Genomic DNA, 72,089 nt, shown 5'->3' with positions numbered 1-72,089 from the left:
AGCTTTTCATGGAGCTTGGATCACTGCTCCAGGTGGTAGTGGCTCCTTGACCAGAGGGTGAGTTATTGGGTGATAGATAAAAATCATCGGGTAAGTCTGGAGTACGACTTCCAGATCTCCGAACAGCCATAATTGATGGAGAGACGTCATCACGTTCTGGCGAAAGGTTGGGGGTGATCGCATCGGATCTCAGAAGAGATACGCTAGGTGTTGAACTGGTAGGGTTAATTGGTATATCCGGCAAAAAATCTCCATAGTCCTGTACGATATTCGGCGATGTAGGACGGCAGTCAATTTCAGAATTGAATTCAAAGCTACCGTCTCCATCAAATTCCAGTAGTCGAGGCGCTGACTTCGATGCTGAGGAACTATTTAGATCTGGTAACTTCAACGATTGAGTAGAATTATTACGCGTGGGGCCATCCCTAAATGAAGGTCTTAATCGCTTACATTGAATGATAGCCCTTCCATCTGACTCACATAAACCACGTTTTGATGCAGATGAACTTGAAGGTTGAGGTGGTGGTACACAGCTGACTGTCTTTGAGGCAGGTGACCTTTAAATAAAATTAAATGGAATTAAGTACAATTTACTGTTATTATTGAGTTCAATCAATTTAATTTCATAATAAATATTTTTAAGCATTTTTTGATGGTAACTACACCTCTTTGAGACGGTTCAAAGCAATGAGGAATTTGGCTTTTGAGGCTTAGTGATTAAAGTGTCAAGGATGGAATCCTGAAGGAACGGGTTCGATTCCCACTCGGAGATTTCATTTTCCACATTGTTTTCAAATATTTATTGTCATGCGTTCATAACATCATTAGTTAGTCATACCTTGAAGGTTGAGCTAGTGGTATATGGCTTGTCGTCTTTGGGGCAGATGACCTTGAAGGTTGAGCTGGTGGTACACGGCTGGTCGTCTTTTGCTTCAGTCTAGTATCAAAGATACTATCATCACTGCCGCAACTAGAAGAGTCCTCTGAACTTGAAGAGTCTTCATCAGCTCTTTGAGAATACACATCCTCATCACTATAATCAGACTCATAGTCATCACTTTGCCGACGCTTTTTTCTAGAACTACTCGTAGATTTACTTCCAGACGGTCCAGCCTTATTGTCCATTTTAGTGCAAAAATAGCTTTGATACGATCGTGTGTAAAAGTCACAATTACACTGTTATAATGAAACCAATACGCGTTTTCGTAAGTTGAATATGTTTCAGAGCGGTCGCGCAAACCAACATAAACTCACCTCAAACGCCGGCGGCTTACTGACTACTACAAAATGCACAGGCCGGTCACTCGGATCCGAGTGCGCGGCACCGCTACTATCCCCCCTCCCAACTCGGATCCGAGTAGTGAGCACTAAATGTGTTAACGCCTAAAAATGCTTCGATAGCTAGACTCGTGGACTGTGGAAGGTATGGAATACCGGGGACACAGTACAGTATAAGAGACTCACTTTTTTGCCTCGTGGAGAGTCCAGGAGCACTGAATTTACTAAAGCACTTACTAGACACAAATATTAGTCATAGTCATTACATTGATAGTAAAGTTTTACAGGATTTGCATATCCTTTGGCGGTTTTTATTAGCGGTGTCCACGCGCGGAATGCGTACGCAACTGCGAGAAATGTATTGTAAAAAAATGTATTGTAGGTGAAACATCGTTGCCGAAGATATCGGTAGCGTTTTTAGTATTAATCATATTTTTAGCCAGTTTCATCCAATTTATTTATTTATTTATTATATATCCTTAGTATGCTTACAGCTAAGCCAAAACGCATACAAAGTACAGACTTACAATATAACAATATAACAGATAAACAAATTACAATATAATCACTATACAATACAAACACATAAATTGCATATTTCTATAAAATTAAAATTAAAATTCACAGCTGTTTACAATATCAATAAATACATGAAGTTTTATATCAAAAATATCTAGATCTTGGCGCTGAGCAATCAACGAATTGAGCATCGACAGTACCCGATTAGTTGGGGCATTTCGAGCATATTGCGTACGGAACGACTTGATAGCGAAAATTAACAAAGGTTTTATTATCCACTACCAATTAACAAAGGTTTTATTATCCACTACCAAGGATGGGTTTTTTTGCCAGCATTTGCAATAAGTTCAATAAGGTCTTTTGGAATCAGTGGCTTTACACACTTTTTCGCTTTCTCAATGATCGCAAAATGACGATCGCAGGCGAGAAATGTCTTCACCACACCTCACTGTGATTGGCATGCGACTATGATTGCTAAATATTTGTTATGAACCGGTTAGTTAAGTCTTGTCGGTTTGTACTGCAGATCATGATACTTGCTAGTTCCCGCGGTTCGAACTCTGAACTGTATGTGTAAAGGCCGATGTCGCGAAATTCTGCTGTTTAGCGAGTCTAATAAATTGTCAATCATTTCAGTGAATGGTATTCTGCATTGGTAGATCACCAGTTAAATGTTCTGTCACAACTGACATGTTACACAGTTATTAGCCTAAATAGGAGAGCTGCGAGGTGTAAAGCCTCCCAGAGTCAACAATAATAATACCTATTCTAGTTGTAAAATAACTATTCCTAAACTAACTTAATATTAAGAGGTGTAGATTGCCTCTTAATGGTCCAATTTTTATTTAAAACTGTGTTTTTGGGAGGTGTAAAGTGCCTCCCAAGTCAATTTAAGGGTGTAAGGGCCTCACTTTTGTAAAATTGACGGCGAAGAGGTCATCACTCCCACCCTTAAGTATACATTTGGGATCCTCTCTGGGAAGAGAACCCGAAACGACAATAAAAATTTTTCGGCTCTCCCTACGGTATTGCTGATAGCCTAGACCACCTGTCAACGCAATAGGGAGGGCGGGTGTTCCAGGAATGCAATGCGCGCATTCGAGGTCGCACAGGGAGCAAGGCCGTGTCAAAAATGCCGGAAATTTGGAAAAAAAGGATTGAAACCCTACAACCTTAACACCCCCCGGTAGCGGGAACCGAAGCAAATCGTCATGCAGAACGTTCCACAGTGTGGGGCCTAGCACTTATCCCTGAGGGAAGCCCATTGTGGACACCTTCCACTGCATCCGATCACCGACGAACATCCCCACACGTCTTCCGCGGACGTAGTCCGACAACATCCAATAGGCGTTTGGCGGACAGCCGCCTCGCTTGAACTTGAGGAGAATCATCAGCCACCAGGCATTGCCCAGGAAGATAGCTTGAACGTATTTGTCGAAACATGTCGCGCACTGGGTTGTGGGGGCCTGACACTCCGCCTTTTGGTGCCCAGTTGCGCCGCACTAGCCGCAGGTCGCCGCTGTGGCCCGGCAATATTTCTCGGGATGACCATATTGCTGGCACATATTGCAGCAAGTGACCACTGATTGCCACCCGATGTAAAGATGACCCTTGTTTCCAGGGCATCGCGTAGGGCGGGCGAGCACTCGATTATGACGGTCTTGGAGCCCACTCTGCGTCGTCGGCGCTTAAACCCGATCTAGGGTCCAGTCTGTCGTGTCCATGTGCGAAGGTTTTGATCATAGATTGCCGCAAGCACGTCTTTTCGGCGGGGTCCCCGTCAAGGTCTCTTAGGCATAGCCGTGGGGACTTTCTAGTGGGCTCCGTCAGGGCGTGGGTGGGGCTGCATTTCTTAGTCTTTCCGCAGCCATGGGAGATGTAGTCTCGACGACCACCCTTGGCGTTGCCTACCTTGAAAGAAAGAAAGAAAGAAAAATATTTTTATTTGGTCAGTAAACTTAAAACTAAGCTTTTATATTTTACAACGAAGAAGAAAATTGAAAGTAAAAGCGCACTGACCAAATAAAGGTCTCCCACTCAGCTTAAAGCTGCAGCTAGCTGCAACGCTGGTTTTCAGTGGAAGCCTTTAAAAGGGTGACATCACGGGCGCAAACAACAGTTATCAAAAGTAATAAAATAAGTAAAAGCAAAAAAGAAAAAAAAATGTCATAAAACAATATAACTACAAAAATATAAAATATAACTAAATAAACAATGCCTAAAAATAATAAAAATCACTATAAATACTACACTACACTAAAAAACTAAATAATACAACTAAGAATAAAAATAAAACTGCCTACTTAGCTCTATTAAATGTTGGAACTTTATGTTAAAATATTCTGTTTCTGCTGTGTTATTAAGTATTTTTTTAATTTATGTTTAAAAGCATAGGTAGATTTAACAGACTTTATAGGTGGTGGCAAATCGTTCCAACATTTAGTAGCAGCAAACTTAAAGCTTCCCTTACAAGCTGCTGTCTTATGGACAGGTACAGAAAGCCTGAGGGTGGAGGTCGTGAAATTCGTGTCGATTTATCCCTTAGCCACATTAATTTATTACGTAAGTATTCAGGTATCCCGTTGTGTAATATGCCAAAGAGTAATGTGGCTAGGTGTAGCCTTCTTCGCCCTTCCATACGCAATAAGTCGGCTTCGTTTATGTATGGAGTGATGTGAGAACGTGGCGGTATGCTAAAGCAAAACCTAGCACATGCATTTTGCACACGATGTATCATCTTCTGGGTCCTGCACACCCGTACCACCTGAATGTTAATATCGGCCGGTTTGATAGTCCTTTTTAGGTGGCCTTGGTCTCTTCTGCGGTTTTAAGGTTGTCTTCCTGTTTACAGCTGAGTAACTAGCCAAGACCGGTCCGCCTTGTCGAATTGGCACCGGCTGTGCCTTCCAGCCCAATAAGGCGTAGAGTAAGAGGCGACTGCAGTGGGCGCCGATGTTACCTCCTTCCGCTAGGACTCTCTGAGTTTTGCGTGGAGTAACTGAGCTTCGATGTCGCTCAGGCGTAGGGCGAGCGCAGCGACCACCGCCAAGACGTCCTGGGTGCTACTGGCGATCGCATTCGCCTCTTACAGCGTTAGTTGTATTTTTCCACTTGGTGAAGTTAATATTATGCCATTCTTGTAGCATGCCATCTATAGTCTATACATACGTTACTAAACCCTAGTTCTTTGGCTACATCGGCAGTTTCATTATTTTTATCAACTTTTAATGTTTCAGCAACACTAAGCATTGTAATTTTTTTCAGAATGGTGTTACTTGGTAGTCTGAATCTCCTTAATGAGTTTAAGACTAAATTGGCTGCAACTTGGCTTGGCTTGAGTGAAGTATAAAAAATACTTCACTCATATCTCTTTTATTTTCTTCAGACAAACTTAACTCAGACATCGGCTGTTCAAACGTAGCTAAAATATGTATTCGCGTACATATTTGGAACTGATGTTGTCAACAAATCAACAGTTGGAATAACCTTTTTAACATAAAAATGGAACCGACTTCAAAGACGTTTGTCTGTTATTTTGATTTTAACACAAAGTTACTCCGGACAGTTTTTCTGTTATTTTGATTTTAACACAAAGTTACTCCGGACAGGTTTTCTGCTATTTTGATTTTAACACAAAGTTACTCCGGACAGGTTTTCTGCTATTTTGATTTTAACACAAAGTTACTCCGGACAGTTTTTCTGTTATTTTGATTTTAACACAAAGTTACTCCGGACAGGTTTTCTGCTTTTTGATTTTAACACAAAGTTACTCCAGACAGTTTTTCTGTTATTTTGATTTTAACACAAAGTTACTCCGGACAGTTTTTCTGTTATTTTGATTTTAACACAAAGTTACTCCGGACAGTTTTTCTGTTATTTTGATTTTAACACAAAGTTACTCCGGACAGTTTTTCTCTTATTTTGATTTTAACTCAAAGTTACTCCGGACAGTTTTTCTGTTATTTTGATTATAACACAAAGTTACTCTGGACAGTTTTTCTGTTATTTTGATTTTAACACAAAGTTACTCCGGACAGTTTTTCTCTTATTTTGATTTTAACTCAAAGTTACTCCGGACAGTTTTTCTCTTATTTTGATTTTAACTCAAAGTTACTCAGGACAGTTTTTCTGTTATTTTGATTTTAACACAAAGTTACTCCGGACAGTTTTTCTCTTATTTTGATTTTAACTCAAAGTTACTCCGGACAGTTTTTCTGTTATTTTGATTTTAACACAAAGTTACTCCGGACAGTTTTTCTGTTATTTTGATTTTTCCACAAAATTACAGACGAGCAACCGTCCGCGTCGATAAGTTGGAGCGCTTGGTGCATGTCACATCTTTCGAAATTGTTATTTTATAATAAAATTCGTCATCTTGCGTGGACCAATGCAAACCTAGGATTTTATAGTTCACAGTCCTATCAAACTCTTCCTCAGTGGGAAGTTTGTGTGTTATGGAAAGTTCATCTAAGACTTTGCTTGAATTGCTATTCCACTTTACGAGATTCCACCTCGCTCCCTTTCGTGAACAGTAAAGTGCGCGGCTGTGGGCCGCGCGTTTTCTTTTGCTTGGGTAAAATGCCCAACCGTAGCCACGGTCGGAAGCCATAATTGGCTCCTAAAAATATAGTTATTAGCCACCGAAAAAAAAAACAATGTCAACAATCAACAAGGTCTAAACAATGAAACATCTGCAGCCTGCAATATTCTTGTTGCTTTGGGATATAACGCAATTTTCTTAATTTGTAAAGAATTTTCCAATAAACTTAAATCATAAGTAAGGTGCGTACAAAAAGCAGTACCGGTAAAGTAATATTTTTCTTCACCAAAATTGGATGAACGACGTGTTCAATTATGTATTTAAATGTATCTGCTTTCATACAACCAGAATTGCTAGTTGCATTACCCCATTCATCAGGTACACTTGCTTGCTTTATTCCTTCTGGTAATCGTTGGTACGGATATACCGTAAAGTCATGTTTTCCTTGGCTTTCCCTGTATCTACAATGTAAACATTTCTTTCCTTTCTCTCAGCAAAAACTCTTCCTGTTGTCGGGCAAGTTTGAATGAAAACCACTTTGATCTGCATTGTATATCCTTGATGGATTTCCTAAAATATCATCTAACCCTGATTGTTTTAGTAAATCTGTTACTTCAGAGAACCATTTACGAATATCTTTTTCAGTGACGCAAGCACTAACATGCGTAACAGCTTCTCCTGTTCTTTGATTGATTCTTGGGTGACGTTTCAAAAAACTTTTCAGCCAACCTTTTCCTGGCCTGGTGTCAGCAAATGGGGTCTTATGGGGTCTCCCAAGGATTTTGGGTCAAAAAATTTTGGACAGAGTCTATAATATCTTCTGTTCTTCTAGGAAATCCTCTTCTTCCCATCTCACATATCCAATCTTCCACGTGTTTTTCTTCTTCGGTAGTCAAATAAAGGTTCGGCCCAAAGTCATGTTTGCTATTTGGATTCTTCAACTTAAATTGTAACGTTGCCCGTAATATTCCATATTTTTTGCAGCTGTCCTTATTGGAATTCCTTGATTAATTTTTTCTAAGGCATTATCCAACCGTTCTTTTCTTTATTGAGGTATCTTCGGAATCTTGTAACAACTACTAAGGCAAACAGGAAGTATTAGTAATTGGCCCCCTGGCTAGTTACTGATCGAGACGCGAAGCTGTAGTGGCAATGGGCAGGCCATATAGTTCGAAGAGCCGATGAAATCGCAGTGTTGGTCGAACCCCCACTAGGTGGACCGAGGGCATCAAGCGGGTTGCAGGGAGCCGCTGGATGCTGGCGGCTCGAGACCGTCCGACGTGTTTGAAAGTCCATGCAAGAGGGCTATGTCCAGCAGTGGACGTCCATCGGCTAAAAATGATGATTATGATCATGTTCGTCCACATAACTTCAATATTTTTCTAACAACTCCTTCTCTTCGTGTGAGAACGAAACTATGATAAAATTGATCCATTTTATTAAACGAAACAAATTTTACTATGTTATTTAAAAATAAAAGGTAAATGAAAATAATAGAAACTCAAATATTTTGTAAAATGTCAAAGAGAATATACGTCTCTGTGGTTCTATCACAGAATGTTCATAGACCTAATGTAAAATCGTAGACAAAATTTGCTTGAAACTCCAGTCACCTAGGTGCTCCCCGGAAGTTTGTTTATGAAATGCAATTTGCGATGATTCAATATTTACCCCCCTGGTGACTACTGAATACTGGTTTGTGGGGGATTGTTCACTTCACGACTATGAATTTCACTGTTAAAATGCCAAAACAATACTATTAAAAACGTTAAATTGGAGTAACTTCGTGTGCATGCGTTAGTGTGTGTGTGTGTGTGTACCTACATCAAAGTAGAAGAGTCTCCGTCAGCTACCATTTCGCCGTATATGACACCATACATATCCAAAAAATGTTTAAAACCTTCTAATATTATTTCAGATTCCATGTTAGTGGACGGCTCTGGATATTTTTTAAACATTTTTGTTCTTTAGCTGGTCTAAGGTTGTTTGCAGCACGAATACACACAGCAATATATATTACTTCAGCGTATAGTACTTTACCAAACCGCTTTCCAGTTATTTCAGCAGCCCCTGACAACGATGAGTATTTTTTTTCATAAGTTCTCTTAGCCCAACATCCATCAACAATTACTTCAATGATTGGAATTCCATTGTTATCAACTCTGCCTTCAGCTAGCGCACAATGTTTTTCTTGGTCTGCTGCAGCCTTTTCTTTGGCAGTTGTAAAACCCTTAACTTCGTTCACCTATCAATTTTAAGCTATTTTTCACTTCAGCATATAGTACTTTATCAAACCGCTTTCCAATTATTGCAGCAACTTCTGACAACGATGAGTAATTTTTTTATAAGTTCTCTTAGCCCAACACCCATCAACAATTACTTCAATAATTGGAATTCCATTTTCATCAAATCTGTCTTCAGCTAGCGCACATTGTTTTTTTAGTCTGCTGCAGCCTCCATCTCGGCTGTTGCTACCTTTTCCCATTTATTGTTAACCGTTTCATTTTTTGAAAAAAAAATCCTACTTAAATGGAATATTTATTGACGTAAATATTTAGTTATTATAAATATTTAGTTTAAACTGGGAACACATAAAACTCCTTCGACAACAACATTGTACTTACATTCTTCTGTCAAAGTTGTGATTTGCACATCACCAGAGCACTTAACAGATACTGTTTCTGTGTTTGATACAACAATTTCTTTCACATGATGCTCCATTGACACATTTTTTAACCATTCGTCGTTTGCGGTTAAGTGAGCACCCGCTCCTGAGTCAATATACCAGTCATTCTTCGAAAAATTACCATTTAGGAACACAGCACTGAATGCATTCGTTTGTTTACATTTACTAGACTTCCTTTTCGTCGTTTCTTGATCTAGGATCACTGGTTTCGGTAATGACTATCGGGGTGTACGCATCGTTGTCGTGTACTGCGACTTGGCCGTGACCCTTAATACCAAGTTCACCACCAATAACATCGCGATGGTGTAAATAAAAACCGGTGCCTGGGAGATGGGTGTCATCTCATTCTACTTCGAATCCGACCAGCCGATAGAAAAATACTTGGACCAACTAGCCGCAGTAGTCTCTAGCATGGGCTCTCGATATGTAGTGGTTGGAGGCGACGCAAATGCCTGGAACACCTGGTGGGGCAGCAAAAAGACCGACAGCAGAGGGGAGACCTTGTTTGGGGTTTTGGAGCTCGACCTGCAGATACTCAATCAGGGTAGCACCCCTACTCTCGACACGATTAGAAGAAATAAAAGGTACTCTAGCCGTGGCGACATTACGGCGTGCTCACTGAACGCACTCTTGTTAGTGTCGGATTGGAGGGTGGATGACAGCGTGACAAGTTCGGACCACAATGCTATAGTGTTATGTATAAACCTGAAGAAGGAGAGGCCTATGATCATCAGTGGAACGACGCGTAAATTCTGCGTTTTGCACAAAGCTCACCCAGTTGCAAAACGAAAATTTCATCGAAAGCGGATATATCGACGCACTCGACAATATCGTCTAATAGCGAAGGCATGCGAAGCTAGCATGCCAATCAGGAAGATAACAGTGCGCTATAGTCTACCCTGGTGGAATGATGCACCGATCCGAAGCGACAGAGTCATAGAAGAGTATCTGGAGGCAAAGGAACTCTATGAATCGCTTGCTAAGACAACGCAGATCGCGAGCTGGAAAGCGTTCTGTGAGCAACAAGACAAAGAGGGTCTGTGGGATGGGATATGCAGGGTCATAGGTTGAACCACGTTAAAGAAGGTTGACGTACCGTTGGTGAAGGACGGTAAGACCTATGACCCTAGCGAAACAGCAGCATTGTTGGCGGGGATCTTCTTCCCGGAGGATCTTGGGATTGAAGACAACACAACAGTAAGCTGATGGTCTGCCATCAGCTTACTAGACGCGCCGCTGAACGAGTAAGGCTGGTTTTACAGTCACGCCGCTAGACGCGCCGTTGGACAGCGCGCTGTTGGACAGCGCGCGTTTGAACAGCGGTGCACCAACTAGTACGGCGCTCCTCAATTAGTACGGCGCGTTTCGCTGCTGTGAGACAGTCGTGTACAAACAGATACAAAATGAACGGCAATGCGGTTAGAGTACTGGCTATTTACTTTTTATGGAAAAAAAGGCAACAAAAACGTCGAAGAACAGTAGGTGTTGATCCTTATAACGCTACAAGGTTACTGAGAGGCGAACACGTAACATCTTTCTCTGATTTACGAGAAAATAGTTATAAATTTTATAAATATTTTCGCCTATCAACCAGCAGTTTCGACGAATTACTGTGCAAGTTAGAGTTTTCTTTACGAAGATCCAGCATACGTCGCATCCCCATAGCTCCAGTGGAAAAATTGGCGATTACTCTAAGGTAAGTGAAATAAAAGAGTAGGGTTTGTAATAAATGATAATATTTGTTTGGCTTATTTTAATCACAGTCGTATTTTAATTACAACCTAACACACTTATTCATAAATGCTGATTAAACCTATTTTAGTTAAAATGGTCTTAAAATCGGAATCTTCTCTTTCATTTTGCAAATGTAGAAAAGAAACAAAACACTTGTAAAACCTATATTAATCTCACTCGTTTTTAATGAATAAGGGCATTATTTTAAATCACAGTGTTATTATAATCATTGACTTATTTTAAATCACAGTCTTATTTTAATCATAATCTTATTTTAAATCACAGTCTTATTTTAATCACAGTCTCATTTGAATCATAGTCTCATTTTAATCAGTCTTACTTTGTAGCTAAAAATTGACAAGTACTTGTGAGGTTAAATACATAAATAAATAAATACATACTTTGCCCTTTCGGAGCGGCATTGCCTCCCAGGCAGTAGCATTTTGATTTTTGCGAAGTAGTAATAAACTTTTTAAAATAAATCTGTAAAAACTAACTAATATCCTTATTGATTCTCATTATCAGGATAATTTGAGTTATTATCGCCAGTCGGCGATACGACATTTGATAATTCTACTGCAGATTCATTTGATAATTCTACTGCAGATTCATAAAGCTGCTGTTGAGGTGTAGAGGTGGTAGCATAGGCATAGGTATAATTATGAAGTGGCAATGTTTGAGTTGTGTAATTATAAGTAGAATTTGCGTTCACACTAGAATTAACATTATTTGCTGGTGATGAAAAGCTAGGTGTCGTAGTCGTTGGAGCTGAAATCCCAATAAGTAATTCTAGAACCTTTGCGCGAAACTGCAGCTTTTGATAAGCACTTAAATTACTTAGAATCGGACCAAGAGACTCAAAAAATGACAAATCATCAGGATTGAGGTTGGAAGGGGAAGTATTTTGGTTAAGCAACGTTATTAATTCGTTTTCAAAATTTGATTGTTCTGATTTACGTTTATTCATTCCACTACGTTTATTCCATTTGTTTTGACTATTTTCTGTGTTTTCCTGTGGTCTATGGAGCTGAGATGGAGTACTCAAGTTATTCGCTGATGTGGCTGTTTCAGTCAAATCTTCAGATACGATAGACTGATTATCGCTTAATGATTCTGTAACTTCATTTTCTGAAATACGATCAAGGAATGTCATTTGGTCGAAAAATAGATACTTCTTGTGTTTTGCAGCGCTTCCAGATGGCGTATTTCGCATATTCCCTTTTGTTCTGAAATAATTATCTCTGGCTGATTTCCATCGATGGCGTATTTGTTTATCTGCAATAAAAACGTATTTTTTTAGGTACTTACCTATATACTAAAATCAAATGAAAATACTTTTTGTTTTCAGGTTTTTGGCAACGGGCAGTACTTTCTCCGATTTATCTATCACATACAGAATGGGAATCACTACTGTAGCTAAGATAGTAGATGAAGTTTGTTCGACTATATGGGAAAAACTGCGTCATGAATGTCTACCTGAACCAACTACAGAAATGTGGCAGCGCATAAGTGAAGAATTTCAGTTATATGCAAATTTTCCAAATTGTTGCGGGGCGATAGATGGTAAACACATACGTATAGTAAATCCTGCAGGTGGAGGCTCAATGTTTTATAATTATAAACATTTCTATTCTATCGTCCTTTTGGCAATGTGCGATGCGAACTATTGTTTCACATATATTAACATAGGTTCTTGCGGGAAAAACTCAGACTCTACAATATTTCAAGAGAGTTCACTATTTCAAAAGTTACAGAACAATAGTTTGAGGTTGCCAGGTGTAAAGCATCTGCCGGGCACTAATATAACAGTACCACACATAATAGTTGGTGATGGTGCATTTGGTATATCCAACCATGTGATGAGACCTTATGTGCGATCCAACATGACTCATAAAAAGAAAATATTTAATTACCGCTTAAGTCGTGCTAGACGGTACATAGAGTCGACGTTTGGAATAATGTCCAACAAATTCAGAGTATTCCATACTCCTATGAGTGTCAGTTTTCCTATTGCAAAAAAGATAGTTCAAGCCTGTTGCATATTGCATAATTTTATTAGAGTACGGGATGGCTACAACGTTAATCACACATTAACTATAACGGGATTGACTGATCTAATTAACGACCCAGATCATAGATCAGGAAACACATTACGCGATATATTCGCTAATTACTTCGTATCACCCACTGGTAGCGTGTCATGGCAAGATAGATCTGTGTTCTGATTTTATAGTTGACACCTACCGCGAAATTCAAAAATGGAACGAAACGAAACGCAGTAATATCGTCGTGGCTTATTTGATTTACCTACCCAATTAATATTTTTCACTAGGTGACCCGGCAGACGTTTATGTTTTAATGGAGGATGGAGGATTTCGTTTGTGCAACTAGCGGTAAACATGTATGTAACAAAAAAGATTTTATTAATAAATGTTTCTTACCTAAGTCTGTATTGAAATTTTCACAACACAATTCCTTTCCAATTTCTTCCCAGGCTTTATTTTTTGCGTCCTTATTCTTATAAAAATCATCGGCCGGGTCCCATAAACATCTTCTAATTCGCACTTCGTCAATTACTCGACCCGTATCGATGTGATTCATTTTGTACACAACAGTACCTAACGGCACGTCTCAACGGCGGGATTAGTAATCTCCAGTATGGCTTTATGCCCCAGAGGAGCACGGAGAACGCTCTCTATGACCTAGTGATGCACATTCGCGGGATCACCTCGATCAAGAGACTCGTGACTGTTGTTTCTCTAGACATAAAGGGCGCCCTCGATAGCGCCTAGTGGCCGGCTATCAAAGTCGGACTGACTGAGGAAAAGTGCCCCGTTAACATCCGCAGAATGATTGACAGCTATCTTCAAGATCGGAAGGTGAGGGTGAGATACGCGGGAGCCGGACACATACGCAACACCACCAAAGGCTGGGTTCAAGGCTCCATCGGGGTCTCATCCTATGGAACTTCTTGTTGGATCCACTACTGCGGGGCCTCTAAGAACAGGGGGAACATTGTCAAGCCTTTGCTGGTGATGTTGTCCTCATCTTCGACGGCGACACGGGGTTGGTTTCGCTGCGGGCCAATGCTGCTCTCGCCTATGTGCGGGACTGTGGAGTCAGAAACAAGTTGAGGTTTGCACCACACAAAACAAAGGCGATGGTGCTAACTCGAAAACTGAAGTACGACTCCCCGCGCCTGAACATGGGCGGGACCAGCGTTGACCTTTCTGGCGAAATAAAAATCCTGGGGCTCACGATAGACAGCAACCTGACCTTCAGCTCTCATGTGAAAAACACTTGCAAGAGAATTGAAGAATCAAGCAGCTGTCGAGGGCTGCCAGGGTGAGCTGGGGACTCCACCTTCAAGACATAAAAACTATTTATACCGCAGTAGTGGAGCCAATAGTCTTGTACGCCGCCAGTGCCTGGGCGCCCGCTGCCAGGATACTCGGGGTGCGAAAGCGCTTGAGTACGCTTCAGAGAGGGTTTGTCCAGAAAATTACCAAGTCGTACCGTACCGTCTCTCTGAACTCTGCCATGGCTTTTTTTCATTGGATCTCCGAATTCGTGAGGCCGTGTCCCTATACGAGGCCAAAAGGGGAGTGTCGGAGCGACTGCTTGGCGACAGAGAGATGGACGAGAGAGTGCCGTATTGTGCAAGGCTACATCCGACCGGAAAGCTCGGCCTGCGGATTAACAGCCTGGTTGACCGTGACGACCTTGAGCGTAATAACGTTCAAGCAGTGCGCATCTTCACTGATGGCTGTAAAATTGACGGCAAGATTAGTTCCTCGATCTCCATATGGAATCGCGAGGCCGAAACCAAAGCCGTCAAGCTAAAGTTGAGTGCGCACTGCTCGGTCTATCAGGCTGAGCTTCTTGCCCTGGACAGAGCTGTTTCTCTCGCGACGAGACGCCCGGAAGCTTCCATCGGCACATAGACCGACTCGAGATCTTCGCTCGAGTCGGTGGTCGGGCGTAATTCCTTCCATCCCCTCGTAAATAACATCCGCGACAACTTGAAAGTATGTCACACCCAGAACAAGGAACTTTCCCTGTTCTGGGTAAAAGCGCACGCGGGGCTGGAAGGAAACGAAAGAGCTGTTGAGCTCGCGAGAGAGGCGGTTTTGGGGTTAAAGAAGAAACCGGACTATGATCGATGCCCGATGTCATTCGTCAAGCGACTACTCCGTGAAGAGTCGCTGGACGAATGGGACCAGAAGTATAAGTCCGAAGAAACCGCGGGTACAACAAAAGTTTTTCTGCCGGATGTGCGCTTTGCCTACAAAGTGGTCAAAACCATCGACCTCAATGTGCTCACCCAGGTGCTGACTGGTCATGGAGGTTTCGCGGAGTACCTGCATAGGTTCAAGCGCAAGCAGGATCCGGGGTGCGTATGTACTGCCCTCAATACGACGCGGCCCGTGAGGACCTCCAACAGGAGTTGCGTGTGAGGCTGTGCAGGGGCTCTGTACCCTCCATTCTGGGTGGAGCCTCTGGTTGAGAGGCGCTGCTCAGGTTGACTTGTAGAGTAGCACGGGTTGCTATTGCCAGGAACAGAGCAGTGGATACAGATCAATAGCTTTTGATATATTATTGAATAAACAATTAACTTTCGTAAAAATCACACTGCTACAAAGTTACGCACACACTCACCTGAATTAGTATAATGGTTTTAAAATTGTAATTGCTTTTATCTGTTTTATTTGTGTAATTGATTTATTAGTTGTTTTGTGTAATTCATTATCATATTTATAAGGAAATTAATTTAATAAGCGCTGGAATGTTTGTCTTGCATTACGTAGGCCGAAAGACATAAATGGGAACTCGAATAAACCGAATGTCGTAATGATAGCCGTTTTACAAACGTCAGTTGCTGCTATTGGAAGCGCTCTATAATCACCGCATGGACGAAATGAAGAGTCCTTTTTGAGTGCTAAATGTAGTAGTGATGACCATGGGCTCTTAGAAGGGCGTGCGGTGCCAGCTTGTACCATTTCTACGAACTCCTTCTGGGCAACCTGTAGCTTTTGTGGAGCAAGACGGCGTGATACCACCGGAGGGCCATCTGTGGTTTTAATGTAGTGAACCGTATTATGTTTCACTTCACGGTGAATACCTGGAGGCTTCGTAATGGATGGAAACTCGGCAAGGATTTTATGGTACGCTGAATCTTCATCGATAGTCTTCACGCTTGGTTGATAAACGTTTGACACGGAGGCTGGGACAGTTAATCCAGTCACACCGCATCGCAGTAAGCGATTGCGACAGTCAGGGAGTAGGTTGTAGTAGGCCATGAAATCGGCGTCGATAATTGCTGTATCAACATCGGCGACAACGAAGTTCCACCTAAAGTCACGGCGGAGACCAAGATTCAAATGCATCGTTCGGCTGCCATAATTATGTTTTAATAGTGGAACCGTTGGCAGCTGATAAATCGGACGATGTTGTGTGTTGTTCCTTGCCAAGAAGCTTTCTTGTTATACAACACAGGTCTGAATCCAGGAGGTATTGCCACTTGGAACTCCTGTCTGTGATGAAAAGGCGGCGACCAGTGTAAACGCAGTCAGATGTCGCCTCTACTGACTGGTCACTCTCGTTTCCCGATGCCAACACAATCCAGGAACAACGCTGAATGCATTTGGTTGCCTTGGTGTTGAATTTTGTGTGGTACCAACACACAGTCTGCTTGGGCAGTAGATGCTCTATTTCTAGATTTAGATCTCGATCGATGCCGTTGCCTCGAATAGTCTGATATCAGTGTGTCGAACTTTTTAACTAACTCAAGCAAGAGAGTGTTTGTTTCTGGTGTGTTTATTGGTTTGTTGCGAATGGCTGTTAGTGGTCACAGCGCTGACTGAAATAGGGTTTACCTCCATAATGCTGTCCGCTAGTTCTCCAGCTTTATCTAGGCTCACATCCATGTGTGCCTTCAATATAGATTGGACTGTGTGCGGCTGCCGTTGAAGCCATAACTCACGCAATACTTTCTCGTCTCTGATGGTTCTCGCCAAAGACTCTTAAGTGTCTTAGGAATTTGGTTGGTGTTCTGTCATCCAATTCTTCTCCTGATAATAGTCTTCGAGGTGACAATCGAAGGATCGTATTTTCTTTGATCCAGTTATATCGTTGGCCTTTTGGTGGAAGCTCATCAGTCAGGTCTTCTATCTCTGTTGACGTTTTCATATCCACGTGGTAATATTTAGTGTCGTCAGTAGAAATGTTAGATATACTAAATTGTGCCTCAATGTGCTTGAACCAAGCAGCAGGTCGGTTATGCCAGAAGGGCGGAAGTTTGGGTCGCATGGCCTGCGCGGTAGGATTGCTGCTTCCAGGATTACCTATTTGTTCCCTTAATTCATTATTTTGTTGAATTAGAGCATTGTTTTGATCCAATAACCGCTTTATTTGCTCCTGGACATTGTTTGTGTCGACCATGGTGACACAATAAAAATCAAAAATAAAATAACTATTTACTTAACTCTACCACTAATGTTATAAGGACCTGTTACTACCGGTTAGTCGTAATAACAATTACCCATTAAGCTGTCTTTATAATACTATATACTTTCTAATACCGACAAAACATGCGTATAATTAGTTCGTCCGCTATGCGACGTCTTGACGTATTTTGAAATCCATCCACGGCCGAAGGCCCGATTACAACAACTGGAAAATATTAATGTGTGATGAGCATGGGTGTTTTCCAGAGTCTGTATAGTGTATATAGTACATAAGATGTCTTATCTTATGTACTACATACGCCAAAACACTATTAATAGTACTTACCATCAATTATACAGCCGAAATAACACTTTAGTTTCGATTTTTAGGCATTTTGAAAGATACAAATTCAGTTCAGGTAGCCAAGTTACTCATAAAACGTAACGCGAAATCCTTATTTCGTTGAGCCAAGTTATCGTGATGAAAAGTCTCGGAGTCCGTTAAACAAGCCAAAGTCAATATTTATATAGTCAAAATCCGTAAGCAAACCAAGTTATCTAAATCTCGACGGTTTGCGTTTTCAGCCTGAACAAAGGACGACGCTTTCAACGCCGCGCCGTTAGCGCAACAAATATGGCTATATACGAGCAGGTACCTATTAGACGCAAGTCAAATATATCAGCTAGTTAGTTCCTGGGAGGTTCGTGCTGCGCGTCATCATCGGCAGACTGCAAATCAGCCGTCGTCCTAGCAGCGACCCGAAGACCATCAGTCTATCAGTAGTGCTTTACAAAAGTGTTTCATAAAAATCCAACTCACTAAAGTAAATTCAGTGATTTAAATCTAGGAAGTGTTAAATTTAGAATCGGTCATAAAACATTTTACACTTTATATAATATATTCTTCGTCTTTAAAAAAAAGAAGGTCCGACCGACCCCTTTTGTTTTTGTGTTGGCCGTTGCCAGTCCTCGCAGGTACCTACCCTATAGCGGTCTTTAAGAAAGTTCGCACATGGTCTATTTTTAACCGACTTCAAAAAAAGGAGGAGGTTTCTCAATTCGACCAGTTTTAGTGCTGCTAGAACAGATTTTTAGAACAGTTTTACACTTCCGTAGCATTTATTGTTTTAGTGTGCATTCCTTTGATGCTATATTTTTGTACCAACTTCACTTGTTTATTATTTTGAAAAATATTTTTGTCGTTCTATATTTTACAACTTTAAAATGAGCTTGCGTTGCACTATTAAGTGACTTTGTACCATCCCGTGTCGGATTTGATCACCTGACTAGAGAAAGTGGCGCAAAGAAATCAGTTTTAAATAGTCAAGTAGTTAGTATTATCTAAGTAGTTAGTAGTATTATTGAAGTAGTTGTATTTTTATAGTAGTAGTTGTAAATTAAACTTATTGTAATCTGGATTATCTTCTATTATTAACCTAACCCATAACAATGGGACGATCATTTTACTTAAGAGAGAATACATCGTACCTTCCACAAACAGTCGTGTTTTATTAATATCCTGTAAAACCTTCAAGAGGCCCAGAACCCCACATCTCATGGCGACCAGGATTCGAACCTGGAATCTTCTGATGTACCACACGCTGCCACAACCATCCCGTGTCGGATTTGATCACCTGACTAGAGAAAAAGTGGTGGTGGTAGGCTGGTGGGAGGCTTCGGCCGTGGCTAGTTACCACCCTACCACGGCAAAAACGTACCGCCAAGCGATTTAGCGTTCCGGTACGATGCCGTGTAGACACCGAAAGGGGTGTGGATTTTCATCCTCCTCCTAACAAGTTAGCCCGCTTTCATCTAAGGCTACATCATCACTTACCATTAGGTGAGATTGTAGTCAAGGACTAACTTATAAAGAATAAAAAATAAAAAAAAAGTGGCGCAATGAAATCTCTTGGTACCCGAGCGTTTTTTTTAACAATCCAAACAAAGAAAGAAAGGCGATCACAAACTATTGACGGTACATACATTTATGTTCAGAAGAGCACAAATTACTTTTTTTAACGAAAATCTTACAGTAACCATAAATTCCGAAATCTTTTAAACCCTTTTTTATATGTTTGCTGCGATGGAACAATAATTGCGGTATGTAGTAAGGCTCGGTGTAGTCCAAGTTTTATCATATACTAGCTGATGCCGCGCGGTTCCTGTTTCCGTAGGAATATGGGGATAATATATAGCCTATAGCCTTCGTCGATAAATGGGCTATCTAACAATGAAAGAATTTTTCAAATCAGACCAGTAGTTCCTGAGATTAGCGCGTTCAATCAAACAAACAAACAAACTCTTCAGCTTTATAATATTAGTAAGTATAGATTTATAATAACGCGCGGTGTGCCACCAGCCGCTTTCAATTGTTTAAAAATGCAACACAGCACATTCTATTGATAGGACGATATCCTGTAAAACCTTCAAAGGGCCCAGAGCCCCACATCTCATGGCGACCCTGCCAGGATTCGAGGAATCTTTTGATGGACCACCTAAGCAAAAACAAAAACTTTATGGTACATTATGCCCAAAAGAGCTAGAAAATGCACATACATTTATCATTGTAACTATTCAATCTAAATATTTTACTGAAGAAAAACAAATCATTCTTTCTAAGAAAAATTTAAAGCACGGTATGGCCAGTTTAAATCCTTTCATGGACCAAGATGGTATAATTAGAGTAGGAGGTAGGCTCCAAAATGCTAAAAACATTTCATATAATAAAATGCATCCCATAATTTTGCCCAAGTCATGTTATGTAACTGAATTAATTATTAATAGAAAACATTTACGCCTTTTACATGCTGGCCCTAAGCTAGTCTTTAGTTCCTTAATGCAGAAGTACTGGCTTATTGGTGGCATTAGAACTATTAAAAAGGTACTCCATAGGTGTGTGAGATGCACGTCTTAAGGCTAAAGTTGCATCTCAGTTGATGGGCTCACTTCCTCCTGAAAGAGTAATGATTTCACGCCCTTTTCAATTTATAGGAACAGATTTTTGTGGTCCCTTCAACATGAAAATAGCTCGAATAAGCCTTTAATTACCAAAGCATATATTGCTTTATTTGTATGTTTTTCGACAAAAGCTGTCCATCTTGAGGTAGTAAGCGATCTCACTACTGAGACCTTTTTGGCAGCTTTAAAAAGACTGTTTGCTAGGAAAGGCATGCCAACAAAGATATTCTGTGACAATAGCATGACGTTTATTGGTGCTGCCAATCAATTGCATAAGGCATACTCATGTAAGATAAAGAATGAAGATATAGAGAACTTTTGTTCCACAAACCTTATAAAGTTTAAATTCATACCAAGTTATTCTCCAGAATTTGGGGGACTCTGGGAAGCAGGGGTAAAAAACTTCAAGTCTCATTTTAAAAGAGTAGTAGGAGACCTTAGTCTCACTTTTGAAGAGTTATATACTGTAGTGACTCAAATTGAAGGTATTTTGAACTCAAGACCTTTGCTTCCTTTGAGCCAGGATGTCTCTGATATGACATATTTAACTCTTGGCCACTTTCTTATAGGTGCGCCTATTACAAGTTTTCCAGAAACAGCATACCTACCATCAACTATAATAGCGACTCAACTGCAGACCTAAACTGAACTGCTTCGATTTTTCGTACCACGAAGTCCTATATCCGACCAATTGACGCTGAAGCGAAAAATAACCTAAACTGAGTCGCTAACGGAATCCATTCATACGGTTTCTCGTACTATGAAGTCATCTTGTAACCTAAACTGAATCGTTAAGCTGTCAAACTGAGCCGACCAAATAAAGTTACTTATATTGTGGCTGGAACTGAATCGTTTTCACGTATTTTACTTATAATTTATTAAAAATTAATAAATTAGTATTAGTATTGGTAAATAAATAATTTCTGGAAGCTTGTAGTGATGTTTGATAAATAATACTTTTCGATTTTATGAAAAACGATAGTGAAATAAATAGTAAGTACGCGTAAACAAAGACGACGCTTCATTTGGGAACAAAAGGATACTTTGTTTAATTTATAGTCTTAGACCATTAATAGTGGATGTCTATAGAAGTGGTGCTAATTTTATAAGCCGTATGTGCGTAAACAAAAAAGTGCGTAATGTGGTGCAGTGTATTTAGTAAAGTAATTAAAATGCAATGCGTGTAGCAGGTAAGTGCAGTGTATTAATAAAAAATAGGTACATTGTGCATTCTGTGCCAGACAAAAGTTTTATAAAATAATATATATTTAAACAACTTTTTGACAAAATATTAGGGCCAAATGTTCTGGCTTAAGAAGTGTAAACATAGATGTGGCGAACTACCTCTAAGTCTCGTGTTTCTCTGTAAAAAATACCACTTGAAATTCTTGTATTGAAGTGGTAGGTAGGTACTTCTGTCAGTCCACCTACACTGCGTAATGAATCGTAACTGATATTATACTAACAGCATACATTGTTTGTTAAGTAATTTAACTATAATATTAAAGATAAACTAACAATTCTAAGTTAAAACCAAAATAAATTCAAAGTTCGCGCTTTTCTTTTAACTTTTTGTAGCGTTGTCTCTCTCAAACATATTGCTATTCAACCGCAGATCAGAGACAAATGTCGATCATTCATTCACAATAGACGATTCAAATGCTATTCAGTTTAGGAGATGTCATGGTACGAATTAAAAGCGATTCAATATAGGCACCGAAGTTGAATAGCGTCGGATTTGGATCGCTAGGTTAAAGTTGATAGTAGCCCTCCAGACCTGACTAATGTTAAAATCAATCGTTTAAAATTTTGGAATATTTGTACAAAAATAAGTCAAGACTTCTGGAAAGATTGGTCAAAAGATTATTTATGTCAATTGCAGAATAGACCTAAATGGAAGTTTCCTAATGATAATCTGAAAGTAGGTGACTTAGTTATTGTTAAGTATGATAATATGGCTCCACTTCAATGGCCAATGGCAAGAATTGTAATAAAGTTTGCCAATTCAGAAAAAACTTTTAAAAGGTCTTATAAGCGAATATGTCCTCTACCTATTAATGAATAATTATATGCTGATAATTAAAACTCTATTTTTACTTAATTTACTATATTTAATTATATATGATATACTTTTTATTCTATATAGTAATTTTTAACTCTTAAGCTTAGTAAATAGTTATAAGAAAAAACTATAATTTGTAAATATGGGTTGCATCCTCAATTAAGTAGTTTATAGTTACTAATTACTTAATATTCATTTTTTTATTCATATTTGGGGTGGCAACTTATGTTCAATCCATAAACAATCATTATAAGAAATTTTCTGTTTAGTTTTTTAACTATATTTTTTTTGTCTATGTTTCTTTCACTTGTCAATAAAAGTTTTCAATACAAAACAGTTGTAAAAAATCTTTCTATATAAAGATTAAATTAAATTTATAAATCAACAATACTATCGTTCTTTCATTAATTTCATGTTATATAATTCTATTTAATAATGCAACAATTATAATGACGAAAGCGTTTTTCATTGGTTTTACCACCCTGGTGATATCTTCATTTTAGATCGTGGTTTCCGAGATGCCAAAGTTAATTTCAAAAGAGCAACTGTTGAGTTTCTTGCCGGTATCTTCTCAGCAGAACCTGCCTTCCGAACCGGTGGTAGAATCTTTACAAATAGTCAACTGACGTGTCAAAAGTGCTTGTAAATTGAGCCTACTTGAAATAAATGATTTTTGATTTTGATTTTTAATTTAGAGTCATGTGGCTATGTGACACACTTGCCAGAAACAAAATATCACCACGAAACTCAGCTAATACTGAACAAGCCAATAAATCCAGGCTTGTTACTACATGCCGTTGGGTGGTTGAATTGATAAACGGTCGTTTTAAGAGGTTTTCGTTTGCTCAGGATTATACACAGTAACCGGGCGTTTAATAACATGCTCGAGTATTTCAGTATCGCAGCAGCATTACTTAATAGCTATCATGTTCTGGTAGACAACAACGTACATGCAAGGGATTACCTTGACATAATACATGAACGAGGCAGACTGCACAACAGTTTAGCAGAACTTGTCATCGCAAACAATTATAATAGAAGAAGGGCTCATTTTCAACCTATTGTAGCCAACATGCCTCGCTCGCTCGCTCGATGGAGCTTGCGCCTCCTCGCCGACGTACGCGGACAGCGCACGCAGCTCGCCGCCGCCGAGGACCGCCTCGCCGCCCGCCGCCGGCCCTTCCAGCGCCAGCCAAGCGGTACCGAAGCCGAGCAGATTCCCGCCCTTGATCGTGGAGTGTCTCCCGTACTGGACACACCACTTCAAGGAACTCAAGAAACAATTGGGCGGCCGCACCCCGAATGCGCGCCCATTCGGCCGTGGAGTAAAGTTCATGCCAAGAGACGACCAAGAGTACAAAGTAGTAAAAAGATATTCACGTATTGCCTCCCTGCAGAGCGCCGGCTCAAAGTCGCCATACGTGGACTCCCAGTTGACACCTCGATAGAAGAGATAACCGAAGACCTCAAAGACAGAGACTTCGAGGCAGAATTCGTGAGGCCCATTAACGCCAGAAAAGGCAGACCGGGCTGCGTTTTCCTGGCCGTACTGAGACGCAATCAGCACAATCCCCCTTTCTACCACTTAGTGGTTTTAAATTCCACACACACCCTCCCGGGGCCTCCCACAAGCGGGAAGCACCTCGAGAAGGTGTCGAAAGAACCTTTTCTTCCCTAAGCCTACATGGCTCTACCCAAAACGGCTCTATAACATAGAGCCAATCCAAAGACGCAGCTCATATTCATAGCTGGCGATTGACCCTCGCGCAGAAGGCGCGCCCCTTGGTCGCGACTCTCCCCATGGAGAGAAGAACGCAATGGTTCGGGGCAGTTAACTTCGAAACGAAGTGAAGTGAACATCCGAGTGACACAAGCGATTCAAGTGAACGGGCTACGATTTTGGACAACGAATTGCCTACGTTTGGAAGTGTGTTTTAAGGATCCTGAAACAGTAGGTACAATGCGTATCGTGTTTGAAAGATAAGCAAACTAAACTACCATTTCCTCGTTTTCGAAGGCAAAACGAGGAAATGGTAGGCAGGCAAACAGGCAAACTGAAATTCTAGAATAATAATTATTATTTTGCTTTTTTGCATGTGTACGTAGGATGTTTGGTGGAGGTGACAGAAAATCTTCAAAGGCATGGCAGTTTTTGATAGACCTCAAAATGATAAAGCCAAATGTAACTTTTGTCACAAAGCATTTTTGGATTTCAGAGACAACTTTTTATCTTTAATTCACAACAACGATCGAATAAATAAATAAATATTCTTTTATATGGTACAAAGAATTGCGATGCAGTATAAAGAAATGTTGTATGTATTATTTAATGAATCCTCTCTAGCAATTATATAGTCAGCAAGAGTAACTGCCATCTATCGGTTGACTGTGTAACCACGTGGTGGCCGCGAGAGTTAGTGTTAACACCGGCGTGACGTTCGCGCTGCATTGGTTTGCGGTCAACTTCACGTTATTTTTCTATTACTCATTAGTATTATCTGTGGCTTTATAGTGCACGCTACGACTCCCATACCACCATCGCGCAGTAGACTCGCAGTGTAGAAAAAATGTCTCTTCAGCCTACCCTGTTGGCATCATGTGGCGGATGCGCCGCGCTCGGGGCAGAACTTAGGCGCCACTCAGCGCGAATCCGGCGCCTGGAGGAGTGCGTTTTCGCGATGGGGCGGCACGCGGCCGCCATTGCCGACAGTGGTGACGCCATTTGCGGACCAGCGCGACCCTCCAGCGTCGGCCGCTGCAGTCCCATCCTGCCCTGGGAGCTCGGCTTCGGGAGTAGGGAGCCCGAGGACCTTCCCGTCTGTCCTCCGGAGGAAGAGCGCTCCCAGGCAAACGATAAGGGGGTAAAACGGAAGTGCGGCAGGCAATGCGTGTTGTGTGGAGCCTTCTACACTTCACGCAATATCCTGCGGCACTTCCGTTTGCGCCACCAAGGATACCGATCGGGGATGATGAGGGTTAGGTTAGGTTAGGTTAACTTAGCTGTTTTGTTCCCGGAACTCAGGCATCAGGCGAGGCGATGGAATTTAGCTGGGTTTTAGTGGGTATTCTGGCTGACTCGCAGCCGGTGAGTCCCACATACTCCCTCGGAAATAGTGCCAGCCTATGCCACTATTTCCGAGGGGGATGCATAAAAGCATTTCCCAGCTTGAAAAAAAAAAAAAAAAAAAGGTTAACTTAGCTGTGAACAAAAAAAATATTACCTAACTTAGCTAAGTCAGTCATTTTTGATCTATAGATTTTCAATACATTACCTAACTTAGCTAAAAAAAATTCCGCTGCCGCGGGCTGGAGGAGTGGGGAGTGAGCCAGAACCGGCTTTTCTTACTACTATTGTTATTATTCTTTTAAATATTATCTAGCAATTATATAGTCAGCATGAGTAACTGCCATCTATCGGTTGACTGTGTAACCACGTGGTGGCCGCGAGAGTTAGTGTTAACACCGGCGTGACGTTCGCGCTGCATTGGTTTGCGGTCAACTTCACGTTATTTTTCTATTACTCATTAGTATTATCTGTGGCTTTATAGTGCACGCTACGACTCCCATACCACCATCGCGCAGACTCGCAGTGTAGAAAAAATGTCTCTTCAGCCTACCCTGTTGACATCATGTGGCGGATGCGCCGCGCTCGGGGCAGAACTTAGGCGCCACTCAGCGCGAATCCGGCGCCTGGAGGAGTGCGTTTTCGCGATGGGGCGGCACGCGGCCGCCATTGCCGACATTGGTGACGCCATTTGCGGACCAGCGCGACCCTCCAGCGTCGGCCGCTGCAGTCCCATCCTGCCCTGGGAGCTCGGCTTCGGGAGTAGGGAGCCCGAGGACCCTCCCGTCTGTCCTCCGGAGGAAGACCGCTCCCAGCCGAGCAGCCCGGGGCACGATCCTCCCGCCGCAAGCGCCACGCCCCCGACCACCGCGGGACGGCCCGCGGCGCTCCAGTGCAAGGCGCCAGCAGCGCCCACTGCGCCCACACCGCCCACGTCGCCCACCGTGCCCGCCACACTCGTCGCGTCCGCGACGCTAGCCGCGCCGGCGACGCCCGCCGCGGCCGCAACGCCCTCGCGCCTGCGTCACTTGCCGCGCCCCCCGCGCCCGCGGCGACAGCGGCGCCCACCGCGCCCGCGGCGCTCGCCGCGCACGCAGTACCCGCGGCGACTGCCGCGCCCATCACACCCGCGTCGCCGGCAGCGCCCGCGGCGCCAACCACGCCAGCGCCGACCACGGCTCCATCATCGAGCGCTTCGCTCCCGACACTCACGGCGCGCGTTTCATCCCCGGCGCCAGTCACCAGTGCCAAAGTTCGCGGGGACCCGAGGGGGGCAAACGATAAGGGGGTAAAACGGAAGTGCGGCAAGCAATGCGTGGAGCCTTCTACACTTCACGCAATATCCTGCGGCACTTCCGTTTGCGCCAGCAAGGATACGGATCGGGGATGATGAGGGTTAGGTTAGGTTAGGTTAGGTTAGGTTAACTTAGCTGTCAACAAAAAAAATATTACCTAACTTAGCTAAGTCAGTCATTTTTGATCTATAGATTTTCAATACATTACCTAACTTAGCTAAAAAAAATTCCGCTGCCGCGGGCTGGAGGAGTGGGGAGTGAGCCAGAACCGGCTTTTCTTACTACTATTGTTATTATTCTTTTAAATATTATCTAGCAATTATATAGTCAGCAAGAGTAACTGCCATCTATCGGTTGACTGTGTAACCACGTGGTGGCCGCGAGAGTTAGTGTTAACACCGGCGTGACGTTCGCGCTGCATTGGTTTGCGGTCAACTTCACGTTATTTTTCTATTACTCATTAGTATTATCTGTGGCTTTATAGTGCACGCTACGACTCCCATACCACCATCGCGCAGTAGACTCGCAGTGTAGAAAAAATGTCTCTTCAGCCTACCCTGTTGACATCATGTGGCGGATGCGCCGCGCTCGGGGCAGAACTTAGGCGCCACTCAGCGCGAATCCGGCGCCTGGAGGAGTGCGTTTTCGCGATGGGGCGGCACGCGGCCGCCATTGCCGACAGTGGTGACGCCATTTGCGGACCAGCGCGACCCTCCAGCGTCGGCCGCTGCAGTCCCATCCTGCCCTGGGAGCTCGGCTTCGGGGGTAGGGAGCCCGAGGACCCTCCCGTCTGTCCTCCGGAGGAAGAGCGCTCCCAGCCGAGCAGCCCGAGGCACGATCCTCCCGCCGCAAGCGCCACGCTCCCGACCACCGCGGGACGGCCCGCGGCGCTCCAGTGCAAGGCGCCAGCAGCGCCCACTGCGCCCACACCGCCCACGTCGCCCACCGTGCCCGCCACACTCGTCGCGTCCGCGACGCTAGCCGCGGCCGCAGCGCCCTCGCGCCTGCGTCACTTGCCGCGCCCCCCGCGCCCGCGGCGACAGCGGCGCCCACCGCGCCCGCGGCGCTCGCCGCGCACGCAGTACCCGCGGCGCTCGCCGCGCACGCAGTACCCGCGGCGACTGCCGCGCCCATCACACCCGCGTCGCCGGCAGCGCCCGCGGCGCCAACCACGCCAGCGCCGACCACGGCTCCATCATCGAGCGCTTCGCTCCCGACACTCACGGCGCGCGTTTCATCCCCGGCGCCAGTCACCAGTGCCAAAGTTCGCGGGGACCCGAGGGGGGCAAACGATAAGGGGGTAAAACGGAAGTGCGGCAGGCAATGCGTGTTGTGTGGAGCCTTCTACACTTTACGCAATATCCTGCGGCACTTCCGTTTGCGCCACCAAGGATACCGATCGGGGATGATGAGGGTTAGGTTAGGTTAGGTTAGGTTAACTTAGCTGTCAACAAAAAAATATTACCTAACTTAGCTAAGTCAGTCATTTTTGATTTATAGATTTTCAATACATTACCTAACTTAGCTAAAAAAAATTCCGCTGCCGCGGGCTGGAGGAGTGGGGAGTGAGCCAGAACCGGCTTTTCTTACTACTATTGTTATTATTCTTTTAAATATTATCCTTGCTATTTTCATATTATTCTTTTGTTAATTAATAGATTATAATTTATTTATTTTGCTATCAGCCGCGAAAATCCGACCATACATTTGGTTTTCTCACATCACATACGATAATATGTGAGAAAACTAAATGTTCCAAAAAAATTAATAAACAATAATTTTAATTTTATCAACTACCTAAACAGTAATAACAGTAATAAAAAAAAACAAGATTTCAGTGCTCGGTATGTCACCATTTCCTATCAACAAAGTCAAACTTGGACCGCCACATTCAGCGAAGGCATCCAGGTATAACTAAACAAGTTGGAAGTAAAGCCACTCTAACACAAGTTCTCGGCAAGCGCACGAGGCGATCGAATATGAAGAAGACTACGTGGTGAAGTCAGCGTGCAGTGTGCACCAGACAAATTAAGAAGTAAACTACTAAAAAGTGCTACTAGCAAACGACTAAGAATGCAACCTCGAGCAATAACAATAACTCATCTTGCCTTAGTGGAATTCTTTGGTCTAGCCTACATTCGACCTCAGCGTGCAGAATTGGCCATTACAAAATTGTAAACGGCCTTATTGACTGTCCTGTGCTACTAGCTAAATTAGATTTTTCATACCGAGTAAAACTTCCAGTTCGCCCCAACCGTAAATTAAGACTTTTCACCACCATTTTTTCATAAAAAGACACACGCAATTGTTACGTTAATCGTGCTATGCATCTTTACAATAATGAATTCTTTGATTTGGACTTGTTTTTTAGTTCGCTAGATAATATTAAGAAGCTGTGTTTGAGGAAATACCTATAGTTATGGGTATTTCCTTAAACCTATACATTAAAATCATTTTGTTTAGTGTAATGGTAATAGTAAATTATACTAGAAAATTAAGTTAATCTGATCATGCTGCACAACATTTCGGCAATGCATTGTCTATATTCTAAGTAATATTTTTTACTGTAAAACCTCAGATTAAATAATAATAATAGACGACTCCTACGAAGATCATGATTTTATTGACGAATAAATATTGGTAATTTTGAATTTGTAAAAGTGTGCCGTGACGTACCGTCAATTATGTGGTAGAGGAAACACCTCGAGCAGGTCCCAGGACTTGTCACCTTGGTTGTAGGCCTTAAAGAAGCCTCAATAGCTCAACGGTTAGAGGGGTTGGACTCATCACCGAGTGGTGGTGGTTCAATCCTCAGTCCTCACCCCGTTGGTCTATTGTTGTACCCACTCCTAGCACAGTCTTTCCCAACTAGTTGGAGGGGAATGGGAATATTGGTCATATTATAAAAAATATGGCAAATATATATTCTTTAAAAAAAAAAAAAAAAGCATCCCTTTATAATGCATTTACACTCACCTCGCCTGCCTAACATGGTCTCCATGCCCACATTAAACAATTTATGATCAATAATTACAACACAAAACATCATCAAATACCATCTCATTTATACCACCACTGTTGCAAGAACTTCGTACAAATATCTCCTTTTTAACCGACTTCAAGAAGGAGGAGGTACATCATAATATGTTCTACCTGCTGATCAGTATGAAGTCGGTGCTAAGCCGGTGTTGTCTTAATTTAAGCCATTTCTGACAGGACCACATGAAACAACACTGTCTGCAAAATCTAAACCTATAAGATATGCTCACATGGCTTGAATTAATACATCACCGGCTTAGCACCGCCTTCATACTGATCAGCAGGTAGAACATATTATGATGTTATTTTTCGCTTTTTAGTTTAGTGGGTACGTTTTTAGGTTTTGAAGTCGGCTGTATTTTTTTTATTAAAATTTTTATTATTATAATAATATCAATAATTAATTAATACCACCCGTGCAAGAACTCATTATAAAAGGAACCTATACTTACTTTGTGTATAATAGTAATAAATTGTATAGAATAAATGACTGATTTAATAAAAAAAACAACGTCAAAGTTTATTTCAAATTCTAAAAGAACCTACAAAAGTGCAACGTATTTTTGGAAAAGGTCCAAACAGTTTTCGTTTGTATCAGTCAGTTTGTACACTTGTACACCTTCCATAGTCAGCAGCGCCTGAAACAAGTTAAAAATACGTTTCAGTTAATGGGGATGATGACAGTTTTTTAAATTATATATAAATTAAGAGTATGCTAATAGTAAAGCAATTTTGTAAAAGTAACAGGTTATCTGCGATCATTACTTTCGGAGCTACAGTGATTTAAAGGGTCAGATTTGCGGCGCTGCCGCGGATCCCTGAAAAACGCCTCATACAATACGATATAATAGGTACGTAGGTACATAATCATCGTTAAGATTTGTATGGGCTTTCAAACAAAATTACTAATATCTTTCCTTTTATATAATCATTATACAGGAAGAAATTTTTTCAAGTACGGATATTTTTATATTTTGTACATAAACAAAATTTAATGAACACGTATTTTTTCTTTTTTTTTTTAACTCAACAATAACAAAGTTATCGTTAGCTAAAGTTTAAACATTTAAACAGAATTTGAGGGTCACCCTATCGCTGTACTAAGTAATAGCACAGTAATAGGCAACTACAAAATCAGCTGGTAGGTACTAGGTTAGCGAGCGCCCGCGCCGAGGGCCGTTGACCTTTCTACGTTTATTTTTGTACCTATTATTTTTTATAATAATTAAAGGTCGTCACTTTTGAGTTGAGTATCGATTTTCCCTTCATACTTTATTGGGCTTAGGACCATCAATAATGCGTAGTAATAATAAAAATTATAAACTTTCGATTGGAATAATGAAATACATATGATGATTATTATTACGCAAACTTTTGCATTAAAGGATGATTCGACTTAAATGCGCAAGCGACGGCAGATTGTCTGTCACTAATCGCCCATCGGCAATTCGGCAGGCGTCCTCAGGGATTTTTCGATCCCCTCACCCCTGCCACCCCCGTCAGCCGAAGCCGAAGCGATATGACTACTGCCGGTATTTCTTTGTCGGCGTCTTACAAAGTGCCGCCAGCAGTTGCGCAGTTTGTTTGGGAATGTGTCCATTATTTTGTTATTTCTGAGACATAAATTGAAAAAAAAAATTACATAAAATGTATCGAACTGTTTGTAGATTTATGTTCTATTAATGATACAGAACCACGAAAAAAAATGTCCGCACTAAAGTCCGAATCACCCTGTATAACCCTGTTTTTGAGCCACGAGCATAGATTATTTTTTTCTATTTTGAAAGTTTTTCCCCCAAATAATCGCTTCCATTTTCTGACGAACAGTTAACCGAAGTAATAAAAATTGTCTTTTAAGTTGGTAGTAGTCACCGCAGTAGCCAAAAAATATATATTATTTATTCTTCATTTTCAAATATATATTATTTCATTACCATTTATTCTTCCTATGTAAATTATGGTGTATCTAAATGAGAATTATGAGGAGGCAACAGATGTTTTCGTTTTTTTAATAAGTTTATTTTAATACTACGTGAAAAATCTCTACTGGGTATTTTTTAGTAAGATATACTCCTGCCATACTAAAAGCACGTTTAATAGTAAAATCATTATATATTTATCTATCTACAAAGTGTTGGAATTTTCCTCCTATTCGTATGGCTAATACTAAATTATATTTAAAAAAACAATTCCGTACAAACGAGATGGTCCATTTCAGGTTCTCTCTTGTACCCCGTATCATTTAAATTTAAAAAATACAAGAATTTTATTAAAAATTATTAAGGTCAATAAATCTAACTAAATAAAAAGAAATGAATAAAATAAAAACCCAAGTTTTTGAGTTATATCAAGATGGCGCCCATAGAGCAACTATGACATGACAATTGACAGCAAACGTCAAATCGAAAAAGTCATCTATCCGCCATTATTATCCATATTAATGTTGCATATTTTGGGAGATAATGAATATCATTTCGAAAGAATTAAAGTAAATTCGTAGGTTTATATAATCAAAAATAGTTAAAAAAAATATCTTCTTTTATTTCCGCCAGGGTACAATGACTGATCCTGGGCTCCATACTATTTTGGATCATCTCCTTTATTTAATTCACAAAAGTCTGAATTTGTGGCAAACTTGTAACAAAATATTTTATTAAAAATTATTTCGAATTGGGTTGCTTTATTAACGTTTATTTATAATTTTTGTTTTCTATAACTTAATTTTGTTTTCTTTCATCATGGGTTTACACTGCTTTCTCTATTTACTTTCAAATTAGGTTTATAAGCTTCTTAGTTTCTATGTTTTGTCTTTCCCTCGGTGGGATCTGGCAGAATATCAGCTTTGAAGGTAAAGAAAGAAAGAAAGAAAGAAAAATGCGTTTATTTCGAAATTATGCCACACATCACAATATCTCCAGTACACCATGACATCCAGGACAATACCCTGCGATGTGCGGCATAACCTGAAAAAGGCCCCAGCTCAGCACAATGCTACGTGACCATTTGAATTTGGACACGTAGCGCTGATTTTCAATTGGAACCACAGATTGGTAGAAACATTCTAGCTGAGTCGGATCCATTTTAATGGCACAACACATTTAATTCTATAAATAATAGTTATAAGTATTAAGATGTGTTCGCGTTTGGCTTTGCTAGGGGGTGAAGGACTTACTGGAAAATTGCTTCTTATCTTCACTCGCACTCACAATCACAGCCAAGTTTTATTACATAGTTTTTGGTAGCATAAAAGCGTAACATAAAAACAGATGAATTGTCGCGGCGCGTGCGCATAAAAACGTATTTATGTTGCGATGGGTTACGTGCGACTATTTAATTTTGTTTTCAGCGGCGTTTTGGAATAACGGGGATTATGCGGGACAGAGACGTACTTATTGGATGCGTTGGAGTAGGATAGGGAAGCGGTAGCTTGGCGCGAACAAGATGTGTGTTAGTTTTAAGTCTTCAATGTGTTGTGTTAACAAATACAAGTGTTTCCTATTCTATTCTTTATGGTAGCACAGGCGTTGAAATAAAAAAAAATAACCTGCGATGGTATAGAGTAAAATATTGCCATGACTGAAGAGTTAGGCTATTGTATGGACCCTCATAATTTAAAAACTACTATATTAGAGATCTACAGCGGTTTTTGTAGATCCATGCCATATACTTAAACTAGCTGACGCCGCGTTTCACCCGCGTGGTTCCCGTTCCCGCAAGAGTACGGGGAAATATAGCCTATAGCCTTCCTCGATTAATGGGCTATCTAACACAGAATTTTTTTTTCAAATCAGACCAGTAGTGCCTGAGATTAGTGCGTTCAATCAAACAAACAAACAAACTCTTCAGCTTATAGTGCAAAACTCATTTGAACATTACAAATACTACCACTTAATATATGGATCTTATAATCTTATAGATTGAAATAATATTTTAAAATTACATACTTTGCAGGAAGAACAATTTTACTTAGCTAAGAAGCTTAGAAAATCATATTCATTTTAAAAGCAAAATAATGAATGTTCGTTTAGCAGCTCAACACTTTAGTGAAAGTTTTAATATTTTGCGAAATCATAAAATGTCCAATTTTGTAAATGTAAGCACAACTGCGAACAATGCGTGTTGCCAGTGATGACCTATGGTTCCGAGACTTGGTCGCTAACTATGGGCCTCATAACAAGGCTCAGAGTCACTCAGCGAGCGATGGAACGAGCTATGCTAGGAGTATCTCTGCGTGATCGAATCAGAAATGAGGAGATCCGCAGAAAAATCAAAGTCACCGACATAGCTCAACGAGTCGCGAAGCTGAAATGGCAATGGGCGGGGCACACAGTTCGAAGAGCCGATGGACATTGGGGTCCCAAGGTGCTGTAAATTCACCTGTAGAATTGTTTGTCGTTTTTTGAGGGGACGATCGTCACCCTTAAATCCATAACTACGGGTTTTGGAATCCAAAATGTCAAAAACATCATTTAAATGTTTTAAAAACTTTACAGTTGTACTTCATCATCATCATCATGTCAGCCGATGGACGTCCACTGCAGGACATAGGTCTTTTGTAGGGACTTCCAAACATCACGATACTGAGCCACCTGCATCCAGCGAATGTCTGCGACTCGCTTGATGTCGTCAGTCCACCTAATGGGTTATACTGCAATACAAACAATTGTACGTATGTGGGAATCTCACCAAAGATCTTCCATTAGTGGTGCAAGCGAGTCCGTCGCCTCTGCACTTAGCTCTCATGTCGCTATGGGTCAACACCCACACAACTGCACCGGTCGCCAGCGTCGCAGTGATACAGAAGGGGTTTGGATGTAACCAGGCGATGCTTGTGATTGGTAGCTGTAATTACAATTTTTGTGGTTATCATCATTAACTTGACAAGACAGGCCAAAGGAGAATGCTAGATCCTGACCCAGTGCTAACTCTGAATTTAGCGGAAAATGTAAATGTACTAAAAATATCCAATTTTTTATTATACCACTGTTAAACTCCCGAATAAAAATCTGCAAAAAATCCTTGGTGGCCCTCATAAAAAGGCTAATAAGTCACTCAGCGGGCGATAGAACGAGCTATGCTTTTGAGTATCTCTGCGTGATCGAATCAGAAATGAGGAGATCCGCAGAAGAACCAAAGCCATGGTATAAAAGAATTTTAACTTAAAAGGAGACCGATAATTTTGATAACAATTTACGACCCTTATAAAAAACGTGTCAACTAGCCTATTAAGAAAACCTCAATCGGCCCAGCCGGGGATCGAATCTCCGTCTTGTAATTCCGCTGCGCATACCACTTTTTTTATTCTTTACAAGTTAGCCCTTGATTACAATCTCGCCTCATGGTAAGTGATGATGCAATCTAAGATGGAAGCGGGCTAACTTGTTAGAAGGAGTGGAAATTCACACCCCTTTCGGTTTCTACACGACATCGTACCGGTACGCTAAATCACTCGGCGGTACGTCTTTGTCGGTAGAGTGGTAACTAGCCACGGCCTCCCACCAGCCAGACTTAGACCCATTAAGAAAACCCAGGACCTCCATCTTGTAAATCCACCACAGAGGCCGTTAAAACTATTTAAGTCAAAAAATATATATTCTAACCTTAGATTCTTTGTAATCTTCCGATGAACCAGTACTGACTGAAACGCTTCCCAAATATCTCCCTTTACTGTCTGAAAGACATTTTTCTACTGCCAATGACGGACCATTTCTGGAACAATGTACACATGTCCTTGTTTAATTTGTTTTTTTTTTTATATATGGTCACTGGAAATTTATAGACCTTGTCCAGAAAGGGCGAATTCGCCGCGATTCTCTCGCACGTATTACGCGCGACCACAAGGGGCGTACCAACACGCGAACTTTGAAGAGAAATTCAGTACGAAACATGGAGTTGACCGTGCACTCGCTCTAGAATTCGCGCGTTAACTGGATGCAACAAGGCGACTCTTACGCGCGTATTACGCGCGAATCGAGAGTCTGGCGTAGTGTACGCGATTTACGCGCGTATTTTGAATTCGCGCGATGCTTGTGGACGCGATGTATTGATATCTAGTACATCGACAACGCGCGTGTGAATTCGCAACGAATTCGCCCCTTCTGGACAAGGTCATAGCGATCCCTTTAAGGGGTGATATTAAGCATCATTAGCAAACAAACTGCATAATGGGGCAAAAATGGGCTTAATTCAAATATTATACGTATTGCAAGAATCGTGACTAGATCTAATCACTTGATTTCACTGACTTTTTTTTTTTTTTTATTACTTAGGGATAGTTAACATTTACATATTATCTCTTAAATCTAAAATAAACGTAAAAATAGTTTTAGCATGTAAACAACGATACTATCCACAAATACACATACGAAAATAATGGCATCACAAAATACACAAAACATAAATCAATTTAAAAAAAATTGAGGAGTAGAAGGTTAGCTTGGTATGGACATGTAATGCGTAGAGAGGAAAGTCATATTACTAGAAAACTGTTGAATGTGCAAGTGGAAGGTCATAAGAGGAGAGGAAGGCCAAAGAAGAGATGGTTGGATTATGTGAAAGAGGACATGTGTGTAAAAGGAGTGGATGATGAGTTGACGAGTAATAGAGACGAATGGAAAAGATTGACATATTTTACCGACCCCACTTAAGTGGGATAAGGGTAAGGTGATGATGATGATGATGATGAAATCAATTTCAAAAAATAGAGAGAATAATAACAATAATAATTAAAAATACAACGAAACACAAATAGGTTAGAAAAAACTTGATAATAAATTATGCAACGGCTAGACAAAAATACTAAAACTATATTACTTCTTAGTAAACACCAAAGTCCTAAACAGTCCTAAGTCATCCAAGACCTCAGACCAATTATTGTATAGGACCTGCCTCGTTAGACGTTACTTTTCTGTCAAAGTATATGATCAACGATCTAATGCGATTATAAAAACTGTCTCTATAGAATCGATGTTAAACAGTTGTAATCGTGTTCGTCGGTTAAAGAGCTCCGTAAAAATACCTTTTTGTGTAATTCAATTGTGTAAAAAAGGGGAAAAATTTCTAGTTTAGTACAAGATATATACAAAATCTAAGCTCATTTTCTTTAAAAAATGACAGACAATTTTGTTCGTGATTAAGAGTACGATACAGGTCCTTCTATAATTGGTCTTAGTCCAAGACTATATTAACCTGCAGTCCAATGTAAGTAGAACCCTGTAGTCTATCAAGGAGCACATGTTGACGGTTCCACAGTCGGTGGCCGCCAGGAAGTAAGGTAGACCGTGCGGAGATAACTCTATACAAGTCACTGATGACACCGGTCCTGCAATAGATACTAGCAGTAGCAACAATAGAGGAGAAACCCAATCTCCATACAAACTCAGGGTTTATTATTTAGACATATAATACTGCCGAATTAAAAATATGTTGTGATCAATATTATACTCGTTTTTTTTTTTAATAAGACGGGAATACTTTTAACGAAATCGGGAATACTTTTGTCGTATTTTTGGAGTTTACTCCTTAAGAATCGATTTTTTATATATAAGGCGCCCGGTATGAGAAAAATCCGAGGGGTAAAACCAACTGAACTAACGAAAAAGTGTCACGTTTTTGGTGCGCACCTTTAGTGCGCAACTTTCTAATTTAGCTGTGAGTGTATTGAGACGTACATAGGGTATGCTGTATAGGCGACTATACCTATATACTATATGTTATTGGGCTTGTTTGTTTCTATTAGTGTCGATGTATTTATATTGCTATTTTTTTTGTGATTGAGAATCGATTTTTCATACATAGCCTCCGGTAAGAATAAAATATGGGCAGTAAAGTTCGATGAACGAATGACAGCGTTACGTTTTTGTGCGCAACCTATTCTGCGCACCTTTCACCGTGCGCGGGCTGCTGCACCTCGGTTGCGCACCTTTCACTTTTCAGGCGTCAGTATTGAGACGTACATAGTGTATGCTGGCTTCTTGAAATAAATGATTTTTCACCTTTCACTTTTCAGGCGTTAGTATTTTTGTACCACTTTAGTACTATTCGGATACTTATATATTTGGGTTTGAGTAAGGTATGTCGTGTCCCGGGTAGCGGTTATGGGTGATAAATAATAGTAGGCTCCACTGATAAAACACTTATATTGACTATCAGTTACAACGGTTAGGTAACGACTGGCGACAAACCGCCCGTATCGACTTCGTCATAATTACGAAAATGCTTAAGTAGCATTTTCATTTACAATCTATGTGTGTGTGACCACCACATCATTCCACCCCCTTTTTTTTTTTTTTTTTACAGAAAACAATGTATAGGTAGTATAGGGGTGTTTCATTCTTAACACTATAAGCACAATGCTGACAAAACGTTTCACGAGGAGCATACACTTGTTACACTTAAACTAATGAACTCTGTAAAGCTAACAACAAAAAAAAAATTTAAACAAAAAAAAAAATATAAATGACAATGTAAAATTTGTATAAGTGTAATATTATGTAAACAATTTTGTAGAACACCTTCAAATACAATTACTTTAAACAGAATATGGTTTTTACTTTAACATTGCACAACTAATTTCTTAAAATTATAAACATGACGAAACAATTAACAATAATGCAACTAAGCATAACGTGCAGGTACGCGGCTGACGCGACCACTGCTCGTTGTTTTGCATTTTACACCGTTGGTATTATAAGGGACCGTACACACTGTGACTTTCTTTTTTAAAATCGGTTCCGTAGTTTTTGGCGACATAGTATTTTGGGGATTATCGTTTTCCTCCAAAATATAAGCTGGTTTCAACCGATCTATAGAAACTATAACCTGACGTGTGGGTAATTGGACCTTAAAAACTTTCTCTGTCCTGCTAATTACTCGGTACGGACCGTCGTAAGGCGCTTGGAGAGGCTTACGCACCGCGTCGTTCCTGATAAATACTTTGTCACAAGTGTGTAAATCCTGGTGAACAAAAATTTTTCTCGAGTCTTTATTGACCCTTTTAACAGGTTTTAAATCATTAATTATACTTTTTAATTTGCTTACATAACTAGAGCTATCTAAAATGTTATCCTTACTTATATCATAAAATTCACCTGGCAGCCTAATACTTGTGCCGTATACCATTTCAGCACAACTAACATTAGTGTCTGCCCGTACAGCGGCTCTTAAACCTAGTAAAACGGTTGGTAGTTCTTCTACCCAACTTTTAGTTGACAGTCTAGCCATAAGTGCTGCTTTTAAAGATCTGTGCCACCGTTCTATCATCCCATTACTCTGCGGGTGATAAGCGGTAGTGCGGATCTTTTCAATACCCATAAGATTCATGAGTTGCTTGAAAAAAATACTCTCGAAACAACGACCTTGATCGGAAGTACACTTAAAAAATACTCCGAAACGCGTTATATAGTTTTCATAAAGAGCTTTGGCTACTACTTCAGCTGTGATTTCTTTAATTGGGACAGCTTCTGGCCAACGCGTACCTCTATCTATCATAGTCAAACAGTATCTATATCCCTCGGGTGATGTATTTAGAGGGCCTATTATGTCAATCATTAAGTGACTAAAACGATCTACTTTCTCGAAAGTACCTAAATCGGATACAGTATGCTTTTGAATCTTAGATCGTTGACATGGGATACAGGCCTTAGCCCATCTTCGGATATCTTTATTCATACCTACCCAAAAGTATCTATCTCTAACCATTTTGTTGGTAGCGCGAATACCCGGGTGACTTAAACTATGAATTGCATTGAAAGCGATACGTCTAAAACTTTCCGGTAAGTATGGTCGGGCCTTATTAGTCGATGTTTCGCAAACAACGCAACTATCGGTGCCTGGCATCACGATGTTTTTGTATTGTATTTTTTTCTTTAGTTCGCTTAACTCTTCGTCATCATTTTGTACACGTGCGAGTTCCGTGAAATCAATGACCGTAGGACAAACAATTTCTTCCACGCGGGACAAAGTGTCAGCTACTATGTTATCTAACCCGCTCACGTGGCGTATGTCCGTAGTGAATTCGCTAATGAACATTATCTGTCTAGCTCGCCTAGGTAGCTCTTTCACGCTACCTATCTTTGAAAAAACATAAATTAGAGGTCTATGGTCAGTATACACAATAAAATTACGACCTTCTATCATATATCGAAAGTGAGCTATCGCCGAATAAATGGCTAATAACTCTCGATCATAGGTACTATATTTCCTTTGTGCTTCCGAGAACTTTTTAGAAAAATAAGCAATAGGTTTCCATACGTTACCTTCTCTTTGCTGTAGAACCGCACCCATGCATGACTCTGAAGCATCCGTCATAAGCGCCAAAGGTTTGTCTATCGCAGGATACGTTAACGTCGCGGCGTCACTTAGGCTCTGTTTACACTGCTCAAACTGAGCGTTTGCTGATTCAGTCCAAGCGATTTTTGACTTATCTTTTTTTTTTGTATTCGTTAAATAGCGATCCAACTCAGACTGCTTTTCAGCGGCACCTGGTATGTGTGATCTATAGAAATTTAACATACCTAAAAATCTCCGGAGTTGGTCCACAGTAGCTGGCCTCGGAAACTCGATGATGGCTTTCACCTTCTCATCGAGTGGACGAATCCCTTCCGTTGTTACTTCATGACCTAAAAACTCCAATTTTGTCTGTTCGAAACAACACTTTGATATATTCAGAGTAATACCGAACTTCTCTAAGCGACTAAATACTTCCTCTAAATGTTTTCTATGCTCGTCGACGTTGTTACTTGCAATTATTATATCATCTATATACACGAATAAAAAATCTAAGTCTGGGAGTACGCTATGACACATAAAACGCTGAAAACTTTGGCCAGCATTTCGAAGGCCAAAAGGAAGTCTGATGAACTCGAAAGCCCCGAAAGGGGTTGACACAGACGTCTTTTCAATGTCCATCTCGTTAACTGGTATGCAATTGTAAGCTCTGTTTATATCTAACCGTGAAAAAATTTTCTTACCAGCGAGTAAGTACGTGAAATCGCGTAACCTGGGTATAGGGTAACTATCAGGCTTAGTAATAGCATTTAAGCGCCTATAGTCACCACATGGCCTTATCTGCCCATTTTTTTTAAGCACTATATGCAGAGGGCTTGCCCACGCGCTTTTACTGGGTCTGCATATTCCCATTTCACACATTAACCGAAATTCCTCTTTAGCCTTAGCGTATCGGTCTGGCGGTAACGGTCTTGCTCGACATTGAACAGGCGGACCGTTCGTCTCGATGTGATGACAAACGCTATGCTTAGGAACTTCCTTAAAAGATACCGGTTTAGTTAAATCTGGATATTTAGCTAACAAACTATAATGTGGGTGTTGATTATGAATTGTAGTTATTGAACTTTCCATGCACTGTGACATACTAGCAATAACATTAAAATTTGTTACCTGATCCACTAGTTTCCGTTTACTAAAATCTACCACTAACTTATACTTAGTTAAAAAATCGGCTCCTATTATAGGCTGTCTAACGTCAGCAACTATAAATGTCCACCGAAATGCTCTCCTTAACTTTAAATTTAATACTAAACTATGCAACCCAAATGTTTTAATAGGTGTACCGTTCGCGGCATACAGTCTATAGTCCTCGCACGCTCTATTTTTCTCGCGCACTGCCCACCGGGGTAACACCGACACATTAGCACCACTATCTATTAAAAACCGTAATTTACTGTTTTCGTCAGTTATACACAAGCGGTAATTTATCGATGGGTCACAGCCTCCCGCCGCAGACAGGACCGAAGCTAGTTTTCCGCACTGCCAGTAGGTTGGTTCGATGTCTTCCACGTACACGGTTGAACACATTTGTGTGCTCGGGCTCTAGACTTATAGTGGTAGTAGCAAAGCCAGTCTGGATCTGCCGGTGTCCTCTTCCTGCTACCGCTAGTGTTGCGCGTACGTGGCGCGCCGTGTGACCGTGATCGGCTTCTCCCACCGCTACGCTGGGAATTTTCAATTTTTCTTAGTCGTTCGCCCAGCTTGTGGATCTCCGCTATGACATCTGGAGAATCACTCCTTGCACTCCGTACTGCGGCCACCCCCTGTATAGGCATTGCATTTTCTGTCACCTTGTCTGCCATTCTGGCCAAAGCGTTAATATCGCTTAAACCTGATGCCGTGAGTATTCCTCTCACCCATCCCGGCAAATGGTTTTGCCAAAGGATGGTAAGGGTTTCATCTGTAACTTTGCCACTTGCCAGCTCTTGCATTTTCCTCAGCAACTGCGATGGCTTCTGGTCGCCAAGCTCCATTTCAGATATCAATTTTTGTACCTTTCTATTTTCTGACTCCTCATAAATGTCAAGTAATCTTGTTTTTAATGTATCATATTTACCATTTTCCGGCTGTTTGACTAATATGTCTGTCACTTGTTGTATAACGTCTTTTCCTAATTTCGATATGACAAACTGAAATTTCGCCTCGTCAGACATCTTCTGCGGGTGTAGCACTGCCTCCGCCTGTATGAACCAGTGTCGCGGCAAATCCGTCCAAAATTCAGGAATTCTCGCCGATACAGACACGCCGGAAACTGACACCTCTGGTTGAGCCATTTTAAATTCCAATTTGTGAGTCGTTACGTGTTGCTACCCGTGCAAAAATAACCGCTAATAAAACCGAGTCGGGGTCACCACTTTTGTACCACTTTAGTACTATTCGGATACTTATATATTTGGGTTTGAGTAAGGTATGTCGTGTCCCGGGTAGCGGTTATGGGTGATAAATAATAGTAGGCTCCACTGATAAAACACTTATATTGACTATCAGTTACAACGGTTAGGTAACGACTGGCGACAAACCGCCCGTATCGACTTCGTCATAATTACGAAAATGCTTAAGTAGCATTTTCATTTACAATCTATGTGTGTGTGACCACCACAGTATTGAGACGTACATAGTGTATGCTGCACAACATACACTATTTAGACATAAACGTGCGCTGCCGCCTGCTGCACCTCGGTTGCGCACCTTTCACTTTTCAGGCGTAGTATTGAGACGTACATAGTGCATGCTGCACAACATGCACTATTTAGACATCACCGTGCGCTGCCGCCAACTGCTGCACCTCGATTGCGCACCTTTCACTTTTCGGGCGTGGTTATTGAGACGTATATAGTGTATGCTGTACAACATACACTATTTAAACAGACGATTTGAAAGAGTAAACTACATTCGTGCGTAGGAGCCGACACACACTTTTTTTCCCCCTTTTTTTTAATTTTTTTGTTTCCTTTTTTTTCTTTAATTTTTTTAAATATTTGTTGCCTCATAACTTCGTCATTTATTAACTAAATTTGATTTTTTTGTTTGTTTTAAAAACCTTGGGCCATTGGTTTTATTTTCTTGAAAATCGGTTTAGTAATTTTGTGTAATTATTATGTGAAAAAATATTAAATAGATACAAGAAATCGGGAATTTTAGAAAATTTTGCACCTTTTCTTAGTGAGATCAGAAAGAACAATCATAATTTTCAAAAATGTCTTATTTCTTGTATCTATTTTAATCTTTTTTCACCTAACAATGACATTTATCATTATATCATACGCGTAGAATTGAGAACCTCCTTTTCTTGAAGTCGGTTAATAAGATATTTAATCAATAAAAATACGAATAATTGACGGAATTATCGCTGGACATACATAAAAAAAAAAAAAAAAAAACATACATACAGCCGAACGTAGAACCTCCTCCTTTTTGGAAGTCGGTTAAAAAAGTATTCCCGATTACGTTAAAAGTATTCCCGTCTTTATATTGATCACAACATATTTTTAATTCGGCAGTATTATATGTCTCGCAGGGACCACGGGGAATAAACGAAACTCAGGCCCAAATGTTGCTTCTTTTTTATTCTTTACAAGTTAGTCCTTGGCTACTATCTCACCTGATGCTATTACTTTACTAGTACCGCAACGCACTAGAACTGTTTTTGACGCCTATTCTACTATGCCTAGGCTATGTAAATTAATCTTAAAATGTTAAATTGTATAAGCTAATACATATGTTTTCTTTTTTATCTGTTTGCTTTTAAATTAGGATTGTACATAGTCTATTTAAATTTATCATACACCAAATTATTATGGTAGAAAGTATCAGGGTCTTATTATATTTAAGCAATCTTTGTAAACCTGCTTTCTGATGAATAAATAAATTATTATTTAAATTCCACTTACCAGCGATACAGATCACTTTAACTCTAACACTGCCGACGTCTCTCTTACAACACAAGACTTCTCCACCACATTTAGCAACCAAAAAATTTTCAACACCATTCAATTTCATAACTTTTAAATGATTGCAAACAACACCATTACCCCAAGAATCACAATCAATCGATCTTTTACTTTCGTCTTTTAAAATGGCGGACTTCGGACGAGTAATTTTGTATTTGTGCCTTTCGTTACGTTTTTTTAACATTCGTTTCTTCGCCGTGTTCAAATTGAAACTCAAATTCGCCATTTCTATATCCTGTATTGGCATTTCTATGTATTGCATTAGATTTATAGTTTGGTTTCTTTCTAATTTCATTTTGGACCACAGAGCCTTTCCGAGCTCGTGTTTGAAATTTCTAGCCTTCTCCTGTATTATAGACCATATTGTGAGGATGCCTATACTCTGTAGCGCACATAGCTGTAATGAAAATTAACATATTCAGTGTATATACAGGATGTTGCGGAGTTATATAAAAAATAGTATAATTTTTTTAACTAAAAAAAAAACAATTTTATATTTTCATACAGAGTAATAATTCCGACATATAACTGGTAACACCGCTTATCAAAAATGTCAGCTGTCATTTCACTTGGTTGTCAAGGTACACGCGCCTAACGGTTTGAGGCGTGCAGAAGTAAATATTTTATTTGTGATTTGAAGAAACATAATAAAGAAATCTGCAAGAAAGTGATAAAGATAAAAATTAACTTATTCAAATCTATTTAAAAAGTGAGATTATGGCCACGCAGCCAATTGTCGGTAGGGTAGGGTGGTAACTAGCCACGGCCGAGGCCTCCCACCAGCCAGACCTGGACAAATTAAGAAAATCTCAATCTGCCCAGCCGGGGATCGAACCCAGGACCTCCGTCTGGTAAATCCACCGCGCATACCACTGCGCCACGGAGGCCGTCAAAATAATAAAATATAGATTATAATAAAAAATAACAGTTTTATTAACATTTATGTATAAAAGTGCCCATTGCTCCCCTACCTCCTCTACTACACGAAATTGATATTGTTTATATTTAATGTGATACGAGTCTTTATTTTTTTTATTCTTTACAAGTTAGCTCTTGATTACAATCTCACTTGATGGTAAGTGATGATGCAATCTAAGATGGAAGCGGGTTAACTTGTTAAGAGGAGGATGAAAATCCACAACCCTTGCGGTTTCTACACGACATCGAAGGGAAGCGACATCTAGCAACGGCCGAAGCCACCCACCAGCCAGACCGGACCAATTGAGAAATCGAACCCAGGACCTCTGTCTTGTAATCCACCGCGCATACCACTGTGCCACGAAGGTCAAACTACCCAATTACCTGAACCAATACCCTCCGGTCGTGATCCACATTCGAGTTCTCTCCCATAAACTCCAAGCCTACGATTTTGTCTGTCACTAGGTTGTTACATACATTGAAAGCGCTGCTTGTATACGAACTAGCTTGTAGTGTGTGTTTCTGTGAATCAAAATGATATTCAATCTTTAATACCGATTAGTGGCATAACAAAACTATTATAAAAGTAAAAACATCATTATTTTCTGCAAAATAAATTCATAGTAGTTATTTATGCCAGTCATGTAATAATCTAGCACGAGTGCTAATTAAGTGCAGTGGCATACAGACAATACAGTTAAAATTCATAATCAGCCGATGGAAGTCCACTGCAGGACATAGGCCTTTTGTAGGGACTTCCAAACATCAAGATACTGAGCCGCCTGCATCCAGCGAATACCTGTGAATCGCTTGATGTCGCCTATCCACCTGGTGGGGGTCGACCAACACTGCGCTTTCTAGTGCGCCATTCCAGCACTTTGGGACCCCCAACGTCCATCTGCTCTTCGAACTGTGTACCCCGCCCATTGGCACTTCAGCTTCGCGACTCGTTCAGCTATGTCGGTGACTTTGATTCTTCTGCGGATCTCCTCATTTCCGATTCGATCACGCAGAGATACTCCTAACATAGCTCGTTCCATCGCCCGCTGTGTGACTGACTGAGCTTTCATATCGCACCTTCGGTGCAACAAAGTCAAAAATAGCCAAAACTGCAAAATCGAGCTAAGTATGCCAAATCGTCTCTGAACCATGCCTATACGTGGGGCAACAAAAACATCCGCGAAAGTGTCTCAAAATTCTACTAGATGGCGCAGGTGCCTTTGTGGTTATTGGCGGTTTGACCATTCGTTTTGGGCCGACAACGTTTCATTGGACAGTAGTGCCCCCGCGCCCGCGAGTGTCTGACGTACGTTGGAGCTACAGCCACACAAAGGTAGTTATGACCATTTTTATTCTCACTTATTGGAACAACAAAAACATATCCATTCTTAAGACCTCAATTATTTTTTACAAATTACAAAAATTCTGGAGCTACAAAGGCATTAGTTATAAAAGCGTTTTTGTTGAGCCAACATTATTATATTTAACTACACAAATTGGAACTAGAAAGTCACTAACTAAAAAGTGTTTTTTTAGGTCCATTAATATTATTTTTTCAACTATTCTATTGGATCTACAAAGTCTTAAACTATAAAAATGTTGTAAAGGTCCAATATTAGTATTTAGAACGTGGTAATAAAAAGACTTGTGACTTTTTAATTCCATTTTTTGTATCTTAAGTACTAGCTGTTAAGTTTAAAAACAAAATTGAGACTTTGTTACTCCGTAATCATTTACTTATTAATTGTTTTTTGATCAAAGTTGCACCTAAATGTATATCTTACATCTAGGTGCACATTGTTTTTATTTAAATGCTACTTTGATGAAGATAACGATGATCAGTAATGCTATTCTCTGACAGACTGTACGACGAGCTCGTCGCCGAAACTAGCTTGTCCTCAATGGATTTTCAACCTTATTCTTCAAAAGATAAAGTCGAAAATCCAATAAAGACAAACTGTCTCGAGGCCGAGGACCAAAACAGTTGATTTTAAAAAAATTAGTTTCGGCTTTGCCGCGGCAATGTGTCTTTAGAGAATAGCACTACTGTATTTTATCTACGGTATCTTACATGCATGAATAAAGCCACTTTGACACACCCTGGAACGAGAAACTTAATTGGAAGTTGGTATAATTTGTAATTTCTTTAATAGAGAGGCTGTTCAGTTAATCTATTTAATTAACCTTTCATACTATCCTTTCTACTGTGTTGTTTCTCACTTCAGGCGCGCGCCTCTGCATTATAAAAAAAAACATTGTAAATATTTTTTTTATTTCAGAGAGCAATGGGTTCCCGAAGTAAAAAAATTATTTCTATGGTGGTTCAAGACAATAATTTAAGGGAAAACAATACATTAGTTGAAACCTGGTTAGCGAACTTTCATCCGGAAGACCAGGACAATGATCATAATTCCAATTTAGAATCTTCTCGTTTTTTAATCAATAATATCTCCAGTACTTGTGATACAAAAAATGAACTGTCAGTTACTAAACTTAATGACAGGAGCACAATATGTACTAATGACGTGGACACAGTTTTAATACCAGAAGTAAACGCTGATGCAATTTTACCAAATACTGTAATAGAGAATGTTACAACGAAAGATATTGATAATGTAGTCATTACTACAGATAGCGAAAGACTTAACCTTTCAGATGATGGAGAAATAGTTTCTTCCAATGTTGTTATCATAGATATAATGCCAGAAAACACTTCAACAAAAAATATGCTAAGGCAAGACACCATCTCAAATGCCATTGAAATTAACCCAGATAATAATGAAGATTTTTCCGTGAGTGATGGATCTGAATATGAACCACCGCAAAAAAAGCGACAAAAGAAAGTTTTCCAGCTCTAGCAGTGATTCCTCTAGCTCTAACACCGACTCCTCCAGCTCAAGTAGCGGATCATCCAGCTCAAGTTCATCTAGCTTTGGCAATCGTTCCAAGCACTCCAAATCTACATCTCGTTCCAAACGTGTTTCTAATTTGTCAATTGTACATCATAATGCAGCCTCTGAAAATATTCAACCAAATACTGAACAAGCAAGTATTGTAACAAAGTCTAAAAAAGGACCAAAAACCCAAGTCAATGGCAAAAAAACCAGAGAAAGTATTTAAAAAACACTGGTCAAGCATATACGTCATCTAGAGGTAAAGCCATGCCAGAAAAAAGTATTCGTCCACCTTGTACGAGTACCTGCCGATTTTCTTGTTCAAATAAGTTTTCCACAGACGATAGGAATGTAATATTTAATACATACTGGGGTCTTAATTCTTTTCAACGACAGCGTGACTTCCTTGCTTCTTGTGTAAAGCAAGTTGAACCTGAATTACGTACTATCAAGATTCGAAAAGGTGGAGACATGAATAGAAAATGTAGAAAACCAAACACATCCTACTTTCTTGTAAATAAAGGTAGTGAAATAAGGGTTTGTAAAACGTTTCTATTGAATACATTGGCTATAAGTAATAAACCACTACGTACTGTAACTGAAAATAAATTTGCAAGCATAAGTGTAATTCCAACAGATAAACGCGGTAAGCACGGAAAACAGTCAAAGCTGGATGCTGAAATAATTCAATCTGTACGTGACCATATTAATTCGATCCCTAGGATGGAAAGCCACTACATCAGAGCCAATTCATCAAGAGAGTATATAGATGGAGGTTTGACTGTAGCTGAACTACACCGTAACTATAGTCAAAAACGTATTTCTGACAACAAGGAACCTGCAAATTACGACGCATACCATCGGATTTTCAATACCCAATTTAATATCAGCTTTTTTATTCCTCGTAAAGACCAATGTGACGTATGTGAGGCCTTTAAGAATGCTGTAGATAAAGAACCGTTGAGGTCCAGCTATAATCTACATCAAGAGGAAAAGAGTCTTAGTAGAATAGAAAAAAAACAAGATGTAGACGAGTGTAAAAAGCCTGATAGCAATAGCATTGTGGCTATATTCGATCTTCAAGCCGTATTGCCTTGTCCTATAGGTCAATCGTCGGCATTTTTTTATAAAAGTAAACTTAATTGTTATAACTTCACAGTATCAGATATTAAGGATGAGAAAACATATTGTTTCTTTTGGCATGAGGGTCTGGGTAAACGAGGAGCCACTGAAATAGGTTCTTGTTTGTACAATTTTTTAAAAGAATGTTCTTCGACTAAACCAAATTCAGACGTAACTTTTTTCTCAGATAACTGTTGTGGCCAACAAAAAAACAAATTCATTCTTAGTTTGTATTATTATGCCGTTTCAACCTTGCCAATTAGATCGATAACACACAAGTTCTTAATTCGGGGACACACGCAAAATGAAGCAGATAGCGTTCACTCGGTAATAGAGAAAAGTATTCGTCGAGCAAAAAAATCTGGACCAATTTACACGCCAGATCAATATGTGACTCTAATCCGTAATGCCAAAAAGACCGGTAACAGTTTCACTGTTAATGAAATGAGTTTCAATAGTTTCTACGATTTAAAGTTACTTTCTAACGATATTAACTTGAACACCGGCAAGAATGTTGATGGCGAAACAATCAGAATTTCGGTTGTTAAAGTCGTGAAATTCATTAAAGATTCTGATACCTATTTGTACAAAACCACGTATAAAACTGAACATTGGAACAAAGCTAAAATTAAAATTAGTCGTGCAGGCAAAAAAAATATCGCAGATATTAATTTGAGTACGGCTTATAGCTCTAAGTTGCCTATTGCGAACAATAAAAAGCAAGATATTCGACAACTAATAGCTGCTAATATAGTTCCAAAATATTATGAAAACACGTTTAACAGTTTATTTGATTAATTATTATTTACAAAAGCTTAAATATAATTAAAATAAAAACTAAAACAAGAAAAAGTATTAAACTTTGCAAAAGTGCGTTTTTTACTGGATACTTACATTTTTTTGATATTATGTATATTTTTTATTATAAATAATAATTAAAAACAAAAAAATAATAAATAAATAACAAAAAATAATAATAATAAGAAGACCGTTATATTTTACTACTTATGTTTCATTATCGTTTGCTGTCTGCTAAAATGACAACAAAAAGTAAAGTCAATTATGATGGGCCTTTTTGATGAACATTATTTCCAATTATTTGTTTTTATATTTGATTTTTCTAAGTTTTTTTTGTTTATACTTAAGTTTAAAGATTATTATTAAACCATTTATAAGACTTATTAAAAGACTGTTAGTAAGTTCCTAAGCTCTAAAGACTGAGTATTATCTAAGTTTGCCTTTCCTAGAATTTGATTACAACTCAAAGTATGAATATGATGCCAAATAATGTTGTAGTTATAAGAATTTAATTGTTTTGAGTTACCTTTTTATTAATAGTTGATTTTTCAAGAAGAATATATAGGTACGATTATGTTTGATTACGACACTTTATTTCATTTAAAACCTTATCCTAAATAATAAGCTTAAGTCATAAAACTAAATAATTCCTGGTGCAACAAAGTCACAATTCAGGACACATTTTTTTATTATGTCTTTTATTAGGATTTTTTTGGTAATTTAATATAAGATTTTTACGTAAAACTATAGCAAACAAAATAAACAATTAATTTTATAAAAATTTTAAACCTACTATAAATAGCTATCCAGAAATACGGAAATAAATGCAAAAAAAATATTAAAAGTCTTCTCCTGTAAAATTAAAAAATGAGCTGTTGTGACTTTGTTGCACCGAAGGTGCGATATGATGCCCATAGTTAGCGACCAAGTCTAGGAACTGTCATCACTGGCAATACGCACTGTTCGAAGACTTGTCTTCAGGCACTGAGGAATGTCGGACAAAAAGATGTCGCGAAGTTTTCCGAATGCAGCCTAGCCGAGTTAGATTCGGCGGTTCACCTCTTTCTCGAAATTGGACCTACCTAACTGGATCATATGTCCTAGGTATATGTATTCGTCTACAATTTCGAGTGCAGCGTTCTCAACTATAACTGAACCATAGGGCATCACTTCATCATCATACCAATTGTTTCAAATCAGTTACCTTCAGAGTTTGAATGTTGCCATTTTTATTACTATCATCACATTTATTTCCACTTTGTACTTTTAAATCAATTTCACTGTCTTCTTCAGTAGTGTCATGGTCAAACCAAGTCGGCTCTTCTGACAGGTCCCACAGTAGAATGGACCTACAAAACATATATATTTTACTGGCAGAAGTCGCGCGGTTTCACTCGCCTAGTTGCCCCGTTTCCGTCAAAATACGGGGATACAATATAGCATAGGACACTTACAAATAACGTAGCTTTCAGTAGTAGTGTTATCCTTGTATTTTAAAATACGTAAAACTTAGCATATAAGGGACATGCATACAAAAGAAATATTATTTACCCCGAAAATATAAATTTAAGAACACATGTTCCTTGAACATTTATAATTAATTTTCGGTAAAGAAATTTATCCCCAAAGCTATGGGAGAAACTCCCCAGCACCCTGTATATATTTTTGGTGACTTTAGTTTATTATAAAATACATATAGGAATTTTTTGTCATTGGTTTTTTTTCCGTAACGTGCTGTATTCAAAATGATAGGTCTCCTTTTACCTCTTTGTAATTGTATATTTAATTAGTACAGATTTGCAAATGAACGAATTCAAGATTTTTTTTTCTTAGGGTATGCGTGCGTTTTGTATTATATTTTAAGTTATTATTAGTGTATTATATTTTATAACACATTTGCTCGTAAAGTATCGCTTATTTCACCAATTTCAATATCGTAATGTATGTCATTACGCACATCTGCCGTAATGTAATATAAAACCTTTATCATCCGTATTTCCATCCATTTGTCAAAAAAAAAAATGACAGGCGCATGAAAATGTCATCATAAGGAAAACAGGCAAAGATGCAAATTCATTTTCAAAGTGTGTTTAAAGTGTTTCCTCGCAAATGTGTTATAAAACTTCGTATGACATACGTGCGCTTTGATAATTACAGCCTCTGCTTCCTTACTATAGCTCTCGTCTGCGGCTCGAGCTGCAATATCGCCTCGGCTGTAATTTTCAACTTACCGCACATATATCATAATGTACTATTATGTGTGTTGTGTATGCTGTTGTTTATTGGTTGCGAGCTCAGAGTGCTGATGACGAATGCCGGTGTGCGAAAAAACTCAATCGAGTTTATGTCACACCGTTAAGTTACATTAAGAAATGTTAAAAAGTAGTGATGCGCCGAGTAACACTTTTGCCGAGTAACGAGTACCGAGTTTTACTCGGTTAAATTTTTTTTTAACCGAGTACTCGGCCGAGTAACTCGGTTCAATCAAATTCCCATTTCGCGCGCGTAAACAAGTATTAATTCAATTCAATTCAATTCAAAACTTGTTTTTTCAAGTAGGTTTAGTTTACAAGCTGTTGACGTTTCTAACGTCAAGTTTGACTATTTGTAGTCGCTCAGAAGGCGCGGTCTCCTGTTGAGAAAACGACGGGAAACTCAAAAGTTGCTCTTTTAAATCTTTCATTTTAATTTTATTAAAATTTAATTGAGATTTTCAAAGATTTGCTAAATTACTAATAAATACTTTTTGATTAACAAAAATATGTTGTTGTGTTATAATTATATGTACCTAAATAATTATTTTCTTAAACAGGGTATACTACTCTGCATTCACCGACCGAGTTATTCGGCCGAGTACGAGTATCAAAATATCCACCGAGTATGCCGAGTACCGAGTATCAACCGAATACTCGGCCCATCTCTATTAAAAAGTGTACATTTATATTTAAATAAAAAAAAAAATTTAAGACAACTCACCCGTCACACAACCCTCCGACAATAAAACCACTAATGCTGCCTCTAAACCTTCCAATTGTGACGTCATCAGTAGCTATCAGTATTTTCAAAGGCTTCAACATGGCAACACCTAAATCCCACAACGATATGACACACTTTTTTAATTTGCTTGGTAACTTACTATGCACCATCGCTATCATATTAGTTTTAGTATCAGAATATATGGCAGCTATTATACGTGTGTTGTTTAAAAAAGAATAATCTTCTGTCATATTTGTATTGCTTATTAATAAGTATTCTTTACTAAAAGGGAACTTCGACGTTTGGTTCAGATTCGATAAAGAGTTCCCAGAGTTTTTATTAAGTATATTACTAACTCTGCTTTCCATTTTTTTGAGAAATTTCCTCAACTTTTTCGGTTCGTATTCAACGTTTTTTAATTTCTTTTTATAGTTTTCATATGGCAACATTTTATTTGTACTAACACCGTCTTTCTGCTCTAAATAAATTCTTAAAGGATTAGTGAAATAACTTTCATCGATTATTTCATTTGCATCATCCTGAACGTTATGAATAAGAAATTCAAAATTATCCACACTATCTCTTTTATTAATTTTATCACTCGTTTTAGTGTTAAAATGATAATTATTAGAAAATTCTATAGGATTTTGTGTCCATTTGTCAGTCATTACTATTTCGTCAGTTTGGACTTCCTCGGTGATACCATCATCAAAAGTCTGCACAGCAGTTTGCGTATAATTAAATCTACCAAATGTTGCCATATACAAATCGTAGGGTATGGGTTTCATTTCGTATAAATCATATGACATTTCATGCAAAGTCACCATACTGAGTATATCATCGGCCCGTTGTTTGAGCCTCTCGAAAATCTTCCTTTTACGTCGATTCACTTTGGATTTTGTGAAGTCTATGAAGAGTGGTCTGTAAAAAGCACATTCCAACATTTTATACAAATACAAAAAAAAAAAAACAACTTGAACCCAATAGTAAAAAATTAACCTTCGTAAAGTTACAAAGCTGATAAAGCTTTAAACTTTGTAATACTCCAAAAATCTTGGAACAGATCTATTTTACTTTACAGGACATACAATCAATAAAGCGTGGTACGATACAACTAGTACATCTTCACGGCAAACTTTTCTAGAAGGAATTGACCACAGGACTAAAGTTGCCGCCTGGTAAAGGCAGACTATTAATCATTTGCCACATTGGTAGTGAAGAAGGTTTCCTCAAAGGGGGATTGTGTAGCGTTATCCATATAAATATTATTATATAATTAATTCTAGCTTATCTATATTAACATTTAGTTCGTAGATTATCTACAACTTGACAATGTACCATATTGTAAGTCGACCTTCTAACCACACGCGGCAAAATTGCTCTTATTTTAAAGTTAAAAAAGTAATGTAGACTATCATAGTGCGATGAACGGTGAGGTGTTTGAGCAATGGTACCAGATTTCACCTAAATTTAAAAAAAGATTCATATCACTCCAGAAAAATGGAAAAAAATCCAATAACCTCATGGAGGAAAGCCGATATTCAGGCTGGCTATTGTCAAAAAATTGACATTTGACTCAAATGCACGCTCAAAGTAAAGTTACAAATTGTTAATAAAGAAAAACATAAATATAATACTTATGTCGTTGACAATCTAGCCGCACAAAATTGTGTAACTATACTTAGCTTATCATACCACTGTGAGCTAAATGCCATTGAGTTGGTTTGGGCTCAGGTTAAGGGGCATGTAGCCAGAAATAATAAAACTAATAAAACTTCAGAGGTAATTGCTTCTGCTAGAAGATATCAGTAAAGTAGATAAAAAAAAAATAGCAAGATTGCATAGCACATATTATTAAAGAAGAAGACAAATTATGCCAATCGACAATATAATTGTAGTCCAGTCAAATTGATTCTTAAAATAGAAGTAAGGTTGAGGTGAATGTTCAGAATACTATTATAAATGAATTGTGAAAAGTCCCCATCAATATCGCTTGTGTAAAAAAATTTATTGATGGTGAAAGTTTGGAAAAGTTTTACAGCTGAACGGTGAGTTTTACAGCAAAAATAGTAGATCATCCGATTCTCTACAAAAAACGTGTCCACACTTTTTATCATAAGCATTGCCATTTCCGTGAAAAAAATATTTAAAAATGAAGACTTTTACGTGTGACCTTTTGCCTGTAAATGTCTTAACGAAATTAATTTTAAATAAATCGAAGTGGGCTTTTTATTAAACAAACTATAAATAAATACTTCCACATTACCACCGATGAATGATGATTGTAATTCACCTTTTCCCTTCCTTAAAATGAAGGCGCCTCACCTGTCTAGAACATCAACATGCAAGGTTTTCATGCTAGATAGACCAGAGCCAGTCATGTCTTGAAAGCCTTCGTCGGTTAAGGACACCCTCTTCTCAATATCTTCAGAACCCTCCACGATATGGTCCATCGGTTTTGTTTTTCCCGCTGAACGTGGATCGGGTAGTTCGAAATTGCCTGATTAAAAAATAATTGACTAATGAAAATAATCAATAATATAAATAAAGTATGTAGAGTCAATGGTCTATCTGATGGATGAACAAAAAATATTTAATTATTAAATAAAAGAAAACTATTCTTAGAGTTTTAGTGAAAACGTAGAAAAATAAACTCTAGAAACACACTTATTATCAGCTTTCAAACACCAGTTAATATTGAGTGACATATTTCTGAGGAATATACCATTATCTCCACCGACAACTACCAAACTAAAAGGAGGGACTGAAGTTCTCGATATTTCTTTATTTCTCGATACTTTATAGGCAAAATTTCCTTAGTCAAATTTGCAATTTCAAGATATTATCACGGCTAATTGTAATTTGACATCATGGGTGATGATTAATTTTTTCAATTTTAGTAATGGACATTTCGGTATCTACGTATTTTCTAGTGTTCGCTGAATAACCATTAAATAACAATTTCCTTAAAAAGCTAACTGCACTACAGCAAAAGCTATCTGCTCTAGTGCAGTTAGCTTTTTATCTAGGTTTCTGCGAAATGCGATCATTCACGCTCCATACATTTTATGGTCTTTTTGTAAGTGCCGGCCAATAAAAAAGAAATACTAACCAGAATCGAGCATCCTTTCCTCTTTTAAGTGTGATTCATCACTTTCTTGTAAATTACTATCAAATGAATGATCATCGTGACATTTACAAACATCTCCATCGTCATCGTTATTGCTACGAGAATCATTTGACAAACTAGTGTCATCATTTAGTGATTCACTTTGGTACGAATCGAAGTCTGATTCGTAACTTTCAAAGTCGTCTTCATAATCAACTTCTTCCTCAATTTCTCTTTTTTGTTCCAAAGCTTTTTGGGGCGGCTGTAAAATTATAACATTAGATTACTAGACTTGGCCCGCTGACTATGGGAATTATTAGAAGGCTCAAAGTCATTCAGCGGGCGATGGAGCGAGTTATGCTTGGGAGTATATCTGCGTGATCGAATCAGACATGAGGAGATCCGCAGACAAACCAAAGTCACTGACATCATCGAGTCGCGAAGCTGAAATGGCAATGGGCAGGCCACATAGTTCGAAGAGCCGATGGACGTTGGAGCCCCAAGGTGCTCGAATGACGACCCCCACACCGGAAAGCGCAGTGTTGGTCTACCCCAATAGGTGTACCGAGGACATCAAGCGGGATGCAGGGAGCCGCTGGATGCTGACGGCTCGAGACCGTTGTGTTTGGAAGTCCATGCAAGAGGCCTATGTTTATCAGTGGACGTCCATCGGCTGATAATGAGATTAACGTATTTAAATACGCGATAAATCAGGGGAAACTTATTTAATTACCTTGGGTTTCTGTACATTTAAATCCACATAAAACGCTTTTGGCTGTGCAGTTAGTTTCTTATTCATATTTAACATTTCTAAATTATTATCTACTACATCAGGTGTCAGAATTTTTATTTCTTCGTCGTCCAAAGTCCTCGTTTTAGTTCGTTTACGTTCTGGCAACACCACTGAAGGATTAACTATTTCTTTTCTTTTAACCACCTCTACGCTTTGTATTTGCTCTGATCTTTTCTTATCTTTGTGTTTAACATCTTTATTATCAATTGTTTTCTTATCTTTCGTCTTTTTTTGTTCATCATCTACATTCAATCTTTTTTTAGCTATTGGAGAGTTTGTGAAAGGTAACTTTTTAGTGACAGCATGTCTTGATGAAGGTGCGTTAGGTTTAGCAGTTAATTTAGAATCAAGGGCAGGTTTTACTCTATAACTCTTTGTACTTGTTAGGCTTACGTTTGACGGAGACGATTTAAGTAAATCCTTCATAGGGGATTCATTACTAGTTTTATTGGGGGACGATAGTTTTTTAGAAGCTTTCAAACTTTGCACATTGCTCTTTCTCGCGTAAATATCTGCAGCTAACGGCTTTTGGACAAAATTACGTGGAGTTGATACGCTGTATATGCTGTTCTTTAATTTTTCTTCGGGTTTCTTCGCTACAATGTCGTCCTTTGACGTTTCCCGTTTTGTCTTTTTGCCAGCAGATATTTTAGTTGACATGTTGAATATATCAATTTATCTGGAAACAATGCAATCCACGTAAGTGTCACCACACACGGGCCACAAACGACAGACAGACAAACGCCATAAGAAACAAGAAAGGTAAAAAGGCCACAAAAGTAGCCGAAGCGCGGACAGCCTCCTCACTGGCGCAGTGAACTTACAAGACGGAGGTCCTGGGTTCGATCCCCGGCTGGGCTGATTGAGGTTTTCTTAATTTATCCAGGTCTGGGTGGACCGACAAAGACGTACCGCCAAGCGATTTAGCGTTCCGGTACGATGTCGTGTAGAAACCGAAAGGAGTGTGGATTTTCATCCTCCTCCTAACAAGTTAGCTCGCTTCCATCTTAGACTGCATCATCACTTACCATCAGGTGAGATTGTAGTAAAGGGCTAACTTGTACAGAATAAAAAAAAAAGCCACGAAGGTGGTCGACACTTGCGGTCGTTGGCTGCTACTTTTACAAACAAACGCGAAAGTTTGTTTGGATGTTTGTTACTCTTTAACACCGCAACTACTGAACCGATTTGGCTGGAAATTTAGAATAGTAATACATTTTACTTTGGATTAACACACAGATTACTTTTCATCCCGGAAAAATCCATGGTTCCCGAGGGATTTGTGAAAAACTAAATTCCACGCGGACGAAGACGCAGGCGTCCGCTAGTACTTTAATACATTAAGGTACAGAACACTACGTACGAGAGTCTTTTTTTTACAAGTAAGCCCTTGATTACAATCTCACCTGATGGTTAGTGTTGATACGATCTAAAATAGAAGCGGACTAACTCGTTAGGAGGAGGATGATAATCCACACCCCTTTCGGTTTCTACACGATATCGTATCGGAACGCTAAATCGCTTGGCGGTGTTTGCCGATTAGGTGGTAACTAGCCTCGGCCGAAGCCCCCCACCAGCCAAACACCGACTCGCACTTGGCTGGTTTTGTTCAAAACAACGTAGTCAATAATTAATATTACAAAAGTATTGATCTAAGCATTACAATGAATATTTTATTTGTTACCTTGACATTATAAATAGGTCATCCGATATTATCACTGAGACATCGTTTGAATTGTTCACATAGCATTATTTACACTTCTCCCTAAATATGTACAACATATTAAATACATTTATAATAAAACCTATTTACAATTACAGAGTATTTTTTAAAATACAAAAAGTTTCCCGTTTATTGGAATGAGTTTACACGATTGGTTGCTATGGTAACGCTTTTGCCAAGTGCGCGTAACTTATCCGTAGACAGAGAACACCGCCAACGGAAAATACCATAGATATCCTAGAGTATAGATCGGCGATAGAGAACAGAAAACAACAATAACTATATGTCATAATATAATTTCTTAGTATTCATTTTTATAATTTACAAATGTACACAATTATGATTTTTTCGATTTTTTAAATGAATTTTATATATTATAATGAGAAACGGAGAAATATTAACCAATAAGATTGCATAAAATCTCCGCTCCTCTTACGTCTTTGGACAGGGGTAAGCGGAGCGGGGTTAAATAAATTAAATTTAACATAGTCAACACAAAGTTACAAATTATTCCTCTTCCTAATAAAATTTGTTCCGTCCAATTTCTATTTTACCGTTCCTTTCTAAAGTCCTTGAAAAACTTGTCTTCCAGCAGTTCTCCGTATTATTAAACCGAAATTTACTTTTAAGTCCGTTACAATCTGGTTTTCGTCCTGGTCATGGTACGGTTACCGCTTTGACTAAAGTTACTGACGATATTCGTTGGGCGATGGACAATAGACAACTCACTGTCCTAGTTCTGCTTGATTTGAATGCTTTTAATTCTGTAGACTATGACATTTTGTTGAGTCTATTACGCTCTATTAACATATCTCCATCGGTTATAGACTGGTTTCAGAGCTACCTCAAAGGCAGCAGCGTAAGCAGCGCATTCGGGTTGATGACTTCTTTTCATCTTGGTGTGATGTTACGGCAGGGGTACAAATATGCCGCTCATCATCTCTTGAGAACCTTAGCTCAACTGTCTCTGCTATAAACTTTCACCTTAGCGCAATTGATACCTGGAGCAGACAGTATGGGCTTAAGGTGAATCCCCTAAAATCTAAGGCTTGGTTCCAAGAGGTGATACTTCCTGGTGATTTAAAGATAAACTTTAAATTGGATCTAAGAGCTGACGTGTTATCGCCGCGTTGCAACGACTTGCGGTACGGACCGCTTCAGTGTGCTGCGGCGTTCGAGCCGTCCACATCTCTTGTTGTGCAATTCTTTATTGGTTACTTGGGATAGGCGGGGAGAGTGACTTGAGTGGAAAAGTGGAGTGTTAGATATCTGTCAAAGGCGCCTTTAACCCTACACACATCGTTAACAAGTGCGTGACTCCACTCAAGGTCATTCTCTGCCACTCAGGGTTTATTGGTAACATTCATAGTGGGAATTGTTAGACCTCACAGACTTTCATTCAATAATTGTTTGCAGAGAACCGCTTCTGATGTGAAATCCCTTATACTCTGACAGACGTTAATATATTACCAGAACATTTGCATGAGAAAATGGATAGGACAAATCCTATTATTTTATTGAACACGTGCAAAACTTAAACAGACACAACACAACCTGAGAACAGGTCAAAGACGCCCATAACAGGGTTGGCTACCATAAATATTGTTGTGAACAATAAAACATATCAACAGACATTTTGTGTTGCGGGTAATGAAAATTCAATGCCTATATTGTGTTGTGATGCATGTGTCTGATTAAATTTAGTTAAGAGGGTGTAATCAGTGATAACAGAAGATAGACTTAATATGGAGGACTTAGTTAGAAATAATAATGATTTATTCACCGGTATTGGTAAGTTTAACAAGGAGTATGATATTAAATTAAAACAAGGTACTATACCAACATCCAAACCACCTTATAGAGTACATCTGAAGCTTAGACCCTAATTACAAGAAGAATTGTCTAGACTGGAGGGTTTAGGTATAATAAGCAAAGTTAATGAACCTTCTGAATGGGTTAACTGTTTAGTAATTATTGAAAATCCTGATAAAACGATTAGGATATGCCTTGACCCAAAAGATCTAAATAATATTGTTATATACCTACTATTGAAGATTTATACAATACGAGACAAGATGGATCTGTGGTGACATAATAAAACCAAGCTTGAATATGGTTACATGGTTTATTTAATAAATAAACAATATTACAGAACTATGTGCCCCGCCTGTCGCCATATGCGATACGATCACGCAGAGATACTCCTAACATAGCTCGTTCTATCGCCCGCTGAGTAACTCTGCATTCGTGACTCGCTTCGAAAAGATTTCGACGAATTGATAACCTCCTCCTTTTTTTGAAGTCGGTTAAAAATGGAAATTCACACACATAGTGTGTGTGAATTTCCATTTTTAACCAAAAACAAACAAAAACTGTTACTTCATGTCTTTACTTGTACATTCAGTATTATGATTACATACTTAAAACCCGAGCGTTGCCAATATATATTTCGTGTTTATTTTTTTTTTGTTTCTTAACACGTTTGGTGCGGCACTGATTTTCTGTACTTTCCTTTGGTGCGGTACGAGGTTTTTTGACCTCATACTAGAACTTTATGTGGTCCGGTACGAGGTCCATCGACCTCCTGGCTGGCTACTGAGCAGCAATGTGCCGCGAGTTCTTGCTGCTTGATCCGCACTTAACTGTTACGGAATAAAATCAGGGTTGGTAATTGTTAGAAATTGGTATCACCAAAATACTAAACTATGTATCCTCCGAGTATGTGTATAATCTATGTTTATAATCTATGCTTAAGTCTATTGTCGATTGATACTTTCTTCCGGTGTCATTGTACAACCAGTGTGAGTAAAAAGATCGACTAATTAATTCAATAAAGCCGTTTATTAGTAATGAGAATCGGGTGACTCCCATTGCCCGCTAGTGATCACTTTCCCGCAAAAGCTATATTAAGGCGGCTTCTGAACGCATGCGTTACATTTTTTATGTTGGCAACATTGCCCGTCAACCAGCGCGGGAAATGAAAAGGGACGCTAATATTCCCCGTCATATTGACCAGACAGAGACAGTACGACCCTAACCGCGAGCGATACGACACGTATCCGCCGTGTTGTGTAACGTTGAAAGAGTTACTTACTTCCTTCGGCGCTACAACCCTTTGTGGGTCTTGGCCTCCTCTACCACTTTTCTCCATCCATTTCTATGCCTTGCCTTTCTTTCCTACCCAGATATTTTTTCCATTTTTTGCAGGTCCTCTTTCACACAATCTAGCCATCTTTTTTTAGGTCTTCCTTTTAATCTTTTTACCTGTGGCCTCCATTTTGTCATCACTTTAGGCCCTCTAGTATTTGGCATCCTCTCCACGTGTCCTAGCCACTGAAGACGTTGGGTTTTACAATGACGCACTATTTTCGCCTTTCACTAGGTTTGCCAATTCGTGGTTCATTCTATGGCGATGGGTTCCGTCTGAACTTCTTTGATTCAACTCGTTTGAACACGTTGAAAGTGTTACTTGTACATTAACTTTAGTGTAGTATCATTTAAGATTACCGATTAATTTCAATACACGAGTGAACAACAGTACGAGTTTCATTTAGGATCTACCCACGATATCCTAATCGTTATTTTGGTTTTAACACTTTCGCTGCGGCACTGATTTTTCTGTACTTTCCTCTGGTGCGGTACGAGGTCAATCGACCTCGTAACTCTTGAACACACTAGGCATACGAGGTCAATTGACCTCGTACCGCAGCGAACGTGTTAAATGGCGAAAGTACGAATGAGAACCACTACAAAGGCTTCCTGGTCTTCGGATACTTTAGACAAGGCGGTCAAACTTATTTTAGATGGTTTTTCTATACGAAAAGCTGCTAAAGTTTCGAATATTAATTTCTCAAGTCTACAGAAAAGATTCAATAACAGTACATTATGATATAAGTGCGGTAAGTTGAAAATTACAGCCGAGGCGATATTGCAGATCGAGCCACAGGCGAGAGCTAGTAAGGAAGCAGAGGCTGTAATTATCAAAGCGCACGTATGTCAAACAACGTTTTATACCACATTTGCAGGGAAACACACTTTGAACACACTTTCTGAAAATGAATGACCTTTGTTTGTTTTCCTTATGATGACGCTTGTCATTATTGAAGAAAGAACAACAACTTCTAGCTCAGTCAATTGTCCAGCCCCTGACCCATCAGTGGAAATGAAAAAAACAGCATCTGGCCCAATATATTCACCAGTCCCTAGCACACCACGTCAAGTTGATTTTACAGTCTCTAGTCTTGATATCTCGTGTCGTGTATACATCACGAGACTCAAAACGCAAACGGGGTAGACCATTAAGAAGGTGGAGTGACGATATAGTCAGGGTTGCAGGTAAAACATGGCAACGAACAGCCAGAGACAAAATACAGTGGCTACAATTGGAGGAGGCTTTCACTGCTATATGCAGTCCTTACAAAAAAGAATAATAAAATGAAAAATTAACATTACTAACATAATATAAAAAAAAAATTAGATAATATCAACTAACCTACTAACAATGTATAAAACTTGTAAACCTTAATAATAATTTTCAAAAAAATGTCTGTAATTGTAAGGAAATAAAGCTATTTTTATTTTTTATTTTATTTTATTTAGTCTTGATATTGTATCGGAACTAATTATGTCCAAGGCCACGCTCAGGGCACCGTGGCGCGACTGGGGCGAACACACTCACCTTGCCGTGGATTGCGCCCGTCTTGTTTCGATAAGCGCAATAACTGAATTAATTAGGTCATTCATTTTTAAGAGTAGCCAAAAAATGGCGACATGACATATTTTCCGTAAATGGGCAGAAAATACGAGTATATATGACGTCCCACACATAATAAAAGGCACTTGAAATAATCTGAGTACCAAAAATATGATTTATAATTATAAGAACGAAAGAAGTAAGTGGCAGGTTTATGCAGCAGTCGTGCTCCGTGCTACGAGCTCCGTGCTCCGTGCTCCGTGATACGAGCTCCGTGCTCCGTGCTACCAGCTCCGTGCTCCGTGCTACGAGCTCCAAGCTACGAGCTACGTGCTACGTGCCGCAGAGCTACGTTTACTTAATAAAATTACAGAAGAAAACATCAATCCCGAAAAAATTAATAACATTTTATCAATTTATAAATATATATTAATAACATTTTATTAATTTAAAAAAATTAATAACATTTTATTAATTTTTTTGTACCGTAGTACAAAAAAAAATTGATAAAATGTTATTGATTTTTTTTTAAATTAATAAAACGTTATTAATATATATTTACGGTACAACTTTCAAAAGGCTCACGAGACCGAGCACCACAAGATGTCATGAAATAGACACCACATTATTATATTTGCGAAAATCACTGGATTTCGCACCAAACACGACATAATTCAAATACTTAAAATCCCGCTGAATGTCTCACGACAGAATGCAGGAATAATAACTCTCAACCCATATTCGGCTCACTGCTGAGCTAGAGTCTCCTCAGAATGAGAGGGGTTAGGCCTAGTCCACAAATGGTCAAATGCACACAACTGAAAAGTTTCAGGTGCATGCTCCGGACAGATTCAAACCCACACCCTCCGGAATCGGAGGCAGAGGTCATGTCCAATGGGCTTTCACGGATCATTAATGAATTCTGTACTCATTTTTTTCATTTTTTTATTGTAGGGCATTCTAAAAGCCAAAATCTAACTTTAATATACCTAATGGTAAAATTTACAAATGAGCAATTAGAAGAAACTCACCGCACCATGAACTATGGATGAAGGCAAAAGAGACATTAAAATCCATAAAATTTATGCAAAAAAGTGTCTGGAAATAAAATATGGTAAGTGGAAACAGATGTAACAAATTTAATAAAAACTATTAATGGCATGGTAGCAATATGCCAAGTTTTATTAGAGAAATATGGTTATGATGCATTTTAATCAGAAATTTTAATCATGATCCAGTTGAAAATTTCTTTTTTGAACATCAGGAGCTATGGAGCGAGAAATAATTCTCTAAATACAATTTCTTTCGAAGGGGCATTCAAAGCCTTCTTGTTAAATAATTACAATTTACCACACTCTAAAACTGTGAAGAAGACGTAATGGTCTACATTTTCTTTAAGTAAAATAAAGAATCTCCTGTTGCTTCTACTGGGGACAATAATACTCCGCTAAATGATAATTTAATGAACGATTTTGTTCTTGAACCAGACGTGGGGCAAAGAAGTATGTATGTAGCTGGGTCTTGACAATATGTTTAAAAAATATTGTTAAATCTTGTAAAAACTGCAGCAATTCTATGTTAGACTGCAAAAATAAAAACGAAACTAATAATGCTCCCATTAAAGCGAAGGAATATAAGAAAAAATGGTTATGCTATCCAAATGGAGCAATGCAAAATTGTTTCCATGATATACAAAATACAACCAATTCATTTTCAAAAATATATATGCCAATAAATAATGTAAAAAGAAATATAAAATCTGTTACAGATCTACTTGGTAATTTCTCTGTTTTTTTGCAATAAACATGGGGAAAGGTGTAAAGAATCTATTACGAATATATAGGATGTATCTTTATGCTTGATAATAAACAGTTGGTGTAGATCCATTAACTGTATTTTAATTGGAAAAATAACTTACAAAGAATCTGATGATGACACAAAAAAATCTTTCAGTGTTAGAAAGGCCATTTATCGAAGAAGGCTATAGGCTATATATTATCCCCGTTTTCCTACGGGAACGGGAACCACGCGGGTGAAATCGCGCGGACGTCAGAATCAGATCAAATGCAGATCCAATAGATCTATTTGTTGACGAAAAAGTTCAGTGGATTCAGCAATTCACTACCCTGCTGTATGTGACCAAAAATTGTTGTAATACGAGAATTAATGATGCTAGATATCAGCTGTTCCAAAAAACAGTGGCAAAGCACTATATGAAGAAAATAATTAGACTCCAATCTGATCTAGAAATCTCTGCACCAAAAAAATAGTCCGCCAATGATAGAGCTGAAGTCTTGGCGTGTTATCGCCACGTTGCAACGACTTGCGGAGCGGACGGCTTCAGTGTGCTCGTGGCGTTCGAGGCGTCCACATCTCTTGTTGTGTAATTCTTTATGGGTTACTTAGGATAGGCGGGGAGAGTAACTTGAGTGGAAAAGGGGAGTGTTTGTTAGCAGTCAAAGGCGCCTTTAACCCTACACACATCGTTCACAAGTGCGTGCCATTCTAGGGTCTTATTTTGGTTACAATTTGATTTGTTAATATTAAGTTGTCCTGACAAGTGTTGTGAATCATAACCTTTGTTTGACATTAGTTTTCTTATTTTTGTAATCACTCCTGAGTCAGCTAAAAGGCGATAAACCAAAATATTGAAGAATTCCTGTCGGCCCAACCTCCACAGCTCCAGGGAGACAATTTCATCTTTCCGTCAGAACTGAGGAAAGCCTCCTTCAACCCAAGGAGGCTGGGTACGATGGAATACCACCGATCGCCGCCATCAGCTGCCTACAAGCCTTGTCGCATTAACAAGGATCTTCAATGGTATACTCCGCACTGCACATTTTCCAAAGACGTGGAAGAGGAGATTCCATCGACGAATCCCCTCGGGAATGCGTTGCGACGTCAGAGCGGCACCGCTCAGTTGTTCATGCGTCCTAATATTTTTATAAAAGAAAGTGTCAAATACGCACAACAAAATGGATGGCTTTTTACAGTCGGCTTGGATGAAATGAAGGCATTTTTGGCATGAATTTTGTAACGAGTTATCATGTTTTACCAACTCTTAGGAATTCCTGGTCGAATGATGAAGACATGGGTGTGTCTTTCATTGCTAATGTAATACTAAGAACTAGGTTTGAGCAGATTCGGCAAAATTTATACTTCTCTGATAATAACAATCACACAAACAGTTATGCAACATTTTAATTTGTGTTTTCAAGCAGCAATGAATAACTCACTAAGGCAATCCATTGATGAACATACGATCAAATTCAAAGGGCACAACATGAAAATAAACCTATAAAATGGGGGTTCAAAATGTGGTGTAGATGTGAGTCTTCAACAGTGTACTTATGCCAGTATATACAGGAAAGAAAACTAATACAGAAATTGGTTTTGGTGAATCAGTAGTCAGTACTCTGTCTGACGGAACAACTGCAAGGCCTTGGTTGTGAAGTTTACTTTGACAATTTTTTCAACTCGCCTGCTTTGCAACATAAACTTATTAAACATCATCAGATCCTGATATGGTGACAATGGGACCACTTCAGGATTATACTTTCAAACAAAAAAAAAATCAAAATGAAGAAGTTCTGAGGTAACAAACATTAAAAAAAAAGTCCTTGTTAGAGTAAAGATTTGTTTATAATTTGTTTATTTGCATTGGATAGGCTCAGAAACTACTGAACTGGAATTTTCTAAATAAAATAATTTATGAATTGATCGCTTCCTTGTGCTGTGAGTAGATATCAAGTTGGCTGAAATACCTTTTTCCTGGACAATTTTGCTTTTTGTCATCCACTCACTGCACAATTAATTAATTTATTAAGTAATCAATTCTCTCTATTTAATTCTTTCAACTACATAATCACATTTTTTGTTGAATTTTAGATAGAACTTTAACAGGGAGTCCACCGGAACAAAAAAAGTTTGAGAACCTCTGAATCTAGTCCTTCAACACCTAGTGATGCATAGGGCCGAAACAAACTAAACCACTTTCACAGGTAGTTCAGAATCTTGCAGCAGGGCGTTTACTGTGAGCCAAACTGCATTGACCAAGTGATAACACTTTTGAAGCAAACATCAGCAAAACTGTGAAGAAACCAACAAGCCCTAGCTTTCATGTAGCCCAATCGACATGAAATTCAGGAAAACAATGTTTCATACAAAGGACATTAACTATGTATGGAAGCAGACAGTAGTCTGCATCCATACATAGTTAATGTCCTGAGTTTTTGATGATAAAAAGTTTTTTTGGATGTGCTTTGCCTCACACCTCATGCAGATTAACTTGACACCTAGCTTGAATATTGTTTTGTACTGTTTGTTTTGTTTGGTAGCCAGATGTCAAGTTAATGTACAGTTTTATAGATGCAACTACTCCACTGCCTGGCAGTTCTGTAATAATAATGAAGGAGGAACGTTGATGAGATATTGGTTTTCAACTTTCCAGAAATATCCTAGATTTCACTAATTTATGATGATGATTTCGATTTTTCTAATTGTAAGTGGTCAAGCTTAACATTTCTGATAGAAAACTTGGAATTTGTGTAGGAACTTAAAATAAAACAACTTGATTTTTTTTCTGGAGATAGCATTGCTGTAGATCCCTGATGAGGACCGCAGCGACGTTACCGGCAGCGGGTTGGGTCCCGACTCCCGAAGGCTGAAGAATAATAGATGACAGAACGAATTTTTAATTTTAAGATCATATTTTCCGAGACTCAGACCTCGTATATAAACCTATAAATAAGCTATTAGAAAGATTTTTGAAGTTATTACAACTATTTCACTCCAAGAATATTTTAGAATTTCAACACAACATGATCGTCCCGCACTTTCATTTTTGCTAAACAGCTAGCTAGCTAACCGAAATAAGACACGAGAATTCTACAATGCACAGGACATAATTATTAATCAAACATCCCTATTAAATAATTACAAATTTACAAGAGAAAAATATGAACAATTCTGCCCAGTAAAAAATACAATGCAAAAAAACAAGATGGCAAACGCCGGTCGCCGAACACTAACACATTTTATGACCAAATATTTTAACCAAACACAATTATTGTTTAATCGAATATATTATTGTGCACATCGGAAACTAAAATAAAATACGAAACGGCTAACTTAGCAAATACAAATTACAAATCCATTAACCGCAACAAGAACAACCAACGCCACAAACGACGGCTTTTTTAATTTTTTGTCGGAATCGGACAGTGTTACCAACTCTCCAAAATATTTATCCCTAAAATTTATGTCAAAACCCCTAAAATCACCTTAATTATTCAGTTGTCCCCCTAAAAAATATAAATTTATAATAATTTAGAAATAATATGCTGTAATATGTTTCAAAAGTCTTTATTTAATACAGACAAAATATTACATCTTTATCTGAAGATTCAGATTTTTTGAAATCATACATGTTGACAATGAATAAATTTAACAATTTCTTTTTGCCGCCAGTTGCCTCAGAGTGGTTGTAGAATAACGTATTATATGTCGTTATAAGTCGCTAGATCAAGAAAAAAATATTAAAATTATCATCAATTTAAAAATATTAAAGAGTCAAAAAATCCCAGAAAATACCCCTAAAAAATCCAATTTCACTTATTTGCCCCCTAAATCTGGGGGGAAAAACCCCTAAGTTGGGAGCCCTGGAATCGGAGTACGGAGTACGGTTACGAAGACGGACCACGGACCATAGAGTAGAATGGTACGGACAACGGAGTATTTTAGTAAAAAAAGAAAAACGTCAAATATACAGCGCCACCTGTTGATGAATAGCCAAAAGTAAAAAAAGTAAAGTCAAAAATTTGTAAAGACCACTAACGTCAAAATCTGAAAACGTTCAATATTAATAAATAGCAGTCGGGTAAAAACACAACTGAGTATAAAAACGTTAAAACTGGTAAAAATATAAATAAAAAAATCAAATTTGTTTTTAGCCTTAGACCATTAAGGTGCTTTTAGCAATTACTTTGTGAATTTTTTAGGAAGGAGAAACGAAACGTAAGTTTTATAAAAAGTAAAAAAGAACTTAATTCAGTAATTTCTTGACAAAAAAAAGTCACAAAATATTTTATAGATATAAAAAATTTATAATTACGCTTTACGTTTATGAAAAGATTTTATTTACATAAATGTTAAAATATGAATTAAGTTAATAGCAAAAACGAAACGCTGCCTTAATCCACATGACAGGTACCCACCTCTTTTACCTACCGTACCGCCAACTGGATTTTCGAAGTTATTCCGAACACCCCATGGTGAATTTAATGTAGATCTTGGGGCCTCAAATTCACAAGCAGGCAGCGTGTTAATAAAAGTGAAGTATCAGTTTGCTATTACTGTGCTAGTTTTTATGTTATCAATACAATAAAATCGATTTTATATCCGATTTTCACGGTGTACCCAGTGTCATGAGACATAAGCTTATGTAACATATTTGCCCGAAAATAGCTAATCGGTCAATGGTAACGATTGTTTACTACAAATAACGGTAAGTTACACATTTATCTTAATCCATTCAAGGTTCAAATTATGAAATACCACATTGGATAACCTTGAAAATTGGTTCACATATGTTCGCTTGAATGCAATTTTTTATCGTATGTTTGTGTATCGTTGTTATCTTGTAATACCGATTTTATTTGTTTTTAGCGTCTATTGTGTTTGTTTTCATCCAATTCAATGTTCTAACTAATTTAAAACACTAGAAATCAGTTCACATAAATTGAAGCGCTCAGTGATAGTGACAGATATATATGTAATTCAGATGTTCTATTTTCAAAATTTAGGATAATTAAGGTCAAGTTTGTTAAGCCACTTGCGTTTGTTAATTTTCATTCTAATGTTTTTTTTTAATATTCTTCTTTTTCAAATATGTGTTTCTAGAATTATGAAGCAGAAGTTTTGATGTGGCTTTTTATATTGGATGAAAATTATTTTATAAACCTTTTGTGTCATAAATAGATAATACATTTTTAACTTTGATATAAAATATTCACTACTAACCTAAGCACCTTTACCTGTTTAGTGGGGATGATGACTAGGTTTGAATATATTGATTTTTATGATACGTTCGGGTAAATAGGGTCAATGGTAACTAATTTATACATAAAAAGCAAAGATTGTCTGGATATTTGCAAAATAAATGAGACTATAAAATTTCAAAAACTATTAAAAATATTTTATTGTAATTAGATGAAAATTCATACAGTTTTAGCTTCCTTACATTAAATGTGACATTTTTTAATATATGAACTATAAGCATAAACGCACAAATAACAAAGATATTAGTAATTTTGTTTGAACGCGCATACAAATCTAACGATCATTACATTGCTTATGACGTCATTATATTGAGCCATTTTGTATGGGGCGTTTTTCAGGAATCCGCAGCAGCACCGCAAATCTGACTCTTTAAATCCCTGTAGCTCCGAAAGTAATGATCGCAGATACCCTGTTCCTTTTACAAAATTGCTTTACTATTAGTATACTCTTAATTTATATACAATATAAAAAACTGTCATCATCCCTGTTCCCATTTAGAGGGAATACTGGGATAAAATATAGCCTATAATGCTCACAGATAATGTGGCTTTCTGCTGGTTAAAGAATTTTCAATTTTGGTTCAGTCCAGAGATTACCAGTAGTACAGTAAACGCCAAAAACTTTAGTTCTTTAAATTATTAGTATAGATACATTTGTACATCTAACATGTATAATTTTCAGGGAGTTAGGGATTGCTTGTAACTTCGAGAGCTTGCAATAAGGTTGCCTTTGCATGCCACTTTTTATTTATTTATTTCTATATATCTTTATGCTGTTTTGAGTATAATAAGATTTTTCTTATTGGAAATCTCTCATGAATCACTGATAGTAGTAAAAACTATTTGATAAAACGTGTAATAGTTTTAAGCGAATTGAATTGTGTTATCAGACAGACAGTTGGGAATAGTTTGATTGATGCTATGACCACTTCTCAACTGAATGACCAACTCGGCTGCACCAGAAATGCTATACCTTATTATATTTATAATGAAAATTTTGTTAATGAAGATAATACTTAAATAGGCTAAACTTATTATAAAAATTAAATATAAGGAAATATCAATACAACTACAACTACAAAATAAATTAAAATTAAAACTAATACCTAAAAATATTTATCAAAATTTGTCGCTCTTGGTAGGGTGCCCATCACGCAGGCAGCATTCTCGCGCTGAATTGCGATTGAAATTCTTTGCGCGAGAAAGCTGCCCGCCCGAGGGTCGCCTGTTGCCTCTCTGAGGCGTTTGCTGATCTCCTTGTGGAGAGTCAGAGCGCTCCTGCCCCACCGGCCTGGTGTCTCGACGCCAAACGGGACAAATTCATATTGGGCGCCGAGACAACTGTATTTTAGAAACTTTTGACGCTATATATTACATTTATTGTTTGTTTGTTGAAATTGTGTAGGCTGGTGGATAGTCTCCACTTTATCAACAAAGAAGTAAAGTAGAGACACTGCTAAGCATTTTAGCATTCTGGTATGATGTCACTTTGATTAAATATTCTCGTTGTGATTTTCATCCCCTTCAACTTGTCAAGAATAAAAATAAAAAAAGTCTACTGTTATTGTTCCGATAGGTGTTTCAGTCAATGGTCATATGGTGAAAAGCTTCGACCAACACCTAAAGAAGCTTTCGCTTAATTGTTGGACCAAGAGTTGGATCCAGAAGGCAGTGATTCTTAAGACGGTGCATATTGTGAGAAGGTTCCTCACTCTGGAGCCCTGACCACCGGTTTTTGGGCACTCAAACGTCCCGCAGCGGGAGGGTTTATTTTTTTATACTTTTTTAATAGAGTTTTGTATTATATTTTTATATTAACATTATTAGAAATTAAAAAAAGAGATAAATAGATATATAAGAGATGTGGTGAAATAGGGGTTAAAAGTTTACATTGATTCGAACACTGACGAAGTCGCGGGAGTCTGCTATACTTAATAAGCAAATCATTCGGATTAGTTTATTTTTAATATTAGCATGTTTTATTTGATCATGCCAGTCGCAAAGGTATTTTGTGATAAATACAAGTTGTGACATGGTGATAATAGTTTCCTGTAGTTGTTTTTAGTGAATACAGCTTTATGAAAATGATGTTTTTGGTACTCACTGTATAAGCCGTCATAGCCTAGTACAGGGTTTCTCAAAGTGGG

At 38.7% G+C, this 72,089-nt stretch overlaps 5 protein-coding genes across 7 annotated transcripts in view; 3 read left to right on the top strand and 2 right to left on the bottom strand.

Moving 5' to 3' along the window:
- The window catches only part of LOC128199591 (piggyBac transposable element-derived protein 4-like), a 4,650-nt gene extending 1,569 nt beyond the window's left edge, over window positions 1-3,081 (bottom strand). Inside the window, exons 1-2 of the mRNA XM_052889735.1 lie at window positions 839-3,081; window positions 1-557 (exon numbers count right to left, since the gene is read on the bottom strand). The exon at window positions 1-557 is cut by the window's left edge and continues 1,569 nt beyond it. Coding sequence (XP_052745695.1) covers window positions 1-557; window positions 839-1,125 — 844 coding nt within the window. The 5' untranslated portion in view covers window positions 1,126-3,081. The remainder of the gene's footprint in view (window positions 558-838) is intronic.
- Window positions 3,082-9,353: 6,272 nt separating this feature from the next.
- LOC112045826 (uncharacterized) lies at window positions 9,354-10,094 on the top strand. Its single transcript, XM_024082176.1, has one exon. The coding sequence runs from the start codon at window positions 9,354-9,356 to the stop codon at window positions 10,092-10,094; it is 741 nt and encodes a 246-aa protein (XP_023937944.1).
- Window positions 10,095-10,249: 155 nt separating this feature from the next.
- LOC128199592 (uncharacterized) lies at window positions 10,250-13,202 on the top strand. Its single transcript, XM_052889736.1, has 2 exons — window positions 10,250-10,719; window positions 12,106-13,202. Exons 1-2 carry the CDS (start codon window positions 10,427-10,429, stop codon window positions 12,980-12,982), a joined length of 1,170 nt encoding a protein of 389 aa, XP_052745696.1. The 5' UTR covers window positions 10,250-10,426; the 3' UTR covers window positions 12,983-13,202.
- A 16,913-nt stretch (window positions 13,203-30,115) lies between these two features.
- LOC112045789 (uncharacterized) lies at window positions 30,116-63,405 on the bottom strand. 2 transcript variants are annotated; one of them, XM_024082114.2, is made up of 12 exons: window positions 58,153-63,362; window positions 56,409-57,147; window positions 55,679-55,937; window positions 54,892-55,066; window positions 52,567-53,487; window positions 50,795-50,939; window positions 45,161-45,298; window positions 43,799-44,255; window positions 36,810-36,942; window positions 35,222-35,330; window positions 34,308-34,463; window positions 30,116-30,259 (listed from the first exon to the last, which is right to left on the bottom strand). In XM_024082114.2, exons 2-12 carry the CDS (start codon window positions 57,126-57,128, stop codon window positions 30,164-30,166), a joined length of 3,309 nt encoding a protein of 1,102 aa, XP_023937882.1. In that variant the 5' UTR covers window positions 57,129-57,147; window positions 58,153-63,362; the 3' UTR covers window positions 30,116-30,163. The 2 variants fall into 2 exon arrangements, 1 of the variants encoding a protein (XP_023937882.1); XR_008252183.1 differs by lacking the exons at window positions 30,116-30,259; window positions 36,810-36,942 and having other exon boundaries at window positions 34,325-34,463; window positions 56,409-63,405.
- Window positions 63,406-69,060: 5,655 nt separating this feature from the next.
- The window catches only part of LOC112045805 (dihydrolipoyllysine-residue succinyltransferase component of 2-oxoglutarate dehydrogenase complex, mitochondrial), a 7,497-nt gene continuing 4,468 nt past the window's right edge, over window positions 69,061-72,089 (top strand). The window contains exon 1 of one of the 2 annotated variants that reach the window (XM_024082147.2): window positions 69,061-69,215. The gene's annotated coding sequence lies outside the window, so the exon portion shown is untranslated. The other variant, XM_024082148.2, reaches the window with a different exon arrangement.

The sequence above is a fragment of the Bicyclus anynana genome, chromosome 26 (assembly GCF_947172395.1).
Source record: "Bicyclus anynana chromosome 26, ilBicAnyn1.1, whole genome shotgun sequence".
NCBI classification, from domain to species: domain Eukaryota; kingdom Metazoa; phylum Arthropoda; class Insecta; order Lepidoptera; family Nymphalidae; genus Bicyclus; species Bicyclus anynana.
Note: the sequence above shows the minus strand (reverse complement) of the source record. Positions and strands in the feature narration are given on the sequence as shown.

What these genes read in the sequence shown, in the direction of transcription:
- LOC112045826 (XM_024082176.1), top strand. Translation starts at nt 9,354, where the DNA reads ATGGGTGTCATCTCATTCTACTTCGAATCCGACCAGCCGATAGAAAAA.
- LOC128199592 (XM_052889736.1), top strand. Translation starts at nt 10,427, where the DNA reads ATGAACGGCAATGCGGTTAGAGTACTGGCTATTTACTTTTTATGGAAA. An exon ending in AAATTGGCGATTACTCTAAG is followed by an intron (nt 10,720 to 12,105) that starts GTAAGTGAAATA and finishes TTTTGTTTTCAG; the next exon opens with GTTTTTGGCAACGGGCAGTA.
- LOC112045789 (XM_024082114.2), bottom strand. Translation starts at nt 57,128, where the DNA reads ATGTCAACTAAAATATCTGCTGGCAAAAAGACAAAACGGGAAACGTCA. An exon ending in GGAAAGGATGCTCGATTCTG is followed by an intron (nt 55,067 to 55,678) that starts GTTAGTATTTCT and finishes TTTTTTAATCAG; the next exon opens with GCAATTTCGAACTACCCGAT. An exon ending in CATGTTGATGTTCTAGACAG is followed by an intron (nt 53,488 to 54,891) that starts GTGAGGCGCCTT and finishes TGCTTTTTACAG; the next exon opens with ACCACTCTTCATAGACTTCA.